This window comes from Acartia tonsa, chromosome 11 (assembly GCF_053477335.1).
Source record: "Acartia tonsa isolate MP-2025a chromosome 11, ASM5347733v1, whole genome shotgun sequence".
NCBI classification, from domain to species: domain Eukaryota; kingdom Metazoa; phylum Arthropoda; class Copepoda; order Calanoida; family Acartiidae; genus Acartia; species Acartia tonsa.
The window spans coordinates 22,653,887-22,711,123 of NC_137270.1; the positions used below are offsets into that span (position 1 = coordinate 22,653,887).

The following is a 57,237-nucleotide window of genomic DNA, read 5'->3' on the forward strand; positions in this document are numbered from 1 at the left end:
CAAACCTCAAGTACATCTAGGAGTGTAGCCGCTAGAAGTAAACATATTAGAAGGAAGTTTCATGATTACAGTGAAGTAAAAAAAAGAGTCGCTGACTCATAAGTCCAAGCATCTTATTAAATTAAACATAAAAAAACTTTTCGCTGCACAATTAGCATTAGTTTGTATAGAGATTTCATCTTGCGCGCAATTACTTTCTTTCATTAGATACTATGCAAAAATAATTAAAAAATAAAAATATATAGATTAACAATCTTGTTTATTACATGTAAAAATAAACTTTATTTTTAATTACAAGATATAATTATAATAACAAGGACAATCTTGTCCATATGAAATATTGCACTTTTTATAATGATTAGCATATAGTAGGAAATATTGCACTAGAAAAATTAACACAGATTAAAGCATGTACAGTATAGATGGCATGGTAAAATACTTTCATATCAGTGGATAAGCTAGCTATAACCCTTCCTATACTCAAATTTATATTTTTTTTGCAAATCAGTTTATTTTAGAATTTATTAGGGGAGGTTAGATTTTCAAAATTAATAGAAGCCAAAAGGTATTATTTTTTTTAAATAGGGGTGAAAGGTTAGTTAAAGCTGATCTAATGATTAGACATAAGTAAATTTACCAATTGCATGACTTAAAAATAGATAATAAATATATAATAATTAATTTATATTATTTATTTTTAAGCCAAATAAATTAATAATAACTAGAGATTCTGAAAATGAACTTTATTCATTTTTTATTTGTAGAGAAAAAAATATGAAGTCTGTCAAAGAAGTCCAAGATGGTTGATGGGGGGGGGGGGGGGGGTTGTTTACTCCCACAACAAAAAAATTAAATACATGACATTAACCCCCTCCAAAACCTTTAAAACCCTCAAAACAAGAGCTTGGACGTTCTTGAGCTTTGGATTCAATACAAAAAAAAAACTGGTGTTTTAAGATATAACCACAATTAAGTAAAAATGACTACAAAAATAACCTCAATTTTATAATAATTTGATTTTGATAACATAACAAGATAAATCACAGAATAAGGAATGTTTTTAATTATTGCACATTTCCCTGTTTAATTCACTAACAATATTGCACAATAGGATTTCTCAGTTTATTTATATAATGTTACAAAATAATTATGTTTTACTTTGAAATTTTAAAACATATTTATACAGGACCTCTCTAAAAGCAACTTCAGTTATGTAAAATATTTTTAAAAAGAGAAAATTTTAAATTTAAAAATTCTTAGTTTAGTATTGTTGGTGTTAATTTTTATATTGATTCTTAGTTGCATAATAGAGGTAAATTGTATAGAAGATAATTCTTCCATATTTTTAAATAAAAATCTAATGAAAAATTAACACTTTAATGATTGGCACAGAAAATGGACTTAGAAATGATTTAGCAACTAGATTAGAATTAGAAAATAATTAATGTTATCATATAAAGCATTAAAATAGGTCAAGATCCTCTAGCATCATAATTAAGATTAAAAGGCTTATTTTTAATTCACTATAATGTTTTTTTTCTGATTGAATATTGTTTTTTTAACATAACACTTCAATTGTTTTTTTTATTGTATTAACCTTTTACCCAAAGATTTTTTAATTAGATAAGCTTAAAATACACATCTGTAAAAAGTAAGTACAGTTAAAAAGCTTTTTACTAAATGTCTAATATTCATCAGAACTTGTAGTGCTGTAGTTGGGTTCTGTAGTACTCCCCACTTTGTTAAAATATCCATTGGGTGCGGAATCCTTTATCTTTTTCTTACCAAACATTGAGGCAAAAAATCCAACCTTTTCCTCTTGAAATTCTCCGTTCATTCTCAGCTTGCTTTTCATTTGCTTCCAAAGGCATAGCATGAAAATTGCCAGGAATAAAATGACTGCCAAGCCACCGACTACTGAGCTGGCTATGAGGGCGCTGCGTACACTTTCAGGAACCTCAACGGGGCCGCGATGATTGTAATCTTCAAAATAATCATAAATTTCATAATCCCCAAGTAATGACTCTTCAGCAAGATGTAGTTTGATATTATTCTCTACTAAATCTACTAAATCGCCATTGACATCAAAGTAAGTAATAGGAGGAGTAGCTCTTGTGGTTGTGGTAGTTCGTCTGTCTGTTATTAGTCCCCCACTTTTGCTGCCAAATCCACCACCCCAGCCATTCTGGAATGGATTATTATAGCCGCCTCTATAGCCACCAGGTCCAAAATCCATTTGGATATACTTTGGCCTCTCCTTCGTCTTGGGCTTCTCACTTTTACTCTCAGGCTGATTATATACTGTTTGATTGACAATATCCTCTTCTGTGTCCAAGTCAGTTTCAGAATCCTCATATTCCTCATTATCTATAGAAGAAGATTCAACATCAATCCTGCCAGGCTTAGCTCCATAGATTATTTCTGGAGCTTTGGATTCTCTTTCAATGTCATTAAACAGATTATTAAGGTCTGGAACTGCCATGTCCTTACGCTCTTTTAGAACGTCAAGTTCAGCATCAGTCATATTGAAGGTAGCCAGGGTTTGGTTCAGAATTTCGGATGTAGTTGTTGTACTGGATGTTGGCTCTTGAGGTTCAAATAATTTTCTTAATTCTTCATCCTGTTCCATTAATTCCTTTTTAGCTTCAGGGTCAAGGATCTTAAGTGTGTTAGGATTGTCAAAAATATCCTTTTCCATTTCTGTTGCATTCTCATTGTCATCAACATAAGCAAAGTCATCATTTTCATCCCGATTGTTTTCTAATGATTTTCTGTAGTCATCAACTGAAGTAAATCTTTTCTTGGTTGTTCTTTCTCCAAATTTAAATGATGAAGGAGTCACCAAGTTCACAGCTTCTGTTGTAGTTGTAGGCGTTTCTACAGTTAGTCTGTTTCTAAACTTTTGAAATAGATCTATAGAGGATTTGCGTCTGAATGACTTTTTAGTTGTTTCTTCTGGTGCAACTGTTGTACTTTCTGTTGTTGTTGTTGTAGTTGAGGTATAATCTGCTTTGGTAGGAGACCAACCTGAAGATTTTGTGGATTTTTCAACTTTCTCTTCCTCTTTCATTGTTAGTTTATGATGATACTTGAGAACAGCTCTTATAGCAGCTTGATTCTTGCTCATAATGTCAGGCAAGGCATAGCCAACTTGTTGGAGTACCTCACTTAGGCTCATCGGGATAATCTTTTTCATGAGAGATTTAAGATCCATTGTTTTGACTTCATCTTCAAGTCTCGACTCAAAATCATCCTCAGTGACTTCATTGTTTTCAGTATTATCTGATTTTTCATTTATAGTGGAAGATTTTCTTTGATTGTTGTTTGCGGATTCTCTTTGGTTGTTATTTGAGGATTCTTCTTTGATTCTTGGAGCCCAGGGCATCCTGACTGTGTCTTCGTTTGTTTCTTCACTCTGCAATTGTTCCAGATCATCAGTTTTATCAATGTCTTCTTTCACTGGGTCAAAAGCCATGGATGCTTCAGTAAGTTGACTTTCTAGGAAACTTTCATCCTCGACAGCTTTCATAACAAGATCCATCACTTCAGGAACCTTCTTAAACATATCCGATACTTTATAACCAGATTTTTTTAGCAGAGTATTTAGTTTTGAAACTGGGATTTGTTTGATAATGTCCTTAATTTGGATATTTGAATAATCTCTTGGCGCGTTCAGATCCTTTTTTATTTTCAATCTTGATATTTGAGTCTTGGAATATCTATTTTCTTCCTGGATGTTTTGTAGCTCTGTAGTACTTGTTGAAGATTGAGTGACAGTACTCTCTGACACAGGCTTTTTTTCTTCTCTTGGTCTTGTCTTCTGCAGTCTGATATGAGTTTTGGAGTATTCATTTTCAGCCATCAAATTTTGTAAACTGTCAGCTGTTGGTAGTTCAGTTGTAGAGAGAGGAGTAGCCACTGGCTCCACTATTTCTTCTACTGGTTCATTCACATCTAAATTAAAATACTTGTTATGTAATTTGAAATCAAATCGTACCTTGAAAATCTTTCCTTATCAAAAACTACAACTTTAGCTTTAAATTTTGGAATGTAATTATAATTGCGTATCGTTTTTAGTAACACATTTTTCTGAAATTTTTAAAGAAGATTTCACACTAAAAGCAAACTTTTTATAATTGGCAGACAGGTGAACAATTACACACTTAAATTATACAAATGTAGTTATAGAGCAGCTTCACTACTTAAAAACATTACCTATTTTTGTTGGATAAACAGTTCTTCTCCTTGTTTTCTCATCATACTCAAACTTTTTTTCTATCTCAATAACAGGCTCTTCAACTATGTCTTTCTCAATATTGCTTTCATACTGCTCTTGTAGGGAATTTCTGTAGTCCTCAAGAGAAGTAAATCTTTTGATTTCAGGCTCTTTATCAACCTTTTCAACTTCAGCAAATTCAGCTGCTTCACTTGATTGTTCAACCTCTTTAATTGTCTCATAATCATAAGTATCAAATTCAGGATTGCCAGAAATAAAATCAATTGACTTTAGATCAGTCTCTGCTTTATCAGATTCCTCATAAGTATCAATGTATTCGAAAGCATTTTGTTTGTCATCAACAATGTCAATTCTTTCTATGATGTCAGGAATAACCTGTGGTTCAAATGGAGCAGGGGATGGGATAAATGGTGTATATTCAGAAGTCTTTGTTTCATCATCCTTTGGCACAAAAAGAGGCTTCTCTTCAACTTGAAGAACTGATTCCTTGGGAGGGGCCAATGGAGCCAGTGTTGGCAGAAACATGGCAGGAGCTGGAGACACAGATTCATTATTAATAACTTCATCAACATTGTCATCCTTTACTTCAGTAAATGGTATGTTGTTGCTGGAATCATCTGGAATATTTATGTTAAAAAAGGGTCCATATTCACCCTGACCTTCTTTACTCTTTTCTTTAATAACAAATACATTATCAATTGGCTCTTCTTTTACACCACTTTCTTCACTAAATTCATCAAGTCTGATAATGTCTTGAATACCTTCTTCCCTATCAACCTCTTCAATCATATCCATCATACCATCATTAGGATCTGATGATTCTGTTGGTCTTTGTCTGATTATTGGTCTTCTGAAAGGTCCCCTTCTTGTTTCCTGTATATTCTCTTCTATAGGATTGTATGGCTTCAGGGAATCTAATCTTCTATTGCTGCTTGGCTTGGCAGCAAATAAATCTTTATTCATTTCATCTAAAGTATTAAATCTTCTTCTTATTGAAGCTTCAGGGTCCTCAAAAACATTTTCAAATCTATCAACAACATCAGGTGGTGTAGATTGTTGTAGTCTGGGTCTAATTCTATAATTTTGAGGTTGTCTGTAAGTTTCCTTTGGATTTTGAGAATTCTCATTTTGCTTGTAGAATCCTTGTCTCACATTTTTGTTGTTATTGCTAAAACTGGACATTCTTTTAGGGGTAGCTTGTCCTTGCCCAGGTTTAGCATATTTATCCATTCCACTTCTTTCTTTAAATCTTTCAAAATCAGCATTCCAACGTTTGGGTTTAATTCTAGGATCAACAATTCTATCAGAATTAGCATTGCTGCTGGTATCATCAACCTCAAATGGTGTTTGGTCAAGATTCACTTCAAGATACTGTTTTAGGCGGTCTCTGTCCTCCTCAAGGCCAAATGTGGTCCAGGCATTAGCACCTCCTCGAGTAGTTGAGGCAGCAGTAGGAGCTGTCACTTCTTCTGTCACATACTTATTAGAATTATCATAGCTTGTTGATTGACTGGGCGTGGAGGAAAGGCCAAAACTTAGAGATCCTGGATGTTCCTCTGAAAGTTTACTGCCTGCTGGACCAGACAATATATTTTCTGGTGTGGATACCTGGATCAAAGATACTTAAATTTTATGTTAAATCACCATAAAAAATGCAGCTATAGAAATGTATTGCTTAAAAAAGAACAGGATACAATAAAAAACAAAACAATGAACCTAGATGTAATATAATAGAGAAATAAGTGTGTTAAGTATTTTGTTTTTGATATGTAGATATTATTTTTAAACTTTATAAAATGCCGTATTTGGTAATTTGTTAATTTGTTATTTCTAGCTAGATTTTTATTAATTTTTATATTTAAGTATATTGTAATATAAAATTTCAATATCTTTTCCTGAAAGAAAGGACCATTTCCCTGAGTGTCAGGTACATCCTGATCAAAGCCTGCGTCAGGATTAACATCCAGTACCTTTGCTACGCCTTCAGTTACATCTTGAACCTAAATATGTATATAATTGCACGGATCTAAAAGGATAAGACAGTGGCCCATAAATTGATGTACATGCACAATGATGATACACAAAGTTACCTCTTCTGAAGATTACAATTATTAGTTGAAACGTTTGGACACTCAACTAATTATTCAACCAATGTAAGTTCAATAAAAGTCCTTAAAGTTGCTAAGCCAACGAATAAGAAAACGTCATTATAAAACTTTGTATTGCAGAAAGATATTTGTAGAGCAGCTTCACTGCCAAAAAATGTAAGAATCTTAACATAAAAGCAACAAGATGTTTGTCTGTGTGTCTGTCTATAGCCAAGCATTATATAAAGTGAGTCTTTTTATAGGTCTAGGGAATGATCATTACTATTTTTAGGGAGGGGTCCTCTCCACCCTCCCCCCAAAATAGAAATAGATTAAAATATCCCGTACAAATAAGTTTTGCTTTTTCTTTTCAAAACTAAAACTAAAATTAGAAGGTTCCCCCTTAACCTTGCCCCAAGTGCCCTTATGGGCCTCCAGGGGCATTGCTGCTAGTATAAGTGCATAAAAAAAAATATCACAAACCTTGATAAGATTTCTGGCGGGTACTGCTGGTCTGTAGGTTTCTTCTCGCACAGGAATCTGAAAGTAAACGTGTTTAATAAGTGTTAAATTTTCATTTAAAAAAGGTTGTGAATTAAATTTTTTTCCCTCTCATCCTGGATTTAAGTTTTTTTTCCTTCAAATAAGGTTTCGTAGCCTTACTGGAAATCATAATCCCAATCTTGGACAATTATTTTGATGATTAATAACTGTTTTCCAAGTTAAAATTTTTTTCATATTAACTTTTATTTTAGGTTACTCCGTTTCTTCTCAAATTATTTTAAAGCGCTGGAAAGTGCGATGACGTCATAAAAATAGGTCTATTATCCAACTATTTTAGAGGTTTCCTTTCCCACTTTTTTTAATCCCTCATTTTCAGACGTATTTTTATGACGTCAAAAATGACACTTTCTATAGCACTCCATTCCAAAAAATTCCAAACCTACCCTGTATTCCTCTCTATCCACAAACTGCTGTCTGTTCTGCCACCTCAGCTGTTGTCTGCTGACACCCTCTGTCTCTCTGTCTGCTGTCTGCCACACATTGTCTGAGTTGTCAAACTCTCTGTTTTGCCATCTTGTCGGCTGGTTGTCCGTTGATTGTTGATCTGCTCCGAAATTTGGTCGGCCTCCTGAAAAAAAAAATCTTTCTAACCCTGTTAAAATTTCATAATCACGAAAGGTTAATGAAGAAAATAAACTTTATAAAAGACTTATGGACATACAGACATACAGTCTGGAGGATCCTGGTACCCAAAGTTTTATAAATATCTTTTTATCTCATTCGTTGGCTAAAAAAACATTAATAGTGTCAAAACTTGTCCGTCTAAGAATTGTATTTTGTAATATATAATTTTATCATGTAATGTCCTATCTTTTAAGATATCTGGTTCAATATTATCCTAAAGCCAGGGATCAGGTATAAGACAATGGCCAATAAATTGATGTACACTACCAATGATGATGCACAAAATCACCCCTCCTGTAGATTGCAATTAGTTGATAAATGGTTGGACACTCTAATGAATGAATCAACCAATAAAAATTCGATAAAAGTTCCCAAGGTTGTTAAACCAACAAAAATGAAACGTTATTATAAGACTTTGGGGACTAGTGGAATAAACAGCTCAATGTCCCCTTCCTCCCTGTCTAAAAGCAATTATTGAATTGTCTTGTGCAAAACCAATTTTTACCTGCTAATCTAACTCTTTTAGGCCTCTTATTCCTAGCATATTGACCCGCCTCCTCGCTTCCAAGTTCTGCCTTGGCTGCCTCAACCCTCCGGCCGCCAACAGCCGGCTGTGAATCAAATCTTCGCCTTTGCTGATATTGGTATTCTCGGTTGTACAACTGCCGTCCTAAAATATGAAAAAATAGAAAAATACAAGGTATAACATAACGATCACCTTAATTATTGCAGGAAGGAAGCATACGTGGGCTGTTCACTACATTAATAACGCTTTTTTATTCGTGGGATTAACAACTTATGGGACTTTTATTGAATTTTCATAGGTTGGTACGTTAATTGAGTGTCCAAACGTTTCAACCAATAATTGTAATCAACAGGAGGGGTAATTTTATGTATTATCAATAAAGATGTAGAACAATTTGTTGGCCATTGTCTTATCTCTTTTGAACCCTGCTATTTTGTGTAAATATTCATTTCTTTCTAAAATAAAAATCTATTTACCTGAATTTTCGGCGCCAAAACCCAAATTCCGTCTGTCGCCATTTTCTTCAGAAACAGCTGATTCCGTATCACCGTATGGTGTGTTGCCAACTCCCGAAAACCGGTTTAGCATCCGCTCCCTGCCATCATTAGATGGTTCAGCTTCAGCAATAGTAAACCGGCTTCTTAGACCTTCCCTGCGTTCAACAGCAATGGCCTCACTGTCCTCTGAGGTGGATGAAAACCGGTTAGGTAGGTCAGCAGAACCGCCATTTTCCGTAGTGACAACACTGTCGACAACTGGTGGCCGTGCAGCAAACTGATTTCTGCCCCCGTCAGGTCTAAAGAGTTTTGGATGTAATAACTTTAGATATTTTTTTATGTCCATGGTAAATATTTAAAAGTTCAGCTGTTTACGGATCCTAATAAACTGAACATACACAAAATGAAACTTCTTTAATGCATAGAATTAAATAGTTAAGTAGCTGCTATAATAAAAGTAAAAGAAATGTTCTATCAATTTAAAACATAAATTCTATGGAAATTTATAAAAACTTTTTATAGTTTGAAACTACCCCCCCCCCTGAAAGAACGAAAAAGAAATTAATTAAAAATCTACAGCAATATGTATTTCCATGCAATAATTAAGCAATTTGTGAGATCCTAAGGTACATTAAATCCATTCCTAGAGTAGAATCTTCTATTGGCTATTACAGGTTCTGCAGCAAAGTTTCTGGTCGGTAATTCTTCTTTTGTTAAGGATCTTTCTATATTACTCCCAATGTCTCCCCTAAAAACAAGATTTAATTTAGGAATTATTTTATAACTGGACAAGTGTATCAAAAATCACCTATGTGACATCATAAAAATGAGGGATTATCCATTTCTTTTTTGGGGGTTTTCTTTCCCACTTCTCCTCCATTTCTTCATTTTTATGACGTCACATTGCTGATTTTTAAGACACTTTGTTCAGTTACATTATTTTTATATCTTTGAACATTAGGTACTCCCTACTTCCGCTTTTCTATCCATCTATTTATCTACTTATTTATTTATCTATCTATCCATCTATCTATCTATTTATATTGCATCTTTGTTAATTGATTCCGTCACACATGTTCTCATTATTTTCACTATAAAAAATATTTTTCCAGTATGTCTTGGAAACCGATTCAATAATTGCAGGATTATAACCAGCATCGTATTTTAGACAATTTTCCACAAATATTAAAATAACCATTTTGGTTTTAAAGGGTCTTTGGCCACCTATAGCTAACAAACATGGTTTTGATTTTATAATTTTTCATTTTAACATCCGCGGAAAGTTGCGATAGATAACTATTATTGTATGAAATGGTAAAATGTCAAATTGATTTTTATTTGTTAAATAAGCTGAGCTTCGCTTTTACAGATAATTTTTCGTTGTCATACTTTTAAGAGTGCTAGATAAAGTAAAGAATGCGTACATAGTTTCATATTAGGGTTTTGCTTAAGTATCAGTTTTATGTAAAACAATTATAATTTATAAGAAATCAATTTTAAGATTTTAAGCTTATTTGAAGATAGGTGATGTTTAATTGTAAAAGTTGAGAAATTACAATAAATTTATTATTACTTAGATCTTACACCAGAATATCATGTACTTTAATAAAGTAGAACTTGTTGCTGGCTAAAATAAAGATTCCCCATCCACCCCGTTTACCCCATCCCCTCCCCTTCCTACTGCTGTTTAATGGCAGAACGAAATAGCCAATAAGTAATGTCCATGTTAGCAACCTAAATTGACGACAATTTTCACCTTTCATAATATCTAGGTATATTCTATATCCATTGTTATCATAAATTTAATTGGTCGAAAAAATGTCCATTTCCGTGTTAAGCTCAGAGGAAAGAAATGATTCCATGACATATGTCTTTAACCACTGCACTGGTATAGAGGTGGGGGAAATCAAGAGAGAGAAAAAAAAGATATCAACAAGGAATATAATGCTTGAAAAGCGAAGCTTTTAGGAAAATTTATTATCCTTATATTGTACTGAAATATCTCGCTAACCGCTAAACTGATATTACAATGTAGCTTCTTATATATCCTGGAAAGCTTTGTAACTATTTGGAAGGAGGTTACCACCACCCTCTCAAGAGAAATCACCCTAGAAAAGAAAATGCAGCTATAGACTTCTTTCCATCTCAAGGCCCCTATAGAATTATTTACATTAGTAAAGCTGCCCTTAACTTCCGGGTTTAGGCCATTTTAGTTTTTTTATAGGCATTCATAACTAACTTCATTACCTATAAATAATGTAAGGGATTTTCAAATTTCTATTTCAATCACCTGAGGTGAATGTTTTTTTTTATTTATATTGGAATTTAAAAAAAAAAAAAAATTGTAGAGAGGTATCGCTACTCTGTGCAAATATACTCCAGTGGCTTCCCCCCCCCCCCCCCACCCCTCCAAAAAAAATGAGTAATCTTTCCAGGGTGCATAAATATTAAGATCAACCAGTATGCGACATCCTATTACTCTATATAAGGATTAGATGATAGATTAGCTTTGCTTCTACAACTGGTGTCAATGTGGTAGGGTAATGCAATTTAGACATAATTGTTTCTTTCACAAATAAAAATCTTTAAATCCGGTTTTCTTCCTAGCGCGCGCAATAAACAAGGAAACTATGTACATTAGTTGAAGAGGAGGGCGGCAGGGATCTAAAGCGATAAGACAATGGCTGACAAAATGGTGTGTATCTCAAATGATGATACGCAAAATTACACCTTCTGTAAATTACAATTAGTGGTTAAAACGTTTGAACACTCAACTTAATGAACCAACCAATCAAAATTTAAAGTTAGACCTCATAGTTTTTAAGCTAACACATAAGAAAACGCCATTAGAAAATTTTGGGGTCTAGTGTAATAAACAGCCCATTGTCCACTTCCTTCCTGGGAGTGTGAGATTTGTGAAAAAAATTAGGTTAATTTCATAGATTTTTAAATGGTGTGCAGAGGTTTAAAACTAGGTACAATCATCAAACAAAATGTGTTTCCCTTTATCAAAAAACCATAGTTTTTTTTCCTTACAGGATATTCAAAAAACACAAGATATGGGGTGGGAACGGGTTTAAGGCTCCAGGGGGAACAATCCCCCAACCCCCACTCCAATGTTATCGCTTTTGAAATTTTAATCTTCATTTGACAATGTTTTACTTATAGCTGTCAGATAAATTAAAAGCTTAATTTAGATGAAATATACGTCTATGACTTAGTTGCGTTTTGCTTTCTGCGATTTCTATGTTTATATGTTTGTATCACACAAGTCAGGTACTGAGGTTATAGCTGCCAAAAGTCATACATATAAAGCTGCGCTCCTTAAAAGGAAGAATATTATTTCCTATTTTTCACAGGGCATATAGTAATGTTAATGTATATGGTTTGCCTAGTTAAGTAGATTTAATAATAATAATGCTTTTAGTAAAAGAGACTCTATAATTCACTTTGTCTGTTCTTTCGTAACGTTATGGGGAAAATGTGATTTTCTAGGCTACTATTACGATAAAATGGTGATGCTTTTGAAGAATATAACAATTAGCATAAGATACACAATTTACTTCATTAGTCAGTCCGTTAGTCATGCAACAAACGACATCAAAATGATCAACTAAAAATAATTTGTGATTTCCTATTATCATCGTTTTCCCTTCTCTCCTTATTTATGATGTTTAAAGCTTCGCTTCTCATAGATGTTATCATCCTTGAGGGAGAAGGATTGTATAATTATTCTATTCGTTAGCTCAAAACTTTGGGTATTTGATTTGTTGATTAAATAGTAGTAGTTTTATAACATTTCAACCAATAACTATCCTTATACTAAAGTAACAGGATGTTTGTGTGTTTGTACCGAAGGATCTCGCTAACCACTAAACCGATCGGGTTCTCCTTAACAGGGTATCTTCTCATAGGTCCCGGGAAGGTTTATAACTATTTTGAGGGAGGGTACCACCCCCCCTCTCCCCCCCCCCAAGAGAAATCACATTAAATCGAAATTTATTTTTTAAGTATAGACTCCTACGTAACATTGCGAGGTATCGTAGAAAGAGACTCCTACGCAACCTTGAATGCAACAAAAAGCTAAACATTTAAATTGCCACTAGAAGCTTCTAGGGGGCGTAGCCGCTAGTAATCTATAAAAGTAATACATATATGCTATTTATATCGTCCATTATCTTATCACTTAAGATCCCTGATAGTAAGTTTAATAAAGTCGTGCAGCAATTTAAGAAATCAAAGTAATTTCTTCCTGCTTCTATAGAGTTAATACTTAAGTTAAGTTTAAGATTTTTATCAATTTAAACAATTATTTTAAAAGTACCCCTTTATAGACAACAAATAAGATTTAACCATCAAAGAAAAGTACAATTAAATAAAAGTTTTAACCTATTGACTTTCCTTTCATTTAAAACAAAATAAAAAGAAAGAGTTAGGGCATCATTAAGGCTAAGGGAGAAACAAACTATTATTTATTACATACAAATCTAATGTAAATGTAAATGGTTTCTGTCTTAAGTTTTATTTCAACTTGGTATTAAAAAACATTATCTAATTTATTTTTAATTTACTTTCAATATAAAAGTTGGGCTTTGGGGGGGGGGGGTGGTGTTTTTATTCGGAGGGTACTTGAAAGAAAAGTACAGTTTTCTTGCATATAAATAAAATTAATAGTGTTCTTTTAATTATAAGAGTGTTACACCAAAATGGATCATATGTTCTATAAATAAACCTTCTATAATCAGATACATAAATAGATTTCTATGCATGGGTGGGAGGATCTTATCTTTCATAATTATTGGATTTGTATAAGGCCTGGTCTCTCAAAACGTGTAGCCTTAGTTACTTGCCTTTTTTTGTTAAAATATTTTTGGAGGTGTTTCAGGCGAATGTTTCATAAAAAAAATTTATCATTTAACAGTAAAAATAAAGATTTTTTCTCCATTAAAATCAAATAACTTTTTCTCTAATTCCTAGCTCTTTTCAAATCAAAACTGATTTATTTAAAGCTGATGTATTTTTAAAAAGTAAACATTATTCTAGCTGACTTACTAATACAAATACAAAGAAACAGAGTATAGTGTCCAATAAAAATGACGTCATACAATACAAATGACCAATGATAAGCCAGTATGCAATTTACAATTGGATAATTACAACTGATACTGGCCTATCATTAGTCGTTTGTATTGTAAGACGTCATTTTTTACTGAAAACTATACGCTGTTTTCAAATACAAATTTTGTGTACCTGGCTATGATACACAATATGTTCAAAATAAGGAAAAGTATTCTGAACAATATAGTACCACTAGACAACTATAAAACTATTTTGATGAGGGTACGCCACCCATCCAAGATGAAATTTTCTATGATAAAAACAATCCCCCCATCCCAAATCACCATACCTTTTTTTATGGAGTTTCAATGGTTTATGTCGAAAGTAGGGCTTAAATAAAAGAAGTCGCAGCTGACTTAATATCGGCATAAATGTTGACTTAGCAATATCATAATGGCATTATCACTACATACTTATGTTGACGCAATAACCAGACAATTTTTTAAAAAAGTTAGTTGGTTGTCTGACGGGTGTCAACTCAACCATTGCTCAAAGTTTGTGATCGGAAATCTCAACCAACACTTAACATTTAAGGATTTTATTTATTTAAAATAATCCATTTCCCGATTCTTATATGTACACAGGAAACTTTATTTTCCGTGTTCCCACCTCAAATTAGCTCAACTAATTTATTATAACTACAACCACATTTGCATAAATATGATTATATATACATACATATACATAGATAGATTACTAGTTTCAGGCATTGTAAAGAATGTAAGCAGATGCAAAGAGTCTCCCCACTTGGGCCAGGTATTTATCTGGATTATACATCTATACTCTACATTTATTGTTCTTATTCTGCGAAAATTAGGTAACATAAATTACACAACTAAAACCACAATTGTAATTTAGAATAGATAGTTAAATAGATAAAAATAGAGAGTTATAAATATAAAGAATCAAATCTCTACAATCTACATATAAGTATACACTTTGTTCAAGAACAATGCAAAAATTGTTCTTAATTGTTTGGTGAAGTGTAGCAATTTGTTTTTCTACTTGAAGCTGCAAATATATCTGTCTATCAATCCATCTGTCTGTATGTGTGTCTGTCTGTCTATTTTTCTTTCTCTCTATTTATATATGTATCAGTATGTATTTCTGTCTGTCTGTCTGTCTGTCTGTCTATCTATCTATCTATCTATCTATCTATCTACCTGAAAACTTGTTGATTGTCTGTTGGGGTGTCTGCTTTCATGCCCCACCCATCAAAGCCTGCTTCGCTCCAATCAGTGTCGGTAAAATATCTGAAACAGAAAGTACAATTAGTTTAGGAAAGAAACCAAAGATTAGATAGAATAGGTCGGTATTCATAGTTTTTAAATTCATACACTAATCTCACAAAAGTGTGTCTATCCCAAAAATTTAGACAGGAAAGCTCATTGTATTATATTATATAATATGTTTCTAGAGCCCTTGGAAGGAGTGGGAGGAAAGTAACACCCTTTCCACTTTCAATTAGTAGTTTTAACTGAAAAATAAAAAAAAATACTTTTTTTGGGGGGGATTATTTTTTAAGGGCGAAATTTCTTGAGAGGGTGGTGGTACCCTCCGCCAAAATAGTTATAAATCTGTCCAGGACCTATGATATGCTACCCGTTAAAGGAAAACCATATTGGTTCAGTGTTTATCGAGAACATTTGGTCAATTTGATTTATTACAAGGATAGACAGTTTCCCCCAACGTTTCAAGTCGAGCACAAAAACATCGCCCTTTCCCCTTTTTTTTTAAATAACTTGATCCATCAGGTCTTCAGCAAACTTTAAATGGCTCGTGTGAAAGTAATTTAGAATCTAGAGACTGCGGCTGCCGGCAGCTGCATTAAAATGCAGCTTTTATGCAGCTGTTGCCGAAATATTGTGTTTTGGAAACCATAAAATAAAATTCTCGTAAAAATTCAAAATATTTTCAAGAAATATACCTTAAAAATGATAAAATACAGTTGTTTTAATTTTTCAAGTAATAAATGATCTAATAACAAAGGTTACTACAGAAATGGGCTAAAGAAGGAAATTAGGACTTTGACTCTACGGTCTCTACTGTAATAGTCGTTACAGCCATTCAACATATCCATCCATAAAGTACAGATCTTTATATTGGAGTAGTTGCGCTACAAAAGCTATAATCTTTATAGTGTTATAGCCAGATAAATTCTCACATTATTACACAAATAAAACCATTAAAAGCACACAGATTATTATGTCATACATAATTTATGTATTTTTTTAGTATCGCAGCTACATTACAACTAGATAATGTTGGTCAGTAAGTCCGTTCGTCTGTCTTTTTGTCCTCACATAATCGTTAGGTTAGGTTAAAGTAACTCTTGTCAAAATAATTAATATTCTATCAGCAAGTGTTGCTACTATCTTATTACCCTTTTTAGCTTATGTTAGCTTGCACTAATAAATGTATAATAAAAGTATATACAGTTTTTGGAACCTTTTTTCTAATTGCTCTATGCTCTTTTGTAGCAACTTGGCTGTGATTATATTTCAGACGCTATTGGCTGATATTTAAAGACCCAATTGAATGTCGGCACAGGGTCCCCTTCATCACGTGAACATACAAATATATTGCAACGCTACTTAAATATTTGTTTGTTCTTATCATGTCATTTGCTAAAGCTATTTAAAAATAATTTATTTTGTACTGTTTTTTTTTAGAAATTGGGTAAGAGAACAAAAGTCGGCCCTCCACTTTCCATTTTAGATTTAAAAAGTAAGAGTAAACGAATTTTTTTTGTGGAGTGTAGGTATTTTTCCAATGTTGATATCGTCTAACATCCCTAACTCTTGCCCCATGAAAAAAATCCCTCACCCAAAATCGTATTTTCTTTAAAAAACTTAAAATTAAAACTGAAGGCTTGACTTTTACGACCTATCCTAAACTTTTTGATTCCAAACAAATCATAAAAAGAATTGACAAATTTATTGGATACAATCTAGTTTTAAAAGCTATTGTCTATCTCAACCCAAGTCTACTTTATCAAACTAACATCTCTGTACACTCATCCCCCAATATATAGGATAGAATCTGTTGAACTGAAATGATACCTGTCTAATCTGGCACCAGATTGTGGCACAGTTTCAGGATACCTGGATCCTCCCTAAAATAAATACATTAAAATGATAATAATCAATACCAAATATATTTTTGTATTTTAGTTGATGCTATAATGAAGGGTTTAAAGGGATAATACAATGGTCTATAAATTGATGTAATCCCAAAAGATGATACACACAAATACCACTTCTGTAGATTACAATTAGTGGTTAAAATGTTTGGACACTCAACATAATGAACCAACCAATCAAAATTCAATAAGGTCACCAAAGTTGGTCAGCCAACGAATAATTAAAAGTTATTCTACAACTTTGGGGACTAGCGTAATAAAAAGCCCAATGTCCCCTCCCGCCCTATCAAACAAAACATAAAAATATACAATTTACACAGTATTTGAATTTTCACAAATATTTTTAATTTGTTTGTATCTTATGACAACTTTTACATCTGTTGATTTTGCGGTTTAATTATATATTTTGTAAGAAACCGTAGTACGTTGTTAATAGTTTTTGTATCGGAACTTCTCTACACCTTAAATCGCCTGATTGTAAATCAATTCGAAGCGCTTTGTTAGGCCACTGCATTATTTTGTGTGTAGATTCTTCTGGTATATTAACATCTATTGTATAACTTAAGCTGGATGCATGTCCTTTATAGATAGCTTTTCGCAAGTATTAAAATGAAAAATAATAAGACCAAAACCAGTTTTTGACGGCCTCGAAAGCCGAAAACTGTTATTGATATTTTTATTTTATTATTCTCGGAAAACTGTCTGTAATACTGCATGATTTTTCAATATGGATGAGAAGTGGTTCCAATCCAGCGGATATTGATCTGTTTCGAAGCCATACTAGAAAAACATTAAATATAGGAAATGGGACCAGTATTTGAAATACTAGCGGGTACGCCCCTAGAAACCTCTAGGGGGCACTCAATGTAGGAAGGGGAAAAATCGACCTCGCTCCATTTTAAATTTGAATTTCAAAAAAGTAAAAAAATATTTTTTGGGGGGGAGGGGGTGATGACACCCTCCCCCAAAAAAGTGGTAAACCTTCCCAGGACCTATAGGAAGCTTCACTGTAAAGAAGAACAATATCGGTTTAGCGGTTATTGAGATCCTTCGGGACAGACAAAAACGCTTATTACTTTATATAATAGGATGATCTGATTTTTTTTAATGATTCTCTTTACGAAGCAGTAAGACCTTTATATATATACTAGCGGCCACCCCCCCCCCCCCCCCCCAAGAAGCCTCTAGGGGCACTTAAGGTTGGATGGAAAAAAAATAATTTTTGGGGGGGAGGGGGGTGAAGACAACCTCCCCGAAATAGTGTAAAACCTTCCCTGGACCTATTAGAAGCTTCACTGTAAAGGAGAACAATATCGGTTCAGTGGTTAGCGAGATCCTTCGGGATAGACAAAAATGCTTACTACTTTATATAATATGATTAGTTTAAATTAAATTCTTCGCAACTCATAGTTGCTTTTATCCTTGTTTAAATTTTAACCTTAACTATAAAGTATAAATTAATTGCTTATATTTATAATATTGAAAAATTTAACTTCCCCCTATCTCATTGGAATAGATTTATTATCACTTGGATGTTACACCAGATTTTCATGTTCTTTAGTAAATTGAAACTCGCAGCGGGCTAAAATGATAATAAAACATCCAGCTATGAAATGATAAGACAAACAGACATTGGCACTTGTAGAGTGTCAGAACTGAATAATCAGAATATAAATGTATAAAAATCATTATTGATTAATTCATAGGAGGTTAGGGGATTGGGAGGGTCTCTATTTTACCCCGCCACAAGGTTCGCTTTATTAAAGTATTTGATACTATGGTAATAATAAATCATTTCGGGTAAATAAGTATTTAAAATAAGTTTATCTTTTCCAAATTTATCAATAAACAAACTATTTACAACTTTTTGGAAGGTTAGAATTAGCATAATTACTAATAGGTGTTTGCCATTTTTCCATTTTTTTTCCATTTTTTCTCTTCCCAGCTTTTTTAATCCTTTTTTTGTTTCTTTTTAATGACTTTTGTCTCAAGATCAGACAATATTTTTATTACACTAAAGCAAGGGTGATATCATTTTAAGTATCAGAACAAAAAACAAGAAATTTTCATCTTTAAAACTACGTTTTTTCTTAGTTGGGTTGTTAATTGTTTATTGGTCAGTTTGTGAGGCTATCTGTAGATAATTAATCTGTAACTCTGTCTGTTTGTCTTTATGTATGTCTGTTTCTTTCTTTTCCTCTTTTATTGTCATTCCGTTTGTCTTTTTGTTTCTATACCTGTCAGTCTATCTGTTTTTCCATTGTCTTTTTGTCTGTCTTGCAATCTATCTGCCTATGATTCTTTCTATCTTTCTATCTAAACTTCTAAGTGTCTCTCTGCCGGTTTGTCTATCTGTTTTTTTTATGTTTCTCCATCTATCTGTCTGCCTATCTATCTATTTGTCTGTATATGTCTGTCTATCTATCTATATCTCTGCCTGTCTATCTATCTGCCTGCCTTTATGTTTGTAAGTCTATTTGTGTATCTATCCATCTATATTTATTTCATTGTATGTTTGTGTGTATATTAATTTATTTTAGTGTTTGGTAACAGACAAATCCAATGAATTAGCAGCTTTGCTCCAAGCAACACATATTAAAAAAAAGAACAATTACTAAAAACAAACATATTGTCTTTTATCTTAAACACATACACACATTTTTATATTTATGAAATGACCAATACACGAATTTAAGGGAAATATGTTGTTGAAATTAAAGTTTAAAATTAGCAATCTTATGAATTTTTTTTTATATATCCGACATTTAAGGCCGCTTAGTCCGTCTGTAACGGATAGCTATTATCGGTTATATAACGATGGAATCACCCTATCGATTTTAATCTTTGCGTGATGATTCTTGTAATAAGAAGGTACAATTTGGTAAGCATAGCACCTCTATAATTATTAATATAACGTACGAATGTTCATTTAAACCGTTGGATCTTTTTGGGTTCTGTGAATGATGATTTTATTGATTTTATTTAGTGCAATCAATGATGAAATGGAACTGAAAAAAATGATAGGAAATTTGTGTTTGTTTCAGAGGGTTGGTATGCTTTCCTCTGATATATGTATAGACGAAAAGACTTCAAAAATAAAGCTTCTCTTATAAGCTTTTTTTTAAATTTAAGCATAATATTGAAACAGGGCTGATTTTTTTTTTGATTGGTTGAGGTTAAATTCAACCCACCTTTGAAAAAAATCACAGTAAAGAATTTTCATTTTCTTTAAAATTTACCAGTTAGAGATTGGGGTGGGGGGTGTTATGTGGTATAGAAATAGACTCTTTTAGAATAAATTTTGTAAAAAAAAATCTGTTGTTTTATCCCTAGAATCCTTGGCGTGCCACCTGGTAAAATCTCAGGACCTTAATAAAGATTCTACTATATACACCAGTCAAGGTTAACTATTCTGTGGTTAAGATAGAGAGATAGCGCAGTGGATGGATAGATAGATAGATAGTTGGATAGATATATAGTTAGATAGATAAATAGTGAGTTATGATAGATAAATAGAAAATAATGAATAGATAATTAGGTATAAAATCAATTATTTCTAAAGATTTGGCTTTACATATTTGTGCTGGGGGGGGGGGGGCAACGATTAATTACCCCCCAGATATAAAGATTTCAGAAAAAAAAATAAAAAGTTTATAATAAGTATGAGCTGTACTTAAACTATGGTAAGGAGATTCGTAAAGTGTCATGTGTGACGTCATGAAAATACATCTAAAAAGGATTCAAATGGGAAAGAAAACCCCTAAAGAAGAAATTGATTTAGACGTATTATTATGACGTCACACATGACACTTTCCGAACCTCCTTATGATAAGCCTAAAATTACGTGATAATAGTAAAGTTTGTTTCAATACTTGTATGGACAATTTGATGAACTGAATTTAGTTTCCGAAAGTGTGCGTAGCTTCCGCGTCCTATCTCAATATTTGCTACTAGCTAAAAAAGCTTCATATTTAAAAAAAAAAATCAAAATTTGTGAATGTATAATGTATAAATCGTTTATACATTTAATCGTTTTTCCATTTGACCGGAGTCGCTAAAAATAGGGTCTGCAATAATTGGGTTATCTGCTGTACAATTTAGGAAACTAGAGCTCGAAAAGGAAATTTATTTCAGTTGACCGACAATTTGTATGTATAAATTTGTCAGGGAAAAATGGACAATAATATAAGGGAAAAGGGAAGAAGTTAGGAATATAAAATGATAAACAAATGAATAAATAATAAATATTTCCCCTTTTGTAAATATTGGTTGATGAGATTGGACACTATGTGTTTTCTATATTTAAAAAAATGTATTATTTATGTCCCCTTAATAACTAGTGCAATGACACTTGTAACCATTGTTCGAAGCTTATAGTTTTACAAATTAAATCTTACCTTTAACACATAAATTGTGAGTTAATATACCCATCCAAACAAGAAAAGGTTTCAAAAGGATAATTACACCTATGGGTATTTTAGGGTGGGGGGAGTAAATTTTCTTTTAACATTATTACTCAAAATTGATTAATTTCCCATTTGGTAATTTTTTCCTCTCTAAAATAAAAAGCTTGGACCAAAACGAGCTAATAAACAGGACAATCTATTTATCAATTTATCTATTGATTCTTATAGAATGTATTGTATATGTTATAGAAGCAGTATAACCAATAATGATATCAAGGTCACAAATAATTTGTTAGGATAATAAAAGTTAGCCCACAAAATTGCAAAACAAACCATAAAATAATATAATTATGAATGGAAGTATTTTTCATAATAATACCCAGGGCTCGACAGTCGCGCGTCACCCGTTTGAGTGCTTTAAGATTTGTTTTGTCAGGTTTAGACTTCCAGTTGATTTTAGCATTGCAAAAGGTTGATTTCCTTGAGGCTTATAGGGCCAGGCGGCTGATATACCAATTACCAACTAAAAAAAAAAATTGTTACGTAAACACAAAGGTTTATAAATAAAAAATCCAGATATAACACTTTATTTACAAAATGTAATTGTTTGTTTTTTCAACGGCTACTCTAAAAGTGTTTGTGACCGTCCTTCTGTCTGTCTATAATGCTTAGTTTGTTTTATTATCATTACTACCCTTTCCTCAAAGGACAAATTTAAAGGAGTTCGCATGAACTTTAATCGGGATATGACAAGCCAAATATTTCCTTTCTTTTTCTCCCTTTTCAACATTTAGTTTTCTTAATGGTTGACCTTATATTTCAATTATTATTATAAACAGCTTTGCTGCTACCAGACGTAATAATCCTTGTTTTATCGTGTAAACACCAAATTTCGTATATAACATACTTTGCACATGGCATAGAAAATAAAAGACATTATATTATCTTTAATCTATATAGATCAACAAATTAACATTTAGATTAAAATTTCGAAAATTTTAAGTTAAATTTTATCCAACTAATTGATCTAAATGAAAAAATGGTAAGAAATAAGAAAAAAATATTATTAATTTAAAGCCTGTTTGTGACAAAAGATCTTTATCCCTTAACGGTCAGGAATACTCTCCTAAATTGCAATAGATTCATTCTAAATTTATAAATTGTATATAGTATCAATGCCTAAAGGCATATATGTATAATTCATGTAGGGAAAGGAGAATAATTTTGAAAATAATCTTCAGCTCTTTTTTCATCCAAACACTGAAAATCTATCACAGGAAAATATAAGGGGAAAAAAGTTATGTCCAAGCTGGTCATAATCAGATCTCATAAACCGTAGAACTGATTAAATTAATCATTATATTAAAGCTTCATATACATTCTGAGATAGTTATAGACTGTTTTAAGTTTATATTTAGGTTTAAGATTGTTGTTAGGCTATTTTTTTGCATGCTTCTCTCTTCTTTATATGATGACCTACTAGATTCTAAGTGCATAGCGTCTTAACATAACATGATAACTCTATAAGAACAGCGTTTTATAGATATTAGGTAACGGATAAACACAATATCATGTACTACTCACATGTACATCAAAGGATATTAAATGATACAACGACAATTATAATGACAACTTCTTAGTTTGACCTATTATAAGTCTAAATTGACGGCTATTATTATCAAAGAATCGTTCATGCGTTTAATTACTGCAAGGAGTTAGAGTTCTAAATAATAGAGTAGTTAAATGTTATATTCTTTGTTTGACTGTTAAGATCTCAGAGACGTTTAAATATTATATTTAAATAATAGGATCAAAGTAGCATTTTGCAATTTTTACAGTTGGGTTCGCCTCTAGCATCTAGGGGACCTGCATTCGAGGTTGGGTGGATGGCATAAAAAAAGTCTAAAACCAACAAAAGAAATCTTACTACTTTACATAAAGGATAGTGCCGATAGTCAAATATTTTATTAAGTCGACATTAACATTGTAATAGGATTTTTCTCATTTTCAGAAAACTTTTACAAATCCTTGATTGGTATAATAATGTTATGTAACCTTTTAAGTCATTAATTTGGCATATAAAACTAAATATAACCCTTGAACTTTAACATCATTTAAAATCTAATAATTTACAAAATTTAAAGATTTTTCTAAAAGTAGGGGCAGTTTTTACGTCCTTCTGTAAGTAATATATAGTAATAGCACATTGGCATGGTAAATCTTCACGAAAATAAGCCGTCTATCTTAAATGGCAATTCATGGTTCCCCTAAACGTTTCCGATAAACTGACAGACCAAATTATAGAGTAGCTTTGATACTACTAAAACAACATAAAGAAAATAATGTTGTATTTGAAAATGTCAAGAAAATTTCCCAAGGTTAGGGATAAAATTCCTTACAGATTATAAATTGTGTTTTATTTTCTAGCCGCGTAGCTTCTTTATAATGTCATTTGTCCGTAGATGTCAAAAAAGTTTTTCCTTGCACTCGCTTTATTTAGAGAAATAAGGTGCACAACCATATCTAAGAGGGCTAAAACTTATGAGGATGCAATAAATATTTCCGACATTCCGTATTTTAATTTGAGAATGTAAAAAAATCATCATATTTTCTACGATTTAAAACATGATTAGAGCCGACATTAGATTTCACCACCTCCCTAACGACGCTCTAGACGTGGGTTACTCATTTTACATAACAAACTTAGATCCATTAGCATAGCAACGGACGTACTAACATATCACCCTACTATAAAGTAGTAAGAGTTTCTTGTCTAAAGCTTAAGGTTTCAATAACTACTGTATTCTACTAATTCTTTTATAGGCACGCTTTACATAGCTCCAGTAATGGTTTAAGGCCATTCTAATTTCAGAAAGAAGTCTTTGGTTAGTTTCAAGCGATTTTTTCTAGCCTAAGAGACTAGGGTCGTAGACGCAAGTATAGTTGTAAAGAAACTATTCTGTAACCAATTCTAATAATGGTAACAACTGTGCTTCTAGAATGACAAAATTTGGCATAAAATATATTATGTTTTTTCTAGCCTAAGAGACTAGGGTCGTAGACGCTATTATAGTTGTAAAGAAACTATTCTGTAACCAATTCTAATAATGGTAACAACTGTGCTTCTAGAATGACAAAATTTGGCATAAAATATATTATGTTATTGTCATTACTAACCAAATCTATTTATTTGCCTTAATTTTACAAGAACTATATTAGTGTCCTTTCACTTCTGCATAATGTTCATATTCGTGGAAAAGGGTACATTCCTTATATAAACGTAACAGGATATTTGTGAGTTTGTCTGTTTGTACCATAGGATCTTGCTAACCGCTAAACCAATATGGTTCTCCTTTGCATTGTAGCTTATATTATTTTTTTTAAGGGGGGGGGTACCCAACCGAAAAAACCGCCCAACAAATTTTTTTTATTTAAAAAAATGGGGGGAAGTGGTCCACTTCCCTCCACCCCCATAGATTCTAGGGTTAAAGAAGAAATTACCACAGCTCTCCCCTCGCCCTTATTCTAAATTAGTTTTTTTTAAAGAGGGGGGAGGGAAATTCTTATCAAAACAGCGTATATTGTCCAATAAAAAATGATGTCATACAATACAGATAACCAATGATAGGCAAGTATGCGTTGTAATTGACCAATGGTAAATTATATATTGACCTATCATTGGTCATTTGTACTGTATGACGTCATTTTTATTGGACACTATACGATATTTCATTTCGATATCACTACTTTCTTTGAAGGGGGAAAAGCACCAGAAGAGATGTATATTGATATGCGGAAGTGATTTCTCACACACAATTATTTATATTGGTCAAGGCTGCTCTAATTCAAGTTAACAATATCAGCAGTCAGCACCCTGTTAAGATTACCACATTTCTTCGGTGTAAAATTTTTAAAAGTTCATAAAAAAATTCATAACTGATATAAGTAATATTCTAATTCATCTTCTTCATTGATTCTTATTTTTTTGTCGACTAAATGGCTTTTATACAAAAAAGTTTGTCGCTGACATATTATTGTAATCAAAACAACACTGTGTTGGTAATATTTCAGATCTAACTACTTTTATTATGCTACATTCATTAACAAGAGAGAGAGTGAACTATGGTGTGTTTATTACGCTAGTCCTCAAAGTTTTATAATATTCGTTGGCTTAACAACTTTGTTGACTTTAAGTTAATTTTTATTGGTTGATTCAGTAAATTGAGCGTTCAAACGTTTCAGCCACTAATTTTAAACTGTGTATCACCAATAAGGATGTATATCATTTTATTCGCAATTGTCTTATCCGTTTAGATCCCTGTACCGACTTACACATGCATAATTGAAATTGTATGTTACCAAGAAACTTCCAGGTTTAACAGGGAAATCTTAATTATATTTGGTTACAATTCTGACACTATGGTGAAAACTAATTTAAATCAAAACTAGATTAAAATCGGGGAAATATGTTTGTAAAAAAAAAATATTATGCATTAGAGAACATAGTTGCAATTTAAACCTTAACGGTCGGGGGGGGGGGGGCGTTGAACGCCCCCCCATCCGGTTTTTTCTATCTCATTTTCTGTGTGTGAAAGATAAAGAGCCCAAACTGCTTGACTTTTTAAGTATGGGTATGACACATAACTGAGAGTTGGAATTTTTTGAATATCTCCATCCTGGCGGGCACAGGATGCCAGCAAACCTGGCAGGGTCATCCAGGTAAAGAGCAAAAATATTTTTTGACTAAAACAAAGCATTTTATCATACCAAAATACTAAAAAATCCTCTAGTAGTACCTCCTTATATGAAATACAGGTATTCAAGTCACTTTCAGGTTCCAGGTATGATCCTGCAGGTCCTGATCCTCCAGGTCTCCAGAAATCTTTAAAAGGCTCCTGTGGCCGCAATTTTTGACTTAGAGACTTCAAATTTTAAACTTTAGCTTTTCTTACATGTCTACATAACGTATTAAAATTTCATGAAGATCCGCCGCCGTTTTCCCGCCGACCGCCGACTGCGGCGGCTGGCAGCTGCCAAGTACAGCTGCGGCCGCTGAAATTTATATTTTGATATTTCTAATGTAAAATTTACATAAAAATAAACATTTTCTGGGAAAAAATTTTTCTTCTAGCTTCAAAAATAAGAAAATTACAGCCGTTTGAAATTTTTAAATAAAAAAAGACCTTAAAACAAAGGTTGTTAAATAAAAGGGTGAAGGAAGCGAAAATTGACTTTGACTTATAAAAGGTCGGAAATTCATTATCAAACAGGGGACTTGCACAATAAAAATTAGCCCTCTAGCTCTAATAGGAACTGAGATAATTAGGGGGGGCGTTGAACGCCCCCCCCCCCCGACCGATTAAGGTGCGGCAAGGGGCCCGACTGTAAAGGGTTAATGTAGGCTAAAAGTGGTCACTGATGATATGTTATAACAAAACGATTTCCTGATAATATTAAAAAGTCTACATACTTAAGTTGATTATAACAACAACAAAGATGACAACATACATAAGTAGTAAAAAAAAACGATGGACACATAAACGGAAAAAGTGAATTATACAGTTAATGTTCAGTAGCCAAAGTACCAAAAAGTTATTCTAAAACTTTTATTGATTTTGATTGGTTATTTCCAAACTTGTAGCGTTCAAGATTTTCAACCAATAATTTTACTCTTCATATTGGGTAATTTTATTTATAAACGTTAGGGATGTATATTGTTTCATCTTCCATTGTCTTATCCCTTAAGATCCATGACTATTTGTTTCTATAACATACCTAAGAAATAATCAAAATATAATTATTTTAACTTTTATATAAAATACATATGTTATATGTTGCTACCAGAGACAGCGCAAAATGACACCAAAAAAATGACGCCATACGATAAAATAACCAATGAGAGGCAAGTATAAATTTTACATTTGGTTAATTACAGAGTATACCGGCCTCTCATTGGCCAACTTTATTAAATGTTGTCATTTTTTTGGTGCCATATTGCACTGTCTCTTGCTAGTTAGTAATGAAAATACTACAACTTTATTAACTCAATATATGTCAATATGTCTGTTCGTACTAAAAATTTTCGAACTATCAAATTACAAGGAATTATTTTTTTGATTCCATCAAATATTCGAATCAGCAAGCAATTGGAAAAATTCTGCAGGAGCCAACCGCTTTTTCACCAATGACAAATTTTCTGCAATTCAGGGATCTAAATTATAAAAAGTAATGAGACAATGGCCGATAAATTGATGTACATCCCCAATGTTGATACACAAAATGATCCCTTCTGTAGATTATAATTAGTAGTTCAAACTTTTGGACACTCAGCCCAATGAACCAACCAATCAAATTCAACAAAAGTCCCCAAAGTCGTTAAACAAACGAATAAGAAAATGCCATTATAAAACTTTGGAGACTAGTATAATAAACACTAGTCCAATGGTATCTCTCTCCATGGCTGCCATTGCCTAACAGTTCCAAATTGCAATTGAAAATCAATAGAACAACAATTAAAACTCTCCTTTGGCCCTTAATGATAAATATTTGATTTTAAGAGCAAGACCGAAAAACGGTTTTAGAATGAGTAAGGGAACTGGATACTTTTATAAAGATGCTATGCATCTAAAAAAAGTCTTTCCTACCCATTTCACTATCTGTGCTGCGTTAATTATGAATGTTGTCTTCCTTGTTTGACATTTCTTATTCAGTATTTGTATGCTAACAAGGATGGCAACATCCATAAGAAGCGAAGTGATTTATAGAACAGATGTTAAGTTCTTATCACAATGAGAAAAAGAGAGATATTATGCAAAAACTCAAGAAAGATCAAAAAACTTTCAAAGAATAACGTTTACATATTTTGAAGATGATCTATAGACAGATGGACAAAACAATCTATATATTGGATGCGCATAAGTCACAGGAATCTTCTCTTAAAAATTCAGCTGTCTATCTTTAAAAACAGCAGAGAAAATCCCCCCAGTAGCGTTGTAGACTGACTGATGGACGGACGGACAGAAAAAGAGAATTATTGAGTAACTTCATTACTAAAAAATTATGTAGGTAAATTGATTAAAATTTCCCATCCTTGAATGTTCACATTTATAATATTTAAAAAGCGAAGGTTTTCTATAATTTGAGTCATTATAAATCAACAATTTGTCTCTAAAGCAATTATGAATAAAGCTTATCAACTTATGAAAAAAGGGATAAACTTAGGAAGCTCTTGTTAGTGCCTATAAAAAAACGAGATAAATTTTAAAACTTTTGGCCAAAGTATCTCAAATGACGTTATATATTAAGGAATGGACTATTCTAATATGACGTCATTCGGGATACTTAAGCCAAAAGTTTAAAAATTTTTCCTCTTTTTATAAATGTACATGTATGAATTGACATTATTGTTATGAATGTTATCATCCTTGTTTAAAATGGATAGATTATTGAATAATCAGTCATAAAATCAAAATATCATAATTCTTGAGAAAATTGTACATTTTTCATATCACTTATAATTATTTGTTGCCATTATTAACACAGGGTGAAAATTAATATGAACAATAAGATATATAAGTTTTCCGGAATTTTAAAGTTAGGGGGAGATTTGAAATCTGCATCAAATTTTGAGGATTTTTTATAAGATTCGTTTTTTCTATAATTCTTTATCTAAAAGCGGAAATGCAATTTAAGTTAATTAATTTTGGCATCTGTGATTGGTGGATTTAAAAAATCTGCGCTCTGATTGGATGTCGTACATCATTCAACCAATTAGAGCGCAGGTAGTTTAAAATCCACCTATCCTATTGGTCAAAATTAATTAACTTAAAATGCATTTCCGCTTTTAGATAAAGAATTATACAAAAAACGAATTTCATAAAAAATCCTTAAAATTTGATGCAGATTTCAAATCTCCCCCTAACATTAAAATTCCGGAAAACTTATATATCTTAATGAACAAGGCTGACAATAAGTAGCGAAGCACAAAAAGTCATGGATAGACAAACGGACAAAGAGCTGTACTTTGGTCATAAAAGATAGAGAGTATGTAAAAAATTTAAATTACAAAATCACGAATCCTTTCCAAAATAATTGTTTATATATTTTGCATGGCTGACAGACCGAAGGACCAAGTAAGTGATAATATAATTCCATTAATGTTATTGAAAGGTTTATAAGAATAAGATTAAATTCTAACAAAGGTTTATGTTATTGTGCCGTTTCAATAGAGCTCAATTTGTCTATCATTTATCTAGGGTTCGGCAAACGACGCCATCATTTAAAATAATTAATTACAACTGCGAATCATTAAAAAGAAAGCGGCTTAACACGGGACATATTGGCTGCTATATATTTATTCGAAAGAGAGCGACTGCTGCGAAAATTGTATATATAAATCAAACCAGATAGAGATGGGACAATGGGCTGTTTATTACACTAGTCCCCAAAGTTTTATAATAACGTTTTCTTTTGTTATTTTAATTGGTTATATTATCAAATTTATAAATCTTAATCTACTGAAGGGGCAAGTTTGTGTATCATCATTTGAGGTTTTCTATAAATTTATCGGCTATTGTCTTATCCCTTTAAATCCCTGGAATAAAGCTGCTGTGATTTTTGACTGCAAAATTTTGCTGCGACTAAAAACTGCGGCTGATAAACTCTATTTTTGCTATAGATAGAAACGCATGATTAAATATGCCTTTGGCAGTTAATTATCATTTCATTTCATATCCTTTACACACGGGGCAAGGTACAGTTAAATATAGGTAAAGTAGCTGAAATTTTATATCTATTTTTTTTTCTTTAGAAAACTCTGCAATTTTGAAGAGAAGGGAAGGGGGTTGATATTATCCCATCCCTTACAAGCTAAAAAAAGTCTCAAAAATGATAAATTAGCGGATACTTATATTTCGTTTTTTTGTTAGACCAAAAGAAAATTAAAATAATTTAGAATTACATTACAAGTAAATATCAAAAAAAACAGAAGTACAGGTTAAATTATTTCTTTTTTTGTAAAATTATTGATTAATTTTGGGGTTAATTTACCTATCTTTCTGAGCACAGTTATGGAATCTCGACCACAAAGATTTTTTTATCCAATCTTGACAAGTGAGGTATTTTTGGAAAGAGGAATATACATAGAAAACGCCTATGTAAATTAGAAAATCCGCAGAAATCATATTTGCAAGTTATTTGCAAAAATCTGCAATGTTAATTTGCAAAATTAATTTCTTGCCTTAAATGACTTATTTATAATTAAATCTTTTATGAAATATGTTTATCTATAAGTTTAGAACATACTTAAGGCAAAAAAAATTTCTTCAGTGTTACTTTTTTCACCCTATATATGAAAAAAACAGTTTCTCACATTTTATGATGAAAAAAGGTATAGCAACAAAAAATATGTTTTTTCTTGATGTAAACACAATAATTGGCATAAAATCTATCATCCTAAATTTAAAAATCAGATATAGAATCCTTTTTAGAGGAAATATAGTGCAAAAAGTAACTAAGACATTTTTGCAAAGTATGAAAATCTAAAGAAAATAGTTCTTTTTGCTTTGATATACATTTCAGATAAATGTATATAAAATTAGTGATCAAAAACTATAAAACATGTTATAAGTTTTTCAACACTGTCATTGATTAAATTGCACTTTTAGGTTTAAGAATTACCGAAGTAGTGCATAAAAACTCTTTTTATGAAGTAATTAAACAGAATTAAGGCCAAAAAAACAACTACATAATGGTCTACTGCATTATAAAAAACGCCTAATTGTTGATTTGAATTTATTTTGTTTAATAACTTTATAAAAAGAGTTTTTATGTGCAACTTTGGTAATGAGTAAACCTAAAAGTGCATTTTAATCAATGATAGGGTTGAAAAAAGTTTGAAAAAAGTTATAGCTTATTTTTTAGTTTTTGATCACTAATTTTATATACATTTATCTGATATGTATATCAAAATCAAAAACAACTATTTTCTTTAGATTTTCATACTTTGCAAAAATGTCTTAGTTACTTTTTGCACTATATTTCCTCTAAAAAGGATTCTATATCTGATTTTTACGTTTAGGATGATAGATTTTATGCCAATTATTGTGTTTACATCAAGAAAAAACACATTTTTTGTTCCTATACCTTTTTTTATCATAAATTGTGAGAAACTGCTTTTTTCATATATAGGGTGAAAAAAGTAACACTAAAGAAATTTTTTTTGCCTTAAGTATGTTCTAAACTTATAGATAAACATATTTCATAAAAGATTTATTTATAAATAAGTCATTTAAGGCAAGAAATTAATTTTGCAAATTAACATTGCAGATTTTTGCAAATAACTTGCAAATATGATTTCTGCGGATTTTCTAATTTACATATGCGTTTTCTATGTATATTCCTCTTTCCAAAAATACCTCACTTGTCAAGATTGGATAAAAAAATCTTTGTGGTCGAGATTCCATAACTGTGTGAGTTGAAATTGCAATATAATGAGTTTATACAGTTTATACTCACTAAATAAATGCATGTGCCACAATGAGTGACCAACAACAAAGGATTAATTTGTACATTATGTACAAATCATTGAGGCACTATGGGCTCTGTTCGAGGGAAAAAAGTACAAAACCACCATAATAAAAATATATATTAGACTTCCTAAAAATAGACCAAAAATATACCAGATTATCTGCTTCAACTCCACAAAGATATTAATCCTACATGCTGAAGTAACAGGATGTTTGTCTGTTTACCAAGATCTTGTAAATGAAAAACTAGACTGACATTTCAGGTTTTATGCTATATTGGTTGGGGTTATAACATCTATTCCGTGGCTAATTAAATAAAAATAAATAATGATAATACATGGACCAAATACTCTTAAGGGTAGGGGTGAAGTTATAAGTATTTTATATTTCTAATAGGGTCATTTGTATTGGATCAGTAGTCAGTGCGACTTTCCTGACTGTCATTCACATATACAATTTACAATATAACGTTGTTAATACTAATTCAATCTCTAAGCACAAAATAATAGTTTCAGAAGTGGGTACTTTACAATTATAATTGACAACCTTAATTTGATTCAGTTGTAAATAGTCTATTTATACATGGAGGGAAAGGCAAATGGGCTGTTTATTACACTGCCCCCTCAAGGTTTATTATAACTTTTTCTTTTTCGTTGGCTTACAACGTTGAGGATTAAAAAAAAAGTATTGGTTGGTTCAATAATTTTAATGTCTAAATGTTTCAACCCCGAATTATAATCTACAGAAGGGATATTTTTGTGTATCATCGTTGGGATGTACATCAATTTATCGGCCATTGTCTTATCACTTAAGATCCTGCTGCTATTCAGAACATGTATAACATATTGCAATCATTGGAACAGTTAATTATAAAAAATCTTCAAATTAAACTCTATTTGTATTCTTATTAACTTAAATTCTAAAAACACCCACTAATTATTTACTAGGCCTGTATAGGCTTCTTGTTGCCTTTAGTCGACCTTTTTTTTTTGGGGGGGGGGGGTCATTTTTTCAAGAAGTATGAGAATTTCTTTAGGCAGGGTCTTCAACAATAGATACAGACCTTGATTTATCACAAGCATCCCTGTAAAGAAGAAACGAATCAGTTTAACTGTTAGCCACATATAGTCACACATCCTGTTACTATCATTTAAGAATTGTGTCCTTGTAAATATTAATCATGCGAAAGTTAATGAACACCAAAATGATTGACAAGCTTAATTTGATTCAGTATAAATTACTCCATTTATTGTATGCACCTAAAGTGTTTTGTATTTTCAAAATATTACAACAGAACATACTATTTTCTAACATTTACTTTTACAACATTACTTAAATCCATAGCTGTCTATTGATGTCAGGAAATACCCTATACCCCAACTCTTATCTGGGGGATTTCTTTCCTCCTTCCCTTTCTCTTTCCCTCTATTATGACGTCAATAGAATAGGTAGGCCAAAAGCAGTGACATATATCCCTATTTTTCAAGGGAACTACACACAACTAGTTAAATCCCCGCTATAATTGATTTGTGTTTTTGTTAATATGAAACTTGATACGAACGTAATAACACGGTTAAGTTGATGTACACCTTTAAATAATCCTTATGTAAAATAATAGACCGTCTATTTGTCTGTAGCTTTAGATCCCACTGACTGTTGGACCGATATGGTTCTCCTTTTCATTAAAGCTTCTTAAAGGTCCAGGAAACTTTTTTGGTGGAGGGTACCTTAAACATCTTCAGAGAAATCGCTAATAGACAAAAAATATCCCCCCCCCCAAAAAAAAAAAAATAACCTTTGTCCTTGCATAATTATCAAAAAGGGATGGGACATTGGACTGTTTATTACACTAGTCGCCAAAGTTTTGTAATTCGTTGGCTCAACATCTTTGGTTTTTTTTTTAATTTGATTGGTTGGTTTATTAAGTTGAGTGTCCAACCACTAATTGTAATCTACAGAAGCAATAATTATGTTTATTAGGATATCATGTACAATAATTTACGGCCATTGTCTTGTCCCTTTAGATCCATGATAATTATGGAAAGTGCAAGTGTATGCCATGATATGATTTATGCGAAATACGGGAATACAGTGATAGGTAAATGTACGAATAGTTATTTCTCGCATCGTACTATAAACGGCTTTCCGCGGATATAGAATGTACAATTATGAGATTAAAACTAGTTTTTTTAGCCCCGTGGTGCCAAAGGCACCGGCTAAAAAAACTGGTTTTAATCTTATGATTGTACATTTTTTTATTCGTAGAAAGCTTGATATATTACGATGCTAGACATAGTTTTTTCGTATGAATGAGAACCGGTTCCTATCCACCGGATTCGAATGAATACGAGAAAAATTAATCCAAATTTAAAAAGGGTATTTGGTAAAGTTTTGAATATTATTTTTTTGCCTAATTTTATTGATAGCAGCAACCATGGTGGTTTCCCTCAAAGTGTTTAGCGAGTAAGAACATACTTTAAAATGAGTTTTTAGTATGTTTGTGTATTGCCGAAGGTAAGGTTTTATTTGGTAAAAGATAGCCAAATATAGATAGATAGATGGTGCCAACCACATATGTTAGGCGTATAAAAACAGGGGGGGGGGGGCGGGATGAGGGTTCTGTGCTCGCAACTGAAGTCATGTTCAGCCAAACAGCCTTTAATTTTAACAGAAGCCGCAAACAAACTACTCTAAACGTTGGAGGCTTTCGAGACATGAAGAATAAACTTGTAATTGATTTCTCATACATTGGTCTATCCCTGTATCTCTGAGGAAAGGGTAACCTTGAACATGTATAAGATTTCCCTAGGCACTTGAGATGCATTTTTAAATAGAATATGACGTATTTTAGAGCTTATTTTGGACTGCAAGAATTAATTTGGTTGTTATTAATCTAAAATATAATATACTTCCAATCTACATAGAAGAATAAACAGCCTAAAATCACCATAAAACTTAGGTTTTATAGAAGAAAATGGTCAGAAACCATATCACTATACAACTATTTATTAGTTTTTAAACTTTGAATCTGATGAATATAAACTAGAATGCAGTAATGCTTATTCTAAGAGTAATCAGTCTAATATAAGAATGAACAAACTGTATGCTTGTGATACTTTATCCCATAGAGAAAAGGAAGGTTTTTCCAATAAATAGATAGAAGGCAAATATTTTGGTACATATTAATGAAGGAATCTTTTTAAGGCTTAAAAAATGGGACATGAGTAATCCTGTTATAAGAATAACAGGATGTCTATCTGTCAATGTGTACCAAAGGTTCTTAGATACTGCAAAGTGCTACTATATTGCATACAACATATATGCAACACTTTTTGCAATACATTACTTTTAATTTGTAATTTAAACCAAAATATTTTTCAATTTATATGTCCATGTCCCAGTTGTAAATGCATTATTTATACATACAATGTAGTTGAAATTTTGTAAAAGCAAAGCTATTCTTTAATAAAAAGTGTTGTCTATCTGATTTTTTTTGTAAACATAATCCAAATTAATGCACAAGGTAAATAAGAATCGGTTTGTCGGTAATTCTTTTAAATATATAAATGTTTTTACTCAGCTGCAATCTTAAAATTACTTAAATTATTTAAAACACTTAAATGCTTTATAACTTGAACTATATTATTTCCATAGTTTAGTGTTTCAGTGTACTTAGTTGCCTATTAATTTAGTAATCCTTGTTTAAAAAAATGTTTTACTTGAGAAAATTGTTGCTTTTTTCTGACACGTTTTAGTCCTAAAAAGTATACATTATATGATTATTTTAATTAAATATAATAAAAATAAATATTTTAATGAACCTGAAGGACAGGAGATAAAAACAAAATAAAATTTGCTTTATTTTTTTTGTTGAAAAGCAATACTTTTGAGCGAAAATAAAAAAAAGCTTTTATTTAGAATTTTATACTAAATTTACTTGATGTCCTATTAATTGTTCTTTAAGATCTCGTAGACAGCTGAAATATTTAGTAAATAATATTCAGGGAAACTTATCTTGGGTCTTTATCTTAATTCTATGATTCCCAAGGAGGCTAGGGGAAATTAACCTACATAAAAGTAAAGTAACCAATCCCTCCCCCCCCCCAACCATAAAAAAGTCTAGAATGGAGGAAAATATGTGTAAAACGAACAAATTATCAAATCCTAGAATAACTACGCTCCACTACTAACTTGACAAAACTGCATTTTTCCACAGGGATCTAAAGGGATAAGACAATGACCGAAAAATTTATGTATATTCCCAATGATGACCCATAAAATGTCCCCTTCTGATTACAATTAGTGGTTGACACTCAACTCAAAATTCAATACAAGTCCACAAAGTTCTTAAGACAACGAATAAGAAAACGATTTCATGAAACCTTGGGGACTAGTGTAATAAAGAGCCCATTGTCCCCTCCCTCCCTGATCTTACCATGAGAAATGACATGTTTGTGAGAAAATACGTCCACATATTTTTACTACCATCATATTTTAAAGTAGAAAAATGAACATGTAGGCGAAATTTAAAAGTATATTTACAACAAGGAGGGAGGGGACTGTAAATTGCACTGGTGCCAAAACATGTTCTCTCATGCCAAAAAAAAACTTTGGGTACTTTCAATGAATTTTAATTGGTTGGTTTTGAACTAGTAGTGTCCAAACTTTTCGACAAAAATTTTCATAAAAAGTAAAATACATTTGAATTTATTGTAATGTTTAATTCTTTCAGATACCTTTTAAACGGAAAAAGCAGTTTTAAAAAAAAAACAAGTTTAATTTGATAAAAATGGACAAAGATTTAAAGTCAATTGGCATGTTTATAAAACTTTGAGTACCAGTGCAGTGGTACAATTTACAGTCAATGCCCCCAACGTCCTGAAGAAAACACTACAATATCTAAAACGAATTTTTGTTAGAATTTTTAAGTTCGGAAGTTAGTATAATGGTTGATTTTAACTTTAGCGGCTGCATCAAACTTTTTTTCTGCGGAAGTAATTTTCAACCTTAATTCAAAGTTTAAATGCCATTTGCATGGTCTATAATTAAAACAATTAAAACCGTGCTATAAAACAATAATGTCATTGACAACAACAATCAAACAATTGTACATCTTATTCTTAAAAACAACAAGAAATTTGTTGTATAAATTGTTTATCTTTTTTTTTTAATTCAAACATATTTCAACGTTTTAAAGAAAAAAAAAAAAAAAATATATCAACAACAACAAAAAGAGGTTACACGAAGTTGATTTTAATTATAAATAACAAAATTTACCAAAATGAGAATATAATAGTCAACTGAAACGTTTTAAGAATCAAAACTTAAAATATTGAAAATTAATCTATAAAATAGTTCTGAAAGCAATTTACAATTAATAACCCGAGTGATTAAACCCATAAACATTAGATAAATGTATTTATATAAATATTATTGTGACTTAAGAGTGTTTATTTATATAACCTTTTGTTATTTGTCTTGTTGAATCATTTATAACAGGAACGAAAAAATGTGTCAGATTTTCAACTGTGCTTTAAAGTATCATATTTGATTATATAAAGCAGTAATAGTTATTTCTCGCATCGTATTATAAACGGCTTTCCGCGGATATAAAATGTACAATTATAAGATTAAAACCATTTTTTTAGCCCCGAGATGCCGAAGGCACAGGTTAAAAAAACTGGTTTTAATCTTATGATTGTACATTTTTATATTCGTAGAAAGCTGGATATAATACGATGCTAGACATAGTTTTTTCGTATGGATGAGAACCGGTTCCTATCCACCAGATTCGAATGAATACGAAAAAGGTTTTATCTGCAGTAACTTGCTAACCGCTCAATACATATGAGCCTCCTTTATATTGAAGCTACCTACAGGTCCAGGGAAGGTTTCACTATATATTTTGGGGGTGTACGCTCAATCAAAAAAATTACACCCCCAAAAACAAATTTATTTTTATAGTATGAAGTATCTGAAAGTCTGTCTCACCTGGGTTTTGAGAATTCAGCCTCCTCCCCCAAAAGAAAACAGATCACTTACCTGATTATAAATTTGATTTGTTCTGTAGTTTCTTTGTGTGACACAGGAGCCTATCAAACACGTTAACAGGAAGGTACGCATCCTAAAAAGAGATGATGAGGTAAAATGAGAGGTTTTAAAGGTTTGAGAGGGGTAAAATGAGGGGTTTCAAAGGTTTATGGAAGGTAAAATGATGGGTTTCTAAGGTTTGAGGGTTTGGTAACATGAGGGGTTTCAAAGGTTTGAGAGGAAAAATGAAAGGTTTAAAAGGTTTAAGAGAGGTAAAATGAGAGGTTTTAAAGGTTTGAGTGGGGTAAAATGAGGGGTTTCAAAGGTTTAAGAGGGGTAAAATGAGGGGTTTCAAAGGTGTTTAGGGGGGGGGGGGGGAAATATTGTAATTTATAAAAATAACACGCTTATTTAAATAGATAGATGCATAAAAATAGAGATAATTAAATTACTAGCAAATATATAGAAATGTGAATAGAAAAAATAAATCTTCTACATTTAAAATCACAAGGAAGTTACCAATAAATGAAGAATTATTTAAAGGTGGCACAATATTTTTTTTGGTTAAAAAGATGTAAAATTGGAAAAAATAAATCTGTCATTGATTAAAGAATAAGAACAAGAAAAACAAATATTTTTTAAAAAGACCAAAAATAATATGATACCTTAAAACTCTAAGAACTAAAATTAACTATAAAAAAAAACTTGATTTACTTTTGAAATTGAAAACTAAAAATATTTGAAATAAACTTGTTATGTATAGTTTAACTATAACAAAATATAATTACACTAGTTCATTAAAACGTAGGTTAAATGGGTGATTTTTAAATTTCCTAGCCTTGCATAAGGTGGTTGCGATGGGAATATTTCTTTCCATAGTGTTTTACTATAATATTTTAAAGAATACTATTTGTTTCGTCTCTAGCCTCTAGGGAAGGGGTCTGATGTCAGAAAAAGGGCGAAAATCCACCTAAAGACATTTATAAAGCTTCCTTGTAAAGTACAACTAATTCAGACCACTAATTTCTGAGATCTTAAGCTTCAGACAAAAAACCTTACTATTTAATTTTGTAAGATATTAGGATCTCAGAATTTTTCTCAGAATACACTTACCTGGGTCGTCATTTGAAGCGGAAATGTTGTCGTGTAAACATCTTTTGTCCAAAATTAAACACCTTTTTCTATCAATTGATCGAATCTAATTCAATTATTGTATTTCCTAATAAAAATACCAACAAATGAAAAAGTTTTTTATTGTACATTTTGAACATTTTGTTTACTCTATGAGAAATAACATTGAGGAAATAACTATTTAAACATTATCTTAATTTGATTTAAAAGACTAAAAGGCTAAATATGATACATATATGACTTCCCTAACTTCTAACATATACCACTGGGTTGCAGGGAGGGAGGGGACATTGGCCTGTTTATCACACTAGTCCCCAAAGTTTTATTCCAAGATTTCTTATTCATTGGCTTACAACTTTTGGTACTTTATTGGATTTTGATTGGTTGGTTCTAAGTCTAGTGACCCCACGTTTCAACCACTAATTGTAATCTACGGAAAGGGTAATTTTGTGTATCATCATTTATTTTTCGGCCATTGTGTTATCCCTTTAAATCCCTCGTTAAAATATACTCTAGTTCCATTTAAAATACTAGAGGCTATAGACGAAGTTCAAATAAGCAGTTACCCCCACCCACATAAGTGTATTTTATTTAGGTAAAACAAACAAAAAAGGTGCATATTTTTTTAGGGGAGGGGGAGGGTGAATTTATGCACCCCACGTCCAATTTATTTGATCATTCATTTTTAGTTTATAATTAACCTTCATATTAATGACTGCATAGTTATAAGTAAACATAAAGATAATAAACTAAATAATATTTTCATCATAAAAAATATAAATAAAACCGTATATTATTTGATGATAAAGGCCTACTTACGTCAACTCGATAAAAATAAAGACGATTTGGTCCAATTTCTGATTTTTCTAGAGAGTTGTTTAGCTCCCCCCCCCTTTCCTTTAAATAAACCAAGGATCTACGTCTCTCAAAGGCCAACCAAATAGGACTATTGATATAAGCGAGATTTTTACTGGAAAAACAGATTTATTTTCTATTTTCTTATGAGGCTATCCAAAAGAAAATAGATTTTATAAACTTCAAATCCCTACGATTGAAGTTTAGAACCATTATGAAAATGAAATCGTTCCTAATACCCCCTTCAATTAAACAATAAAATAGAGAAATTTCCAACATTTTTTATGAAAAATTTATATTGTGTAGTATGTTTCTGCTTTTAGGATAAATTTTCACAACAGCAAAACTGACGGACTGAAAAGTTAGTTATAGAAATGGAAATTATCGGTCAGGGGAAGATTAAATCAAAATGATAATCTATCATTGATTTAAAGATTAATTCAAAAATGTAGGGTAAAGAGTAGATTCTTTTTAGGGAATATCTGAAATATTTTAGCTGTCTGTTATTAATAGCAGCCAAAAAAAATGCCCATTCCGTTTATGCAGACATACAGATAAACTTTCATTTCAATTTATTTGAACCAATTAATTACTAAAGTAATTATACTTTTGCTTTTTTAAAGAATAAATTTGCTGTGTTTTAAACGCACACCCGCATTTTCTTTGGCTTCAAGGACAAATGAAAGAATATTTTCTCTAAATTTTTGCAGAGCCCACAGGAAAAGTAATTGGTTATATTTTATTACATCCTTCTAGTGGTTGTGCCCCTTTTTACTAGAAGATGGCAGAAATTATAAAAAAAAAGTATAAAATAGCCTAAAACAATCCAAACACTTAAATCTTAATATAAAACTGCCTAAAACCATCCCAACACTTATATCTACATAAAAGATAGCCTAAAACCATTCATGGAACGATGTGAAGGATTCCCAAAATGAAGAATTTAATTCAGTAATTAAAAATCTTACGCTGCAGACCAAAGAAACCTTACTACTTTATATAAAAAGATGTATACTATAGGCGTCTGTTAAGTGTTCGTTTACTTATCTATTTGAATTGTTTCCTGGGACCTATATGAAGTTTCCTTTAAATACAAAACTTAATTAACTCAGTGATTAGCGATATCTTAACAGCAAATATATTCTTTATGTCCAGGATATATTGATTATTTACCAAAGCTTATATCCTTGTAAAATTTCTTTATGCCTAAGAGCACAATACAATTTTGTGGGCTAACTGTTAATGGGATACTCATACAGTTTCAAAATATTAGATGAACAACTACTCTATAACTAAGAGCATAATACAATATTTTGTGAGCTAACTGTTAATGGGAGACAAAATATTGGTTAAGCATTATTAAGCATTATCTTATGTAGATCCATAGTGTATTATTTTTATGTAAAAATAAACGACAGTTTTCAGTGAAGCTTCTCATTTAGTCATTGAAAAAGAACCAAGCAAATATATCTGATAAAAATCTGGGACTATAATAATATATTTATGTTTTATAATAACGCTGTTTCTTCTTTTTGATGAAAATTTAGTAATCTAAAATGTGTCTTATTATGATAGAGCTTAATTTTAGGCAGAGAGAGGACATTTGCTTTAAGTATGATATCTATGCTGCCCAAAATATCTTTATATGCTTTCAAATTTCAAAACAGACAGACGCAGAGCATGTTAATTTATATAAGGATTAAAAACTATACCTCTAGAAGTCTATAAAGGGGGGAAGGATTCCACTAACCATTTACATATTTTCTGAATATGGTATTCAGTGGCAAATTCTCTTGAAAAGTTGAAGGTACTGTCACTCAAAATAATTATAAACCTTCAATGGACCTATTTTGAGCTTCATTGCCAATGAGAACCATATCAGTTTAAGGGTTATCGAGATTTTAAGCTACATACAGATCTACATCAAATTACTTTTGTAAATAAAAACATGTGCATGACTACTTCACACACAATAAATTGGGAGAAGATTAATTTATCCTCCTCTCTCCCATTTCTGCTGATGAAAATATGACATTAATTTTTTTTGGTAAATTTGAGCTGACCAAAAAAATCGTCTAATTCCAAATCTTCTGGAAATTTTGCAATTCATGCTTCAAGATTAAGTGAAAAGATAATAAAGAGGATAAAAAAACTTAGCAATAGCGATCATATCCATTAACAGAAAAAAAATAACTTAAAAACAAAATGCTTGCTAAATTTATAGCGACTTATTATTTCTTGGATGTTGCACCAGATTTCCATATACTCTGATAAAGATATACTCGCAGCTGGCTAAATAAACGATTACTCCCATCCAACCCATTTACATCATCCACACCGTCCTACTGAATGAAGAGCTGATCAATAAACGAGTTCCAAGCTAAATTAACAACAATTTTCCCCTGTCATTATATACTTGTAAATCCTATACCCATTGCTGGCTAAAATTAATAGCTTGGTCAATAAGATAACCTTATTAAAAATACTTTGGCTTCCGTTTGTTCGACAGCTTACATAAATGATATATTTTGTAATCTTTGCTAGTTGTACATTTTTCTATAGTAAAATTATAAGATAGGGAAATACGTAATTCTCATATCTAATATAATTTGTTTACTGTCACTTTCTATTCATAGTTTTGTACTGCTAAATTATCATTAAATCACAAAACTGTAGTACAAAAAAATGGTAGTCACGGGATTCCTCCCCACGGAATTCCTCCCACTGGATTCCTCCCAACGGGATCCCTCCCACGGTATTCCTCCCACACGGGACTCCTCCCACACGGGATTCCTCCCAACCGGGATACCTCCCACGGTATTCCTCCCACACGGGATCCCTCCCACGGGATTCCTCCCAAACGGGATACCTCCCACGGTATTCCTCCCACACGGGATCCCTCCCACTGGATTCCTCCCAAACGGGATACCTCCCACGGTATTCCTCCCACACGGGATCCCTCCCACGGAATTCCTCCCACACGGGATACCTCCCATGGTATTCCTCCCACACGGGATACCTCCCACGGTATTCCTCCCACACGGGATCCCTCCCACGGAATTCCTCCCACATGGGATACCTCCCACGGGATTCCTCCCAAACGGGATACCTCCCACGGTATTCCTCCCACATGGGATCCCTTCCACGGGATTCCTCCCAAACAGGATACCTCCCACGGGATTCCTCCCACACGGGATCCCTCCCACGGTATTCCTCCCACATTGGACTCCTCCTAAAAATGTTTCTATTTTTTCCCATATACAATTTTTCAGGGTGGGGTGACCTTCCACACCCCCGTAAAAAAAAAAATTTTCAAATTTTTTTTTTTTTCATTTTTAAATTTTTTGGGGTGGGGTGACCTTCCACAACCCCCTAAAATTTGTTTTCTTTCATTTTCAAATTTTTGGGGTTGGGGTAACCTCCCACACCTCCATAAAATTTATTTTTTTCAAATTTTTTTTTTTTTCATTTTAAGATTTTCGGGGGTGGGATGACCTCTCACACCCCCCTAAAAAAAAATTTTTTTCAAATTTTTTTTTTTCCATTTTCAATTTTGTTGAGGGTGGGGTGACCTCCCACACCCCGAAAAAAAAAATTTTATTCAAATTTTTTTTTCATTTTAAAATTTTTCGGGGTGGGGTGACCTTCCACAACCCCCTAAAAATTTTTTTTTCTTTCATTTTCAAATTTTTGGGGTTCGGGTGACCTCCAACACTTCCATAAAAATTTTTTTTCAAATTTTTTTTTTTTCATTTTCGGGGGTGGGATGAACTTCCACACCCCCCTAAAAATTTTTTTTCTTCAAATTTTATTCTTTTTCCATTTTCAATTTTTCGGTGGTAAGGTAACCTTCCACACCTCCCTAAAATTTTTTTTTTCAAATTTTTTTCTTTTCTGGATTTAAATTTTTTGGGTTGGGGTGACCTCCAAAACCCCCCTAAATTTTTTTTTCTTCTAGTAATAAAAAAATTTTAAATGGCAAAAAATATAAATTTGAAAAATTTTTCAGGGGAATGTGGGAGGTTACTCCATCCCCCTGTAAAGTTTAAAATTTGAAAATGAAGGAAAACAAAATTTTGAAAACAAATTTTTTTGGGGGTGTTGGAGGTCACCCCACCCTCAACAAAATTGAAAATAGAAAAAAATAAATTTGAATAAAAATTTTTTTTGGGGTGTGGGAAGTCACCACACTCTCAACAAAATTGAAAATGAAAAGAAAAAAAAAATTTGAAAAAATTTTTTTTTAGGGGGCTGTGGAAGGTGACCCCCTCTCAAAAATTTTAAAATGAAAAAAAAAATTATATAAATTTTTTTTTTACAGGGGTGTGGAAGGTCACCCCACCCTGAAAAATTGAAAATGGGAAAAAATTGAAACATTTTTAGGAGGAGTCCCGTGTGGGAGGAATACCGTGGGAGGGATCCCGTGTGGGAGGAATACAATGGGAGGTATCCCGTGTGGGAGGAATACCATGGGAGGTATCCCGTGTGGGAGGAATTCTGTGGGAGGGATCTCGTGTGGGAGGAATACCGTGGGAGGGATCCCGTGTGGGAGGAATACCATGGGAGGTATCCCGTTTGGGAGGAAACCCGTGGGAGGGATCCCGTTTGGGAGGAATCCCGTGGGAGGGATCCCGTGTGGGAGGAATACCGTGGGAGGTATCCCGTTTGGGAGGAATTCTGTGGGAGGGATCCCGTGTGGGAGGAATCCCGTGGGAGGTATCCCGTTTGGGAGGAATTCCGTGGGAGGGATCCCGTGTGGGAGGAATTCCGTGGGAGGGATCCCGTGTGGGAGGAATCCCGTGTGGGAGGTATCCCGTTTGGGAGGAATCCCGTGGGAGGAATTCAGTGGGAGGGATCCCGTGTGGGAGGAATCCCGATGGAACCGGGTAGATTCTCATGGGTCCCGGGAAGGTTTATAACTATTTTGGGGGAGGGAACCACCACCCTCCCAAGAGAAATTAATTTTTTTTTAAATTTACCAATTTTAGAAAGAGAGTTCAACGAAAAATAAACATCAAACGTAAATTTTTTAAAACTTTTCTTTTAAAATCTAAAATAAGAAATTGAATTATCAAATTCGACTCTCTCCTCCTCAAGTGCCCCTAGAGGCCTCTAGGGGCGTAGCCGCTAGTATTTAAATAAAGTAATAAATAATAATAAAGTAAAAATAAAGTAACAGGATGTTTTTCTGTTTGTACCGAAGGATCTCGCTTACTGCTAAACCGATATGGTTCTCCTTCACAGGGTAGCTTCTCATAGGTCTTGGGAAGGTATATAACTATTTTTGGGGAGGGTAACACTAAAGATAAATAGCCCCAAGGCCTCTAGTATTTACTAAAGTAGCTACATGTGTGTCTTTGTTTGTTTATTTATGTGTAAAAAATATATCTCGGAAACGGTAGAACTGGGTTAAAAAATTTAAGACTAGAGTGTTTAATTTGAAACAATTTGAAAAGTTCCCCTTTTCGAATGATCTGTAATAATTGAAATAATTAATTGTACATTGGCAATTATGCCCATGATTTTAGGCAATTCATAGATGCAAACACGAAAAGATAACTTAAAAATGATTTTAGTTAAAAAATGTCGAAAAGATTTTGTTCATTTTCTATTAGGAAGTATTTTAATTCATTAAAACAAAAAATACTCGTCTATAATTGATAATACGATTAGATATGAGCTTTTATGATCACATAAAGAATGCAAGTTTTTTAAAGTTTGCTATTTCTTATAATTTGTTAATAAGTTTGACTGTCCTTATTCCTTACTGGTGAAGGCGTGCTAATCTAAACATTAGGTGACACCACAAATATCCGACAATACAAATAGACCAGGGAGGGTGGAGACATTGCTTATTATATTAGTCCTCAAAGTTTTATAATGCCATTTTCTTATTCGTTGGGTTAAGAACTTTGGGGACTTTTATTTTATTGTTACCGGTAGGTTCATTAAGTTGAGTGTCCAAACGTTTCAACTACTAATTGTAATCTACAAAAGGGATAATTTTGTGTATCAAAATTAGGTATGTACATCAATTTATCGGCCATTGTCTAATCCCTTTAGATGCCTGCAAATAGATACTTACAACCAACAATCATTAAAGTTCAAGACATTGAAAATAAAAAGGGAGAAACAACATCCATAAAAGCGAAGATTTGAAACTGTAGGACAAACGAACATCACTACTCGTAGAGTTTCAAAACTGATGAACCAGAATATAAATTTGCATAAGTCTTAAGCAAGAGTGTAAGTAATTTTTTTGTAAACTGTTTCAATACATGATAATGTTTAAGGACATACTTACTTTTTTAGGACTTAATTACAGAGATACTTCGCTTATAACATTGTACTTTGTTGTAAGTAATCAGTATTCGAAATATCCGATGAATGGGATAATTTTATCACACAAAAATTGTTGTTAAAAGGTAAAAAAAGCAACATGTTTCAAATGGACTTTTGGAAAGAGTAGCTACACTATCTAAATCGTACCCAATTGTACAGGTCGGATGTACGGACGGACCAACCCTAATTATAGAAAATCTTTGCTTTTAAAAACTAATAAGAATTAATAAATTAATGAAAGCGGAGCTTAGCAAATCATAGTTATACAATAGACAAACGTAATTAATACTTAAAGAGTGTCATTCTTGAAAAAATAATATATTCAAAAGTCTGAACAAGAAACCTATTATTTCGATTAAATCATTGGTTGCATATATATTTGCATGAGGAAAAAACTACTACATCCCCCAGTCTACAAAAAAAGATTCAATTTACCCAAGTTGAATTACCCCCGATCTTGGTAAGACATCCCTAAAGGCCTAGAGGGGAAAGGAATGAAAAGGAATTACTATTAAGAAACTTCGATTTACTTTTCCAACACCTAAAATTAAGGACACACATCCTTTTTTAGCAAGGCCAAGGCACCAACAAATTAAATAAATCTTTGAAACTGGGTTGGCTCGGGAAAGGATAGGACATTAGATATATAAATAGATTACACGACGTAAGACCTAGACTTTGCATAATAATGAAATGCGCCTGTTTTGGGCTAATGTATTCCAACAACTCTTACCATTAATGTCACCATCATGCATCAATGGATGTAAAATATACGTGGATATTATGACAGGGGAAAATTGTCGTCAATTTTGGTTGCTATTTATTGGTTAGTTCGTTCATCCAGTAGGAAGGGAGGGATTGTGGTAAGGAGGGAATCGTTATTTTAGCCCGCTTCGTGTTTATCTTTATTAGAAGAGAACATAAAAATCTGTTGTAAGATCCAAGTAATAATATATATATACAGCAGTAGTAGTTACAACTTTTAACAGTTGTTTGGACTGAGATTCGAACCCTTCACCTCCCAATTATCGTTACGTAAAATAAGTAGATAGATAGAAAGGAAACTATAAGCTGAACAAATAGATTATAAACAGCGATAATGAAAAGAAACTATAGTTCTATTAAACCCATTGTTTTATTACTCAATGCAAGAGAAAACTTCTATTCAACTAAAAATCAAGGATCTAAAAGGATAAGAATAAGCCGATAAATTGATGTACATTGTACGTACATCCCCAATGATCATACACAAAATTACTACTTCTTTACATAATAATTAGTGGTTGAAACGTTTTACCAATCAACAATCAACCAATCAAAACTCACTAAAATCCCCAAAGCTGTTAAGCCAACAAATAAGAAAAAGTTATTGGGGCCTAGTGTAATAAACAGCCTATTGTCCTCTCTCTGATTATGATAATACAAAATAGAATTATGTCTGTTCGTCTGTTTGTATGCTGATTATTAAAAGCTCTTATCTTAATTTAGGCATATTAGAATTGTCCCATTAAATTCAAACTTGGCACGACGATTCCTGTATCAGTTAGTTACAATAGCCTAGCATTTCTTTAATCAATTCCGACAAGTCTTTATGTCCCAGGGACCTTTAGTTTAAAAAAATTTTCAGCAATGCATCTCTATAATTAAGTTAAAATTAATATAAAATGAGTTGTTACTCTATAATTGTTAATGTTTGTTTTTAATGATTTGTTCAGCTTCGCTTATATGGATGTTGTCTTTCTTGATTTTGATTATCATCTATAATACAAATTAGAACGATGTCTGTCCGCCCGTCTGTCTCTTAAGAGCTCGGTAACTACTCTTCAGTTAATAAACCTATTAGTCCTGTGGTTGTTTTAGGCTATTGGGACATCCCCAACGACCCCAGGAACAAAAAAATCCCATCCAATTTTTTTTGGTACAGGTAATTGGTACTTGGTGCTGCATTATCACTGTTTTTTAATTACCTCTTTTGGCAAAGCCTCTAGTAGTATAAAAAGAAATAGATATAACGCTAGAAAAAAAGATGGGTATGTAATTTAGTAGATTAGGTTATGTGTACTATATAAACTTATTAACACGTATGACAACATCTGCAAGAAATATCATGCAAGGACAGATGGAAAAAGTGAGTTATAGAGCAGTGGTTCAGTGGTCACAAAAATTGAAAGAAAGATGGGCAAGGGGTGTCTTTATAAAAGAACAAAAACAGCAGTCTTTCCTAAAAAGTTGCTGCATTGACGGGCGGACGGACAGATGAACAAATTTAGGAGGAGAAATTAATACACTACTAAAAAGATAAGTAAATAGTTATTTATAATAGTTAAAGTTTACTAATCATGCTTATAGAAATAAATATTTGGGTTATCATAAATATATAAATTTAGGTATGCTCTAAAAGTCATAAAACTAACTTAGATTCTTAAATTCTTAGATATTATTTTCTTTAACATATGCATTGTAATTATGTTAATTAGAAATTAACCAAATGTATATTCTTCCATATAACTACAGTACCTACAAATCTTATACTCATGTTATCATCAATCTATCTATCTATCTATCTGTAGTGTAAATTTTCTTGTTATGAATGTTATTTCTTTGAGTATATCACTTTAAATTTACAAATCTACTCAGTGTCCATCCAATATATCCATCCTAATTTGTCCATTGTCCAATGTCATTCTATCTATCTATTTATCTGTCTTTGTGTCTATCATTCTAAATATATATGTCTTTCTATTTTTATGAACTCCATCCAATATGTCTATCCTTAATTATCCATTGTCCATCTGTCTATTTGTATGTCCAATGTCTTTATATCTATAATCTATTTACCCCCTACATTGATTAACATCTTTCTACAGAGTCTCAACCAATTAAGCGCGAGAAATCCGTTAAGCCGAACCAAATTCTTAGCACTGAATTTTTTTTGCGTAATGTTTTGGTTTACAAAAAGCTAGCTTTGATATTTTTGTTAATATTAAACTCAAATTTATATATCAAATTAATTGTCTTGAAAAAAAACAGAAAGTTTTTTTTTGATAGTCAGCTTATTTAAAGAAATGTAAAGTAAAAGAATTCGGATACAAGGGCTCAACCAATTTCAAGGTCGACTGGAGAAATCTACGCTCTGAGCTTTATAAAGCCGCATATGTGTGTACGTGTGTGTGTGTGTGTGTGTGTGTGTGTGTAGTGTGTGTGAGGGCGTAATACTTGCGTCCAGTAAGGGATAGGGACGGTATTATGAAAAACAAATAATAACAAAGAACAGGAAATGATTAAATTAAAATCGAATCAAATTCGTTGGCTTAACAACTTTGGGAACTTTTATTAAATTTTGATCGGTTAATTCATCAAGTTGAGAGTCCTAAAATTTCAACTACTAATTTTAATCTACAGAAGAGGTAATTTTGTGTATCATTATTGGTGATGTACATCAATTTATCGGCCATTGTCTCATCCCTTTATATTCCTGATTATTATATGTCAGAGATGGTTTGTATTTAAGAATAATTGTACCTAAACTTGCGTATATGGTTAAAGTTAAAGATGGTTTAGAAGATAGACAAAACGTAATACTTTTACATCCTATTCTATACTAGTTGATTCGTCCTTAGCCTCTAGAGGAGATCAAGGGAATTCAAGAATAACCCAAGAGATTCATAAAGCAAGCTTCCCAGAAAAGTACAACCATTTCGGACCAGCATTTTCCAAGTTCTTTATCTTCTCCTTTTGCTTTTTTCTATAGGATGATTGTATATGACGCATGTATGTACGACTACGTATGTAATTGTATGTATATTAATATCTATAAAACGTCATATTAGATGAAACAAGTAAAATTAAAGCAAACAGCTTTATGTGTTTTTTTTTAAACTGAAAAAAATTAATAATACAAGATTTCAAAGTCATTTGCGATAAAATTTTAGTTTGAACCAGGATCACAACATCTAAAAATAGCGAATCCCCGCCTAGTTTCAATTTTTATGAAAATAAGGGGGGTAGTGGATCTGAGCTCAACTATGAACTTTCAGGAAAACCACCAAAAAAAGGAGTAAAACAAAGGCAACAAAAAGAAATTACCAATAATTGGTAGCTTAACTATAAATCACGACCATATCACTCAACATTGTTTTTGTTGATTAGTTGGTGACAACATGGTTTCTACCTATGGAACATTAACCATACTAACACAATTGTTAATAAGCCTTAACAACATTTCTAAAATAAATATAAAAAAATTGACAGCTATTTATGTAATCTGAGTACTAATATAGCTGATCTATGGGCTTACTAAAAGGAGGAGGTAAATTACAACGTCTATGGCTAAGCTAAGTTATTTTATTCGTAGGCTGATAAACTTTGAGTACTTTTATTGAATTTTGATTAAAGGTAATGTTTTCACTACTAACATGGATAATTGTTAAAAAATTCCAATATCTTTTTAATGTTTTTTTTCAATCTTATATGATCTAAGCATACCTATAACCAACAAGCTCTTAAGAAGCTTCGAGAACTATATCGTTTCAGTAAATACAGCAGCTTATTAAATCAAGAGCTATTTGCTAGTCCTAATGTTTTTCAAAAAATCTTATATTCAAACAAAACAATGTGCATTTTTGAAATAAAACAAAATCCACCAAAAATTATGCAAAAATCAGTGAAGAATAAAATAACTCTTATTTCTTTTGTAGGAAATGTCAAAGATATGTGACCGCTTCCGCTAAATATTTATATACATATTGCTAAGAAAATTGAAAAAAAATATTTTCAAGATGAAGACAATTGTTTCCAAATAAGGGAAATGATTCTAGACAAAAATGTAAGTATAATCTTTAGGTTGAGTAAAGGTTTTTAGAAGTGCCATAGGAGGGAGGTTAAAAAGTATGACCTTAAGTGGAAAATATAGGATGAATTTCATTGGTCCAAAAAAAAGATCAAGTGAGAGTTCAATTTTCTTATGATATATGATCAGTAAACTAAAGATCAATTCAATTAAAATCTAATGGAAAAGCAACGAATAAGAAAACGCAATCAGAGAACTTCGGGGAATAGAGTAATAAATAAATGTGGCAATGTTCCCTCCCTCTCTGTAAAAAGCTGCCCAAATTTATTGTTATTTATGAATAGAAAATTCAGTTTTTACAGTGAAGTGTTTAGCCATTATAATAAAATTATATGGTTCGCCAATTTCTATGCATTTTTAAGTAAAATGTATCAGAAACGAAAAATCCAAAACACTATGCAAAATTTTTAGAGCAGAATTTTCATTGATATTTTGCAGATGACAAATTCGATGGATGTGTGTTTGTATGTTATTGTTCAGTAAGATTTCGGTAAGCTTTGTAAAGATCCTGGTCATGTTTTATTCTATTTTGTTAATCAAAACATGAACATAACAATGACTAATAAACTAAATTAACTCTTATGGCCTCTTATAAAAGTTATAAATTGAGGGTGCAGGTCAAAATAAATGAAACACAACCCTTTGTTTCAATATACTTGTCTTGTAAGTAAAGTATTAAGATTTGCATTCATACAATAAATGGTTTTATGCTATTTTTCTCTAACCCATGCTTATTAAAATGCATAGCTTCTTGATGCAAGGGTCAAAATAGTCACAAAATAAAAAGTTTTTCTTACCTGTATGTGAAATGATTTCTAATGCCGCTCGGCTGACTGTATATAATATATATTTATATAAAACAACACTATCTATATAGTAGCTGCGCTACTAATGTAGAAAAAATATCACAAATCTGGGTCTAAATATTAACTAACTTTCATTTTTAGCACTTGACGACTATATCACAACATATGTTGATGAAGGAACACATTTTTATCTGAAAGAAAATGAGCACATATTAGATTTTTTTATTAAGCCACTCAAAACTTAATTATTATTTGTCATTCTTACTTTTGTATCTCTTGACTCAAAGCCTTGTATCGACAGCTGCAACTCGCATCTCGAACAAAGTTGCAGCCGATTTAAATAAAATCTCTAGGTTGTAGCCGAATTTTTTTTTACAGAAATTTAAATCAGCAGCTGCTATCAAGTTAATTTATGAAAGAATAGTCCTATGTTTCTTAACCTAAATTAAAGCTTTCATAACAAAAATTTATCCTATGATATAAAGTAGTAAGGATTTTAGGTCTGAAGCTTAAGATCCCGTATTGAATTTGGGCTATTCTATCTTTAGATTTTAATCTAGGAATGGTTTTAAGCTATCTTTCTAGCCCCTTTCTACCTCTTTGGATACATTGTCCCTAGATGCTAGTGGCCCTGCCGCTAGTTAGTATTATAATATTTTGTTATACAATAATACACTTTTCTTTCGCATCTTATAATCAAATCTAATTACATTTATCAGATACTGTTCTCTTATACCGTTGAAATCTTAAGTAGCTATGACAAAGTTTAGATCATGGAAAGAAAACGTATTAGCGGGCTTCGATTTTTAAACATTAATTTCTCCTATTTTTAGCTTCTGCGGGGCTCTAAGTTGACTAACCCTTCGGGGCAATCATTAACTTTTACCTAACCTAAAATAACCTATCAAAAGCTACTGTAAAAATGCGATGAAACCCTCTACTTCGTTTTCTTTCCATGGTCCCAAAGTCTTAAAGCTTCTGGTAAAGCAGCATCATACGCAGCTGCGTAAATTAGTGCCTTTAATTTTTAATGACTGACGCGCTGCCGCAATAATGTAATAGAAATTGGATATTTTTATAACACTATATAAGCGGTTAAAAAGCCCTTTTTTTCTTCCATGGCTGCCTAAATAATTTGATTTTTTCTTTCTTTAACCATTTTCTACTCGAATATTTATTATATCTCAGTTATAAATGTTTTTCATTTAGTTAATATTGAAACAAAAATATACAAGCATCTTAATATTACAAATCATTATTTAGGTATAAAATTTAAATGTTTATATTTATTATGTATCTAATGTACAATTGGTTCTATAGTCATTCTATCAAAGTTTTAACATCTAATAGAAAAAGCATACAAAGGGGTAGATCTTAAAGTGATACTAGTAATTTTAATGACTCCAGACATCTTTGTAATGTAATCGATGAAATGATTAATTAAGAAACCATATGGACATTGGTTATTTCTTTAATATACTCATACAATACAGTAAATCAACATCGATACAAGTAAAGCTAAACCAATAATATAGTCGGTCAAATGAATCTTAACTATTATAAATTATAAAATTTAAACCTGTTTTATTAGCCCCGAGGGACCGAAGGCTTGATTTTAAAAAACTGGAATAAATGAAATCTTAAAATTTGTATTGTTATATTCGTAGAAAATTGTCGTTAATACGATGTTTGTACATATTTTTAGTATAGCTGACAACCGGATCTAATCCAGCGGTTATTATACGGTTTTAAACTATTTTATTTGAATTGACTTTTTATTAATTGATATAGAGTTGTTACCCATCCAAAGTAAACACTAATCTACAAGAATTGCTGAAAGGCGGATTGATGCTTTCAACAAAATTTAAAGTATTTAATGAAGACAAAACTAAAAATATACCCTTTTTATGTATTTCTTTATTTTCCCCTTAAACTTTTGACTATTTTGTTGAAATATAAATTAGCAGAACTGTATTCACACTCTATAGATACAGACTTAGCAATGACCTTGATCTTCAAATAGAAACTTTTCTTATCAGTTTGTTTTAATTTGTATATTATACAGGGAGGGAGAGGACATTGGACTGTAAATTGAAATCATATGGGTACCCAAACTTTTAAAAATAAGTTTTCCTTTTTATTGTTTTACAACTATGGACAACAACAAGGGTAGTTTTGTTTATTATCAATGAAAATGTACACCAATTTATCGACCATTGTATTATTTACATAGGTGTTTTACTTAAAGACAGTGGATGTTTGTTTTTTCACTGATATTCATTGTAAAAATTAAAGTTTTAAAAGCATAATTGCATCCTATTTTGTTATACAACTTTACGAAAAAGAAAACATTTGATAAATGAATATAGAAAAAGGCTTAGAAAACGATTTATATCTGATGGATTAGAACCGGTTCTGAGCCTTAGCGAAAAATCAGGTATCGTAACATATAAAAAAATTTCCACGAATAATAAAATTAAAATCTTCATTATATTTTTCGTTTTACTATCCGTGGATTATATTATTACTATTTGTAGTGAGATATCACTTTAGCCAGAATTAACTAATGTGAAAATTTATGATTAAGGATATAAAATATTGAAATTATTCTTCTATTCTAAGTTCCGTGGCGTGCACATAGTTTTATCAGGAAAAAGTGTTAAAAAAGTAGATGACGCCTATGTCTTTGCTATTCTTCAGTGAAACTAAGTGCAGCAATCACTAACTTATATGGTCAGGATGAGTCAGAACTAATATTCCTTAATTATTAAACTAAGGGGAAAGGTTATTTTTGTTCCTATGCCTATTCCCTACAAGGCCTTAACCATGTGGGGCATATACCTCCAGTGTCTTAACCCTGCGGGGCTACCATATACGCAAAAAAAGCAAAAATTATAGTTATTCCCTAACCCTGCGGCGCTACCATGGCTCTAAAAACGTGAAGATTAAAACACTGTTAAATTATACCAGTTTTAATCTTTAAAAATATTTTGCTTAAAAGTCCTAAAAACTATTTATCAGACTATATAACTTCATCCTTGAAAAGTATATTAGATAATTGTCCTGGGAAAAATGTTTACACATTTGAATGTCATTTCTATGTGATTTAGTATTTATAATTCATTTTTATATCAAAGTTTGAAGAATACAAATATAATACATATACATGAAAAAGACAAACAGACAAATGAATTATTGACGAGATTCTTATTAGTCAGGAGTAACTTTTTTCAGGAATTTCAGCCTTCTATCTCTAAAAGGAGTCAAGTATTTTTTATATTTTTTTTTCGAATGTCTTCTATAGAATAAAAAAAATCAGCGTCTATCTTCAATAGAAGCTAAACAAATCATATCTCAAACAGACAAATACACTGGCGGAATGACAGACATTCGTAAATTTGAATCACAGGGTAGCGTCGCTATAATTTTGCCCTAAAACTATTTTCTTCTAATCATCTAAATAACTTTTATGAAGTAAAAATATTTTGATTCTTTATTAGGATAGGTTAGGTTAATTAAAGGTTAGATAAGGCCTAGTGGGATAAAATAGTTGGATTAGGGCCCCGCAGGGTATGAACAGAGATTAGATTTAGTTTTTTTTTACAAACTTAAAAAAAGGGTGGAGGGATGGGGCCGTGGTTCAAAATTAGATTTTATTGAAACAAGGATGACAACATCCATAAAAGCGAAGCACTGAAACGGTAGGACAAACGGACAATAAAACTTATATATTGTCAGAACTAAATAATCAGAATATAAATATATAAGACTCGAAGCAAAATTCTAAGTAAATTTGTTGAAAAACTGCTTTATACATAATAATGTTTATGGACATACCTACATTTTAGGACTTGATTATAGAGTTGCTTCGCTTATAACATTATACTTTGCTCTCCCAGGAATCAATATACCAAAAATCAGATCAATCGGATGATTTGATCATATAAAAATTTGTTGTTAAAAAAGTTACAAAAATCAACATGTTTAAAACGGACGTACGGACATTTTGTTAATGATTATAGAGTTGCTACGCTTTCAAAATCGTACCTAACTATTAAAGGAATCACCATGCAAAATTTGAAATCGATAGGACAATTCCAACATGCCTAATTTAACGAAAAAAGCTATCCGTTACGGACGTACGGACGGACGGACGGACGGACCGACCCTAATTATAGAAAAGCTTCGCTTTTAAAAATCATTTTATCTAAATTACTTTACCTTTCAAATTACATTTATTGGAAAAAACTATAATAAGATTTGTTTTTATATAAGTTATTTGATATTTCACTTTTTACAAAAAATATCACATCAAAATCACTTCATTAAATTCACTTGTATTTCACTTTCTACATCCAAGATGTAACATAAATAGACGTAAATACATCCCTAGTTATAGAGCAGCTTCGCTGTTGTTGTAATTAAAGATGGCTGTAATAACAATGAAATTAGGAGGCCATAAGTTTAAAATTGTTCGTGTACAAATTTCTCAATTGGTTTAAAGTTTATAACCAGAAGAACATATTCCAAATTATTTCTCAATGCCCCCCCCCCCCTATCTCCCTCCTTGGATCTACACCCCCTAATCCCCCCTCCCCTCTCCTTAAAATCCCTGCTGTTGATATGTTTAGTCCATATGACGTATATATTACACAATACATATGCCTTGCTTCAAAATTCCCGCATTTTTCAACTACTTTTTCAAACATTTTTTCATTTTAGATTTATAAAATTAACTTCACAATCATATTTTTTTGTATTTTTAAAATATTTTGTTAAAATAATCACTTTAATAAACACTTTAAATGACTTCAAGATTTTTAAAAAAATAGTCGAACAAACGAGTTTATAGGTGTATGGTCACTTGGTGGCGTCTTGCGTTAAAATGTGCGTATGGTGTGTCCGGCGTAAGTTAGGCGTACATGTGGGGGCGTGCGTCAGTCTCTCGGCGCTAAGAAAATCTGAGGTGTGCGTCACAAACAACAAAAGATGAATATGTCATTAAATCTTTTTTTTAAAATAAATACTTTAGATTTTTTTTCAAATGCACATTTTAAAGGAATAGGTCGAAAATAGCCTTAAACCATTAGAGTTCATGTTTAGAGTTGCATAAAATGAACTGTATTGGTTCAGTGGTTAACGTACAAACAACAGATTAGTACTTTCTATAATGGGAAATCATCCAATAATGACAATTCGCCAAAAGCTTATAGGTTATCCATTTAGAATTGCTAAAAAACCACCATCTGCAAAATATGACTAAAATGTCGAATATTCATTTTGCAATTAGCTTCAAATAACCAAATTATAGTCATATTAATAGGTTAATATATACATGATATTTTCAACAGAATTTTTTATACTTTAGAGTTCTTTATGTAGTCTAAAATTGTTAATTGTTTTAACTACGCTACTAATTTTGCTGTTTTCATATCAACATAAAATCTAACATATCATGGAAACGCAAGGAAATAAAAAGGGAAAAGAAATTTGGGGG

The 57,237-nt window shown here is 31.8% G+C and overlaps 1 protein-coding gene across 1 annotated transcript; it reads right to left on the minus strand.

The window, feature by feature from the left end:
* Positions 1–264: 264 nt before the first annotated feature.
* LOC145331192 (uncharacterized) lies at positions 265–51,927 on the minus strand. The gene is made up of 13 exons (XM_080175814.1): positions 51,732–51,927; positions 37,770–37,851; positions 16,716–16,768; positions 14,817–14,906; positions 9,179–9,283; positions 8,515–8,834; positions 8,018–8,182; positions 7,272–7,456; positions 6,808–6,864; positions 6,073–6,237; positions 5,947–5,953; positions 4,216–5,859; positions 265–3,954 (listed from the first exon to the last, which is right to left on the minus strand). Exons 2-13 carry the CDS (start codon positions 37,848–37,850, stop codon positions 1,685–1,687), a joined length of 5,142 nt encoding a protein of 1,713 aa, XP_080031940.1. The 5' UTR covers position 37,851; positions 51,732–51,927; the 3' UTR covers positions 265–1,684.
* Between the last annotated feature and the right edge of the window lie 5,310 nt (positions 51,928–57,237).

Bases quoted from the DNA above. Each gene is read 5' to 3' on its own strand.
- LOC145331192 (XM_080175814.1), bottom strand. From the start codon at position 37,850: ATGCGTACCTTCCTGTTAACGTGTTTGATAGGCTCCTGTGTCACACAA. The intron at 14,907-16,715 runs GTATCATTTCAG...TTTCTGTTTCAG, and splicing joins TCTGGTGCCAGATTAGACAG to ATATTTTACCGACACTGATT. The intron at 9,284-14,816 runs GTAGATAGATAG...TCTTGTTTTTAG, and splicing joins GACAATCAACAAGTTTTCAG to GGGAGACATTGGGAGTAATA.